Source organism: Helianthus annuus, chromosome 4 (assembly GCF_002127325.2).
Source record: "Helianthus annuus cultivar XRQ/B chromosome 4, HanXRQr2.0-SUNRISE, whole genome shotgun sequence".
In the NCBI taxonomy this organism is placed as follows: Eukaryota; Viridiplantae; Streptophyta; class Magnoliopsida; order Asterales; family Asteraceae; genus Helianthus; species Helianthus annuus.
The window spans coordinates 196,941,691-197,013,779 of record NC_035436.2 but is presented as its reverse complement, the minus strand read 5'-3'; the positions used below and the strand labels follow the sequence as shown (position 1 = coordinate 197,013,779).

Genomic DNA, 72,089 nt, shown 5'->3' with positions numbered 1-72,089 from the left:
GACCTTTTGGAGCATTTGGAAATCTAGAAATGAAGCCGTATTTAGACAAGTTAATCCAAGTACGACGAGGAATCTAGACGAGATCAAATCGGTGGCGTATCTATGGGTTAAAAGTAGATCAAAAGAGGCGACACTAACTTGGGAGGATTGGAGTCGTTTCAGTTTAAGCGTTTTGAGATAATGTAATTGTATTGTTTTGGTGTCGAATGTTGTATTTTGGTGTGAAACGTTGTAGATTTGGTGGGTAGCATCTTGCTACAATGAATAAAATTTTGTCGGCCGTTCAAAAAAAATACATATCATAATCTGATAATCGGTAATAACAATTTAATCATGAGACACTTAACCTTTATTTTTCTTGGTAAGGCAATCCTCTATAAAATTAGAGGGTATGGGGAGCCTCATCCCCATGAGGATGGGCCACCATGTAAGCGCCACATCAACATCCCATGAATGATGGGCCTCCTTCATTTTGAGGGGGGTGGAGGATGGGGCTACCCCACATTATTTTTATTGTTTAATTTATTTTATTTGTTTAACTTTTATTGTTTAATTTTTATTGTTTAACTTTTTTATTTGTTTAACTTATATAAAAACAATTCAAAATTTAAATAAAAATAAGACATAAAAGAAGATAATAAAATCCATTACATAACATAAATAAAAATTACATAACCTAAAAAAAATTACACTACCTAAAATTTATAAAAAAGACTAGATTTAAAAATTTATAAAAATTACACTACTCGCCATCGTCTTCGTCTTCGTCACTGTCCCCGCCGTTTGCGTTGTTCCATATATGTTCTACTAAATCCTGTTGAAGGTTTGCATGCGTGAAGTCGTTGGTTAGCGAGAACGAGTTTAAATCCTGTTGCACCGGATCTACCGGGACAATATTCCCGATAGATGCATTCTCATCATACTCACAAATCGCCCGACCTTCGTTTTCAATAATCATGTTATGGAGCAAAATGCAAGCGTACATACCAAGGCGCAACCTCTTCGGTGTGAACGCACGTGCCGATTGTTCAATGATGGCCCATTTTTTTTGTAGAACACCAAAACAACATTCGATGTCTTTTCTTGCAGCTTCTTGACGCTTGGCGGATTTTTTCCTTTTTTCGTCCTCGATATATGGAATAGTCTTGACAATTGTAGAGTAAGACGGATATATCCCAGAAACTGTAAAACTGGTGTCCGGACCGGTTCCATTAACGACATCGCTAAAGATCGCCGATTGGTATAGCACGTTGAGGTCGTTAAGTGAACCAGGGAGACCAAAGAAAGAATGCCAGATCCACAGATCTTGTGACGCCACGGCCTCAAGTATTAAGATTGGATGGCCGTGATCACCTCGCGTATATTGGCCTCGCCACGCATTCGGGCAGTTCTCCCACGCCCAATGCATACAGTCAATGCTACCGAGCATTCCCGGAAACCCGTGTCGTGCTTCACGGGCTTGGTACAACTGTTGAACATCATACGCGTTTGGTTTACGCAAATATTTTTTGATATACAGTTTCACCACATTATGACAAAACCGATACAAACATTCCCGCATAGTTCTTGCCGATATCTGTAAGTACTCGTCTAAAGCGTCGGCCACTGTCCCGTACGCCAGTTGGCGAATGGCCGCAATACACTTTTGTAACGTGCTAAACCCTTCATAATTCCAAGCATCGGGTCGTTGCGTGAAAAACAGGTCTAGCCCCGCCAAATCATCAGCAATCCGTGTGAATAACCGGCGACTCATTCAGAACCTGCGTCTGAAAATCTCGGCATTGTAAAGGGGTGCATCCGAAAAATAATCGTTCACCAATTTCTCGTGCGCTCCTGTCGTAAAAAAATATATAAATACGAGGAAACACGGAATAAGGATAATAAAATTTATTAATGATAAACCTTGGCGGTCTCTGTTAATCCGTATTCGTCTGGTCATAACGCTTTCAGACGAGACGTCTTCCTCTTCCTCCTCCATAAGAATCATCGCCGCCCTTAGCACAGCGTTTGCGTAAAACATTTCCTCTTCCTCCTCCGAAGACGAGGACCCCCAAGAATTAGATGGCATTGTGGATGAAAAGATATTTTTTTTTTGTAAAAGAATGGTATAAAAATGAGAGTGTTTTGGGTTGAAAATGGGGAGAAAATGGTGAAAAATGGTATAAAATGAGAGTGTTTTATAGAAAAGGGAGAATTTTTTATTAAATAAGGAGCCGTTGTAACGGATACAATTTGAATTCAAAGGCCCGTCGTGAGCGTCGAGTGGGAGCTGATTGGGATAAGCCGGGCCAAGGGGGGCGGTGTGGGGGACCGGCGTCGGGCCTAAGCCAGCCCCCATACCCTTTAGTCTAATGCATAAGTTACTTCGCTTGCCTTAGATGACGTGAAATGTGTGTCAACGACGTGGTTATATTTTTTTGGCAAATTAAATTTTAATAATTCGTACTCTTGCTATTAGATGATAATAATTGATACTTGCAATTTGACCGGTGATTGTAAGATACGAAAATCTTAAATTTAATAACATTTCAAATATCGTCAAAGAAAAATGTTTTTTTTTTGAGAGAAACCAATGAGGTCATTTATCTCTAGATAAGATATGCGAGAGGAAGTTGAAATGGTTTGAACATGTGAAAAGGAGAAAGATGATTGCTTAAGTAAGAACCATTGATACCCTCACTTTGGAGGGAAAATGAGCAGATGTAGACCCAAACTGACATAGGAAAACCATTTTAGATAGGAACTACTAGATGTGTACATGTGCTAGGATATAATCAGGATATGAGTTCTTAGGTGGTGTTTGTTTTTCCTGAAAAGGTCTTCAGAACCTTTTATGTCTGTGTCGCGCAGACCGTGCGCAGACCTTTGGGTCCGAAGATTGTTTGTTTTCTCGAATACCTTTCATTAAAAAAAGGTCTGCGAGACCACTTCTTGGTACAGACATGGACTAATGTCTTCATAGGTCTACAGACCTCTTCTCTATTTCTTGGTGCAGACATGGACTAATGTCTTCTTGGTGCAGACATGGACTCATCATCACTTTTCAAAAAAAAAATAGTTTACTCATCATCATACGTTAGTAGTAATTTAAAACTTTTATTATTATTACTTTTGTATGCTTGTTTGTTTTGATCCTCTTCGCTACATTTTATGACATATGGTTATTGTATACATAAAAAGGAACGAAGATGTTTTTTGAGTTGGACGTTTCAATGGAAGCAACCTATGTATTATATCCTCATGATAGTGTGGTAAAGGTTGCTCTCATCATACCCTCTCTAAACTTTACGAATAGCTCTGTAATTATACTTGACACGTTTGTTTGTTTGTTTACATCTTCAAAGAAGGATTTCATGTATGAATATAAAAGAGTAAATTACAAGTTTTGTCCTTTATGTTTACATCAAATTTCAGACGCTGTCCTTTTTGCCAAAATCTTACAGGCGCTGTCCTTTAACTTTCAAAATCTTGCACGTTTTGTCCTTTAGGCCAAACCTGGTTAGAAATATCAGTTAAAAAAGATCATGTGCAATGTACATGAGGGTAAAATAGTCATTTTCCTCTCACCCCTTTCAATTTCCCCATTTATCATCTGCATTTATGATAAAATCCCTAAATCCCCAAATAGATCTATTTGGAAAGAACCTCCACCACGTGAAGTCAGCCCACCATTGCCTCTCCTATATGAATTCTGATTTCTCTGGTTCCCATTTCTCCGGCAGAGACAGAACGACCAACGACGGTCGTCTCTCCGGTAAGTTCTACCTTTTCTTTGACCTCCAGCGACCTCCTCAGCAGCAGCGCCGTCGCTCACGACGGTAAACAGAACGACCAATGACGGTCGTCTCTCCGGTAAATGAACCCTAGCCCCGTTATCATTTCCCCTCTCTTTCCCTCTCTAAAACCAGTAACCGGAGATGATAATGTTGACTGAGATAATGATGACGATGGAGAATGGCAGTGGTCGAGATGGGAAGACGATGACAGCAGGTGGAGATTTGGTTGAGACGGTGGTGGGAGCCGACAACAGATGCGGCGCACAGGAATGGCAGCGGCGGACCGCCGGAACTCCGGCTCACGGTCATAACAGTGGCAGCAGACATTTAAAAGAAACCCTCGGTCAGTAGTCGACTATTGTTTGCATTTTGTGGTTCCTTACTTTGTGCATTTTGTGGTTCCTTACTAAGTGTCTGCATTTTGTAATCCTCGGCTAGGATATGGATATGTGTTAAACTGTTGAATAAAGTCTGATTATTAGATCTGAACATATGTCTGTTAGATTAATTAGAATTGGGATTTGTTTATGAATGATGGTTGAAGAGATGATCTTGGGTTAGTGGGGTTGTTGTGGATATAAATGGGGAATTAAATGAGTTGAGAGGGAATGACCATTTTACCCCCATGTGCACTACACATGACCTCTTTTAACTGAGATTTCTAACCAGGTTTGGCCTAAAGGATAAAACGTGTAAGATTTTGAAAGTTAAAGGACAGCGCCTACAAGATTTTGACAAAAAGGACAGAGCCTGAAATTTGATGTAAATATAAAGGACAAAACTTGTAATTTACTCAATATAAAATAAAAAAGTACATGAAAGAGGTCAGGTTTGATTTTCTTTGTCAACGAAAGTCAAACGACTTGTAATACCTCACAGAGAGTGGCGCAGGCACCACCGGAAACATCCCAAAAAAAAAGAAAAAGAACTGGCCGGTAGGTATGGTGGCTGAGGAAAGCAGGCAGAAAGTGTCCAAAATTTTATTGCCATAAAAGTAGGGATGGGCTTTTTTTTCCCAAATACCCGTACTCGTACCCGTACCGTACCCGTACTCGTACCTGTATCCGTACCGATTTTAGGTATTTGGTACATGTATCGGTACCCAGTTTTATTGATTTTGGTATTCGGTACTTTCGGTATTGGTACGGGTACGGGTACGGGTAAAAACGGGTACTGGTACCGAATTCTATGTATACCTTTAAAAGTTTTTTTGTATTATGTTTTATTTCATATTATGGTATTTATAGTGTACTCGTATTGATTTTACCTATATGGTACCCGTATCGTATTGGTACTCGTACCAATTTTACCTATTTGGTACTCTTACTATAATGGTATTCATGTCAATTTTACATATTTAGTACTCATACAAGTGCTCAAAAAGTAAATAAAAACAAAATGGTACCAAGCGGGTACTGTACCGAAAATACCCGTACCAGTACCCGTACTCGTACCCGTACCGTACCTATATATTTGGTATGGTATTTGGTACCTAGTTTTGTTCAAATTCGATACCGGTATTTTCGGTACTGGTACGGGTATAGTTACGGGTACTGTACCAATCCCATCCCTACATAAAAGGCATCTAAATCTTGAAGATGATGATACTATCAACCAAAGAGGGAGGCACCAAAATAAATGAACACACCTAGCTAGAAGTGCCATCATATCATATACCCCATCATCATATATGATTGAAATTTAACTTACAATATTCAATTATATCAGGAGTTGATATAAAACAAATTAAAAAATTAATTAGGTAATATCAATGGCAACGTAGAGCTTAGGCCAGTTGTGTGGCTTAACGCCACCCCCTACATCAGCGAATTTAGCACCTTGGGGCGCTATGGATCACACCGCGGTGGTAGGGGAGGGGGGGGGAGGGGGGCGCTATGGCCTTTCTGCCAGCGTGCTAACGAGCAAAAGGGGTGAGGAGTTGGGCCCCACCTCTTTTCAACCAATAAAATTTTTTTTATTTAATTTTGTTTAATAGGAGGGTTTTAAACCATTGCATGCAAGTTAAAGGGAGAGGCTTTAAAGCCCCCCCCCCCCTCCCCCCCAAATGACGTGACGCCTAGGTGGATCTGACCTGGCGTGATAAAGCCCCTAGGGGCTTTATACCACACCCTCCAGCCTTAGCGTAAAATGATTGCTCGAATTGGTTGCATATTATTTTTAGAAAAACAACTGTGGCTTGAATTTCTAGATGAAATTTGGTATCGTAAGGTGGAGGGTATGCTTGTCACATTTGCCACGCTTTTTGTAACATTTTTCTTATTGTAACATTTGTCTTATCCATACAAGTGTCGTATTGAATTTTGCTAAAAACCTCTTTAGGTCTCGGCAAGACTTGACCCTCCTTGTCGCTTAACGCAACACCCTATGGACTATGGTGTGTTCATGCATCTCTTGCCATAATGCTTTTATCTTGCCACACCCTACATGCCACAATCATTTATTACTAAGACATGTATAATCCGTTAAAATGCGATGTAAGACTTTTTGCATATTGCCAAAAAAAACGTGTAATAAAGTTGACACAAATACCCTTTTCTTATATTTCACCCATATACATGTGTCAGAGTCTAAAGTATTTTTACGTTCTTACAAAAAGTTAGTTTGAGTTTTATCTAAATATTGTTAAAACGTGTCTAAGTGTCTAACGTTGTTTTTTTTTTTTTTTTTTTTTTTTTTTGGCGTATGTCCTGTGTCACTAGTGCTAACATACGGTAAGGAAAGTGCATTCAGTGTGACCCGATAGGCGTAAACGGTGTAGCGGAGGATAATGTAAGGAACGACTTTAATTTAGTTTTTCACCCAATTAAAATATGAGTTATAAAATTAATTAAAATGAGAACAAGGCACCCTTTTTAATTAACCCATAACAATAGATGGATAACTGAAATGTGGGGGTACAAGTGTAATTAGGCACATGGCGTGTGTTTGGGTATAGCATTATAAGCATAGCATTCTTTTAGGAAACACATCACCCGTACATGGTATTTCCTAATACTGTTGGTGACATTTATTTATTTCTCTCTTTTTTCTATTTTATATGTAATAAATAAAGCAAAATTTAAATATATGAGTAGGAAACTAAGGGGGCGTTTGGTTCGTGGAATGTGTAGGAATTGGAATTAGGAAGTTTTTCTTTGTAAAATTGATCTTGGTTGGGGGAGGGAGGAATTTGAAATCCTTCACTCTAATGAAATTTGTGACTATTTCAACATTCCATTCCATTCCTTCATTAGAGTGAAGGATTTCTAAGAATGTTGAAATAGTCACAAATTTTATTAGAGTGAAAGATTTCAAATTCCTCCCTCCCTCAACCAAGATCAATTTTACAAAGAAAAACTTCATAATTCCATTCCATTCCATTCCACGAACCAAACGCCCCCTAAGTAATATTAGAAGGCTTATATCCCATTTGTTATGTTGCTTTAAATTTCTCTTAATAGGATAAGACACTTGATTAATAGGTTTTACACATAGATGGTTTATGCGCAGACGTCGGTATATGCTTTGCGCACCAAGGTGTCCCCTAAATCTAAAAGATACCGTAAATTCACTTAAAGCCACTCATAGAAAGCAACCTTAAAATTTCAAAACTCCTTTGATAGTGAGAACCATTGATCACTCACTTTATCCGTACTCGGTTAGCCTTTATCTTCCACTTGCTCTTACATACATGTTTTTAGTGTTATTCTTATTCTCATGCCACTCACTTCAAGAACCAAATCCTCTTTACGGATACATTTGTTTTATAAGTTTGCCAAAGAGGGGTCTAATGTTATTGTCTAGACTACAATAATTTAATTCTTACTCTAATATACTTCTATGAATGTTTCTTAATAATATTTTTTTCTTTATAATAAACATTTTTTTTTCACTCGGGAATGATTTGTATACTTTATTATGAGGTGTTCTCATCCAAGAGATCGGGGAGATGCCATTGCCATATAACTAATAGTTGTCGGCTTGTGGGGTATCTTGAGATCTAAATCAATCTAAGTTGCAATCATAACATCTATAAACTTTAATCTCAATTAGATGACTCCACTTAGACTATACGGTATGGGGATGACCTAGGGCCGGCGAGAGCCGGCGCCGCCCCAGCACACTGAAGAAATCGATACTATGGATTTGAGTTTTCTTATTGATAATAAACCTCTCAAAAGAGGTGATATAAATACAGTAAAGAGCTCCTAATAATCAGGAGCTATAATAGGTAAACATAGTTATAATAGGTAAACAGATGACCGAATATTATGACTGATATGAATTTCTTTTATTTCCTTTACTCCTCCTCAAGCTGGAGTGTGAAGGTCACGAACACCGAGCTTGCCAAGTAGATCGCGAAGTGGTTGAGCTCCCAAAGGCTTAGTAAACAGATCGGCTATCTGTTGTTTGCTGGTCACATGGAGCAGCAAGATTTCACGAGACTCAACGCGTTCGCGAACAAAGTAACAGTCTATTTCAACATGCTTTGTTCTTTCGTGGAAGACTGGGTTGTTGGCAATATGCCTAGCAACTTGATTGTCACAATACAGCGGTGTAGGATCTGGCAAGTGCACCATGAAATCCTTGAGCAGCCAACGGATCCAAAGAACCTCACTAACTGTAGTAGCCATTGCACGATATTCTGCTTCCGCCGAAGAACGAGACACCACTGACTGTTTCTTAGTTTTCCAAGATATCGGAGCACCACCCAAGAGGAGAAGATAACCAGTGCGTGAACGCCTTGTAAAAGGACAACCCATCCAGTCAGCATCGCAATAAGCAACCAGATTAAAACCACCGCTCTTTGGTATGAAAATGCCTTGACCAAGGGTAGACTTGACATAACGGAGGATGCGAAGAACAGCATTCATGTGATCCTCTCTAGGATCCGAGACGAATTGACTAAGAACATTCACGGCATACGCGATATCAGGACTTGTGGCTTGGAGATATAACAATCGTCCAATGAGACACCTAAAAAGAGAAGCATCGGTTTTGTGACTTTCATGGCATTTATCAATCCTTAAATTTTGTTCCATCGGAAAACTACTAGGATGACATCCAAGTTGCCCACAATCGTTTAAGATGTCCATGGCATATTTGTGTTGACTTAGAACCATTCCGTCATCGGTACGAGCAACTTCAATCCCAAAAAAATACTTCAAAGGCCCGAGGTCCTTGATGCTGAAACTGGTATTTAAGTGATCTTTAGTTCTTTTAATCATGTCTTCATCATTTCCGGTAATAACAACGTCATCGACATAGATAAGAAGTGCCACGAACTTGCTATTATTTTGATATGTGAAGAGAGAGTGATCAGCATAAGATTGCTTGTAGCCGATATCTAACAAGGAGATCGTGAATTTTTGATACCAAGTACGAGAAGCCTGCTTCAAGCCATACAAAGATTTGCGCAGTCGACATACTCGATTTTCTTCATTGTTGGAAAAACCTTGTGGTATTTTCATGTAAACTTCTTCGCGGAGATCTCCATGAAGAAAAGCATTGTTCACGTCTAATTGGTGTAACAACCAATTCCTCTTGACTGCAACAGTGATGAGAGTTCGGATGGTAACAAGTTTTGCAACCGGTGCAAAAGTGTCGTGATAGTCGACCCCTTCTATTTGTGTAAATCCTCTTGCAACGAGACGTGCTTTGTATCTCTCGATCTCTCCATTGGGTTTATATTTTATCTTATAAACCCACTTCGAGTCAATGGCATGTTTTCCTTTCGGCAAGGTTTCTAGAGTCCATGTTTCATTTTCTTCAAGGGCTTTAATCTCACGTTGCATGGCATCGCGCCAATTTTTATCCTGCATGGCTTCCCTAAAAGACTTTGGCTCATTAACAGACGCAATGGCCGCTAGAAAAACCTTGTGAGAATCCGAAAAATTATCATATGAAACATAGTTTGAAAGAGGATGTACCGTAGAAGAAGTTCGACCGGGCACGGGCTTTGCATGGTCTATGGATGGTGGTAACGTGACCTTATAATCTTGAAATCGAGATGGTGGTAGCCTTGTTCTGGTGGTTCGTGGGGTTGGGGGTTCATTGCGAGGTTCATCAGTGGTAACAGTTTCTTCAACTTGAACTTCTTCTTCAAAAAAATCCATTAGTTCATTGTCAATATTATTTTGAGTGGGCACTGTTTCTTGATTGGATTCACGTACAACATCATTTTGATTATTTTCTTCTCCCACATCCTTAACATAATCATCTTCATACCAAGTAGGTATCTCAAAAATATCGGAAGTTGGATTTTTAGATTTGAGATGTGCAAAAGGAAAGTTATTTTCAACGAATTTTACATCGCGAGAAATAGCCATTTTTCCGTGCTCAAGATCAAAGATTTTGAAGCCCTTTGTACCGGGAGGATACCCCATGAATACCCCCGGCCTCCCCCTGAATTCGAACTTGTCACCTCCCGTTTCTATGCTACTATAGTAGGCTAAACAACCCAAAGTCCTCATATGATCATACTCGGGTTTTTGTCCGAATATAATTTCATAAGGCGTTTGGTTGTTAATGGCTTTGGACGGTAGACATATAATAATGTATACGGCGGTCTCTATGCACTCTCCCCAAAAACGCTTCGGAATATTTGCTTGAAACATGAGAGCTCGAGCGGTCTCAAGGATGTGTCGATGTTTTCGTTCGACCACCCCGTTTTGTTGAGGCGTGTGAGGGCAAAAATTCCCTCACGTGCATAGAACTCTTTCATACGATTTGAGATGAACTCATCTCCGTTATCACTTCTAATCCGTTTAATGGACTTAGAAAATTGGGTTTTAACCATGTTATGAAAGTTTATCAAACAGTTACTTGCTTCGCTTTTGTGTCTGATTAGGAAAACCCAAAGTGCCCTACTAAATTCATCCACAATAGCTAAGAAAAAACTAGCGTGAGCCGTGGATGGCTTACGGTATTTGCCCCAAATATCGCAATGAATCAACTCAAAACATTCGGTAGTTTTAATGAAACTCTTAGGAAAAGGGGACCGTGTATGTTTAGCTTTAGCACACGAATCACAAACATTGTCCTTAAAATTGAAAGAAACATTTTGCAAAAAAAAAGAAATATGCGATAGTTTTGAATCGGAGGCGTGACCTAGTCTTGAATGCCAGACCTTTCCATCAACCTTGATAGCCATAGCTTTCCTTTCTTGAGCCACCATTCCCATCCGATATAGACCTTGAATGCATTTACCCGTGCCAATCAACTTCTTCGAGTGTAAGTCCTGCATCATACAAAAATCAGGAAAAAAACTTACTACACATTGTAATTCTTTTGACAACCTACTGACAGAAAGTAAGTTGCAATTGAAGTTTGGGATATATAAGACTTCTTTGATTTTAGTTCAACCAATCAAGGTGCAATCTCCTTTGGCCTCGACCGGTATGTTGTCACCGTTTGGTATCATAACAGGCGCCTCTCTTATGGCTCGAGTGCCATTCTCAAGAGACTCCCATTTGTGAATAATGTGTTCGGTTGAGCCCGAATCCCAGATCCAGTCATCAATATCATTATGCTTACCAGCCATGTTTGCCTTACGGACAGGTTCACCTTCTGTATTCTGCTCGTTGCTGGCAAGATGCTTCATGAGAGTTTGATATTGTGCTTCGGTCAGACCCGCCAGGCTTGATTCGGTTTCAACATGGGCTGCCTTCGGCTTCATTTTGTCATTCTTGGCTTTGCCAGGCCACCATTCGGGATAGCCTATCAGTTTAAAACAACCTTCTCATTTGTGACCATCTCTTCCACAATGGGAACAATGGTCGACTTCATCAGTGATATGTTTTGACTCCTTGAATGTCGCCGGTTTGTTTCGCTGAGAGTTAGAGGGTCCGTCTCTACGTCCTTGAGTCTTGAAAGCAGCCGGTTCTACATGTGTCTTTCTCATCATGGTTATTTGCTTTTGTTGTTCTTCTTCTGAAGCAAGATGATAAGCCTCCCCAAGAGTGGGAGTTGGTTTGATGGAAAGCACATGGGTCCTTATTGTGGAAAAGTCCCCATCGAGTCCCATCAAAAATTCATACAACCTCTCTTTCTCTTTGAATTCAGTAAGCCTCTTTCCAATATTACAAGAGCAATTTCCACAGTCACATCGCGGGATCAGAAAAACCGATTGTATCTCATCCCAAATACCGCGGAGTTTGGTATAATAGGCTGAAACTGATGCGCCATCTTGTTGAGTTATTGAAAGAGTCTACTTCAGTTCGTAGGCTCGAGGAGCACTCTCCTTTCCGAATCTTTCCTTCAAATCGTTCCATATTTCAGAGGAGGCATTAGCATACTTTACGCTTCCTCTTATGTCTTTATCCATTGCCGTTGTGAGCCATCCGATAATCATGGCGTCACAACGCATCCACTGCATATAGTTCTCCGCTGCCTTTTCTGGTTTTATGATTGTTCCATCCACAAAACCCATCTTGTTCTTCGCAAACAGGAAGTTGGCCATCTCCTTGGCCCAGTCGTTGTAGTTCCGGTCTGTAAGCACCTCGTTTACGTGCATTTGTTTGGGTAAGTCGGAAGGGGATAGGTAGTATGGTGAGTTGACGTCAATGGCATCGGTCTTGCCACTGCCGCTGGGTTTTTCTCCGGTCATCTTGTGTTATGAGCGATGGTTCTTGAGAACCCGCTCTGATACCATGAAGAAATCGATACTATGGATTTGAGTTTTCTTATTGATAATAAACCTCTCAGAAGAGGTGATATAAATACAGTAAAGAGCTCCTAATAATCAGGAGCTATAATAGGTAAACATAGTTATAATAGGTAAACAGATGACCGAATATTATGACTGATATGAATTTCTTTTATTTCCTTTACACATCGCCCCAAGGCCCGTCCTCGTCTTCATCGTCCTCCACAAGCTGTTCACGCCGTGCCTCTTCTTCTCACACACACATTTAACATACAACATATATATGTATATATTTAGGTCCATCCTCCACACCCTAGGTCCATCCCCTTTAGGCCTATCCTCACACCCGTTTACGTGTACGCCTACGTAGCGGGGCATCCTTTGAGAACTACCCTCCTCCACACCGAGTAGTTTAATAATAGGAATTTGATGACTCCACTTAATAATATGACAAGAATGAAGAGAGAATCTAGAGAGAAAAGAAAGATTTCATTATCACCAAGCTAGTTACTAAGCTGTTACATCTTGTTATTATACTCACTAATTACCAAGTACCTTCTAACAACTAACTAACCAAACATTTACCATTCTAGTCCTCGTTAATCCCCTGTTTAGCACTTTAGGCTTACAAACAATATTACATTTTAACCCTTTGACTTTACATTCATAACATAATAGAATTATAGGAATGTATATTTACTTATTTGTTTACGAGACGAGTTTGTAGTATAACGGTATTCATGTGTGTAGAAAAGGTGTTTCACCCTAACTAGTTCAAAGTTTTAGTCCTATAATAGACGTAGAATCAAATTTAGAGTATCTGTAAGTTACTCGTTATTTTTTTTCACTTTAATAACGTGATTCTCTTTATACCTAACACTACTTTTAATTATTGTTTTATTTTAGACTATGTATTGTCATTGTTTTATTCGAAACATTTTCTTCTAATTTTTTTTAATGGATTATGATTAATATTTTTATATAGTTCTTGTTTTTAATAAGAACTATACTAAGGAGCTATGATGATAAATTTTGTTGAACCAGTATAGAGAAAAAATAGGGTCGACAAGGAGCTGCAAATCTCAAAAACAAAAACAGTTACAGTCTTACATGATTACCACTCCAATATTAATAATCACATAAGTGGATCTATTTTTAATCCAAATAAAATAATCTTCCTTAATATTGTCCATCACCCTCGCGATAGAAAAAGGATTTAGCGTTGTACTCTTTATCGTTTCTCGTTATTCAAATCCACCACATAGTCGTACATAAGACTGCATCTAAGACAAACAATTTCTGACATGAACCTGTTAACACGATGTGAAGTTAACATGTTTCGTGTCTTACACACATCAACCTGTTAATGACATCTTTAAATTCGTGTATAAACAGGTTAAACACATGTTAACCTATTAATAACTTGTTTATATTTCGATTTTATTTAAAAAATATATATATGGCATATGCCTTACTAGTTAAGTGGATTTTTGTTTCAAATATGTTAAGAATCATATGTTAAGGATTATGAATTTATGTTTATTTTAAAGAGTTTTATGAACTTTTAGTAATTTTGTTTTCCTACATATGTGTTATTTATCGTGTCTCTAAACAGGGGTGTGTCATGCTAACCTGTTTGTAAACACGTTTGTGTTCGTGTTTGGAAAAAAATGATACTATTGGTTATTGTATCATGTTCGTGTCTAGCATGGGCGCAGCATAGTGGGGCGGAAGGGGCCGGCCGACCCCCAAACTTTTCGCTCAGTAGTGGAGAGTATGTAGTTTTCGTACTGAAACTTTTAGGTATATACGTTTTCGACCCCCCGGTTTTATAGAAATTTTTTAGTATATACGTTTTCGACCCACGGTCGGAAATCTCAAGCTTCGCCACTGATGTCTAGTCCCTTAGGTCATTGTGTCTTATCATATCATGTCTAACCTATTATGTCATCCCTAATTGCATCAATAACCTTTTTTCACTCTTTTGACCCCTCCCTGATTCACCATAACCAAACACGAATTAAACGTTGTTGAAATTGGGAGCTTAGCCACACAAACCCCTTCCACCATATCGTCTTTGTCACGGTGCAAGAAGCTAGCTATGATGATACTTGATCTTACGTTGACTTGAGTCATTTGAAATTTTGAATCATCCCCGGGATAACCGGTAAAACCTGATCTAGGTAACAGACAGCGCCATACGAGGATTAAATGAATGACTCCCTGATACTATACAACCAAGGTAAAATCTTTACTATATAATAAAAGAAACCACTTTAGGGACACTTGTCATCATATTAGAGCATCTCTTGATAATTATTATTTGAGTTTAATCTCTTCTAATTAATTATAAATAACTCTCCTACTAAGTATTATTTAGTTTAATATCTTATGGATAATTATTATTTAGTTTAATCTTCTTCTCATTTATAATATTATTTATTTGAATTAATTATTACTTTTATATTTATCTATTTACTTCAAATTCAAACTTAATTATCTAATTTGATCTTAACTATATATTTGAACATTTTGTTTAGTTTGGTATCAAATAGATTTTACGAAACATAAAATAAAATTAACTAATATTATTTATCATTTATACATTTACGGAGTTTTAAATAAAGGGTTAAATTTATTGGGACTTCGTTAACAAATTTTGCAACAACAGAATAATCAATTTCTATCATGAAAACCAAACTTTGTGTTAATATATTAAATATTTTTATTTTCACTATACAAAATTACATTTACTCGACCCATGTAATACATGAGGTTTTTTAAGATATAACTTTTTATTATTTGATGTATAAAATTAGATTTATTCAATGCGTACAATACACGGGGTTTTTTATATATATATATTATTTAGTACAGAAAATTACATTTATTCAAACCGTGTAATACACATATTTTTAAAGATGTGTTTTTATTATTTGGTATATAAATTACATTTATTCAACCCGTGCAATAAATGAGGTTTTTAAAGATATATTATTTTATTATTTGATATATAAAATTTATTTATTCAACCCGTGTAATACACGTGGTTTTAAAGATATAACTTTTTTATTTGGTATATACAATTACATTTATTCAACCCGTACAATATTGTTCTTATAGATATAACTTTTTATTATTTAATAAATAAAATTACATTTATTCAACCCGTGCAATAAATGAGGTTTTTAAAGATATATTGTTTTATTATTTAGTATATAAAATTTATTTATTCAAAATACACGGGGTTATAACCTAGTTGAAAGTATATAAGGAGAGAGTTAAGCTGATTTTCAAATCAATAAATTACATCTCGGTTATTTTGCAATAGTTCTTTTAATATCTATATCTATATCTATATACTATATATAAGCATTTCTCTTGTACAAATTTGTAATTTCCTTCACAAATTTTAAGACGTCATATCAAAGGTCAAGCTTATTTCCCCAATTTTCATACCATGCTTCAATGAAGTTTCAATGATTCTCAATGTTTCAGCCTTCTCTATTAAATTCGATCATCAATTTATGTAATCCAATCGTTTCTTCTTCAATGGCCCGTCCGTTTCTAGCAATCCCACGTATTAAGAAGTCATCATTGAAATCACGCACAAGTGTGTTGGTGGCGATGGAGAAGCAGATCAGATTGGGTTCTGTTCTGGAGAATAATCCGGCTAAAATCGTTGTGTGTTTGTTATTGGGTAAGTTGAGTTCTTATTTTAGTTTGATTTATAGGATTGTTTTGGCTTATACTGAATGTCGAAATTGATCATGCTTGTATATTGATTGTGAAACTATCCGCGATAGTTCTTCTTCCTAAACGATTATGTGATCCCGATTTTATCTTATTCATCTTCTTTGAGTTTGCTACATCATTTTGTGAATTGCTTTGGTAAATTGATAGATTTGATTGTTCTAGGGTTTGGAGGATCGTTGGATTGTAACACCTCAAAAATTTGTGTTCATTATATAGATGACACGTGTCATATGCGACAAAAGTATTATAAACCCGGATTTAATTAAAGATGTATGGCAGGATTTTTGAGCTCGTCGACATGTTAATTTATACATCTGAACGACTTCATTGTAAATCCCAAGACCCTAACATGATTAACAAACATCTATTATACCTTTAATTCGGTGATTACTAATAATAATGGAGGTCCAAGTTTACTAGTATGGATCCTAAGAAAATAATGCAAATTAAACCTTCGTTCATAAATCCCATCTATGTGCAAACCAATGATTCTTCATGATAGGGTAGATAACTGTCCAAGCATGGGTTAAAGGCATTATACTGAAAATTCATGACCAGAAATCATGCAATACAGGTTGTCTGTTCAATGCATGAAAGGTTATTTTTTTTGCTTCTGACAAGGGCTTACGGACCGCAAGGGTCCTGCCTTACGGTCCGTAAGGTGCGAAAGGTTAAAAAAAAATTCTGTCAAAGGCTTACGGACCGCAAGGGCCCTGCCTTACGGTCCGTAAGGGACGCCCAGCGACAGTAAGTTGGCTGTTATAAACGTTTAACCGCCATAGTAAGATATTTTGAGCGGCATGGGCGACCCCTAACAGTTCCTATGCACTAGGAAACACTTGTTAGTGATCTGGGGACACTTGTAGACTTAGTTGTCATGATCTTGAGCTCCAAAGAACACTATAAAAGGGCCATGAGTTGCTACATTGTGTTCATTCCTCATTCTGCATTCTTGGAGCTTCTCTGGAGCACAAGTGCCTTCTCTAAGCATCTCTGGTCGTCCATTAGTTTTAACGGTCGTAATTAACGGTTGACTTAATGATTAATCATTATTGGTCCAGTGATTAATCGAATCAACGGTAGTTATAAGTTGGTAATCATGTGGGCATTAAACCCTTAAAAGGGCACCCCCTGATTCCCACTCTAACTAGTCCAAATGCCGGGTCAAAGTTGCTTAGAAAAAGTCAACAGAATGCTAATTTTCGATTTAATGCATAATTAACAATGTAGATGGCATGTAACCTATTTTATCACTCATATAACTTAATAATAAGTATTATAACTGATCTAAACTTGTTTGATCCGACCATTTGCTATTTTGACCCGGTTCAGAACCGAAAGTCGCAAAACTTTGACTTTTGCTTTGACCTCAGTTCTGACCCGATTTGGTATGATTTAGATATGCCTTAGGACTCTCTTAGGACCAGGTTACATGATGGTATAACCCTCTGTAGCTGGTTCGTTGTTTGTCCGAGTCTTTTGCACATTTCCGTAATATGCTTAAAAGTTGACCATAATGACCTTTTGACCTTAAAACGAGAATTTTGAAAATGTGAAAGGACATAACCTTAGTTACCGATTTCTAAACATGTCCCTAAAATTCCATGTCAATCAGAGGTCTAGAATAGGAGTTATGCTAAATAGCGCAATTAAGAAAACTTTAGTAATTAAACGGCGCAATTAGCGTAAAGCCTACCTAAACCCAAATTTCGACACCAAAACTTTTACACGTTGATGTGAAATAATATTTTGAGATTTTTAAAGATTTTTAATTATCTTTTAACCAGCTCATAACCTGCGGTTATGGCATTGATTCGGTGAATACCGAATATACCCTTTTCGGACCTAAAATGAGTTCTACATGGTATTTTGACCCGAATCCACTTGCTACTGATTTCATATAATAAATAAAGTATTTTAGACCTTATAACCTGTTCGGAAAACTCAGATTTCCTGTATAACCCGGAAATCTCTTTTATAACCTTTAAAATGGCCAAAATACCCCTACGGGGTGTATATTGGGATTAAACTCGTTATGGGCATAAGAGAGGATATCCCACTGATATCACAACCTCTTTAGAGCATATTAACTTGGGAAACCTGTGTAGGACTCTTACGGTTACCCGTTACGCCATTTATGCGTTCGGTTCGGTTTATGTAACTAGTTTACATAAATTAGCCGAAACGGGTCAACCTTGTCATTTTTATCTCAAAATCCAGAATGTGATTGGATTACCCATATTAAACAAGTCTTCAAACTTGTCGGGTCTAAATCACATTTTATTCCGGTCTTCGCTTAATCGTGCGTTCGAACCGTATCCTTCGTTAAAACTAACCGGTCTAAGCTTAAGCTTAATCAAAGACCCGTTAGGATTCTAATAGGTTATTATAAACCTTCGTTCCAGAATAGGAGACCCGGTAAAAGCTACTTGCATTAGCTGTTTGTGAATTATACTTGCAAAGATAAATACTTTTAACTTATTTCCCTACACGGGCTTGGGGTACGGTATATAGAATACCGTTTGGTCGGGCACTTGACCTTAACCGATTAGTGGATAAGTATTATCAAGATGACCCGTTAAAAATTTGAATTGTTTGCTTAAAGCCTTTGGGGGGTTAATGACCATGTCCCGGATATCCCTGGCATCATCTTACGAGATGGCCACGACCTAAGCACGGGGTGTAGGCATACACCTGACAGCTGCATATGATAAATGGTATCTCACTTAAGGGTTAACCTTGTGGGCATTATACCTGTGGTGTGTCTATTAGTCTTTAACCCGGTCTATGGAACGGGCTACTGAACGCAAAGAAACATGTAATTCGTTTACAAGTATTATATTAAAATAATTATCCCAAGTTATAAAAGTTTGTGCCCTGTGCATTCAAATCAATTTTATTAAACCTTTTACAAAAGTGTCGGTTGAATGTATTTACCAGTGTAAACTGACGTATTTTCCCAAAAAGGTTAACTGCAGGTACTAAACGAAATAGGCTGGCTTCCTCCTAGAGTCCACAATAAGTCTCGCAAGCTTGGACGTCAACCTGTTGAACAATATTTCCTATTTATTTTGGATCCCCTGTGGATTATTTTTCAACTATTGTGATACTTGATATTACAATAACATTCAGTTGAAATATATCTATTTTTGCTTCCACTGTGCATTTATATATTGTGTTGTTTGACTGTATTGTTGCCAACTACGTCACGATAGTCCCCCACCGGGCCCACCGGTGAAACGTGTGGAAATCGGGGTGTGACATGGATGTGGCGTCTGTTTTGGATTTTGTGGACTCTGGTAAGGATTTGATTGTTGCGGCTGATGCGAGTGCGTCGGATTTGATTCGGAGTATTGCGGCTGAGTGTGGAGTTGATTTTGATGAGGTAGTGTTGTTTTGGACTTCTTAAGTTTGGGATAAGGTGTTGATTTCATTTAAACTGTTTTAATATTGTTGAATGTAACTTGTTAGAATGTGGATTTGTAGCTTAATTGATGATACGGTGACCGATTGTTTTGAGTGTTGAGTAAAGTATAGTACTTGTGTGATTTGTTATCGTGCCGTGTTAGATTGACATTTTTGTTTTATGTTGTTATTGTGTAGGATCCGTCTGCTGTGGTTATCGATCATGGGAGCTATGTTGTGTCAGGAACTGAGGGGGATGATACGTTAATTGCTGCTGATGATTTTATTAAATCTGATGTGCTTTTAGGAAGTACTAAAATTGAGGTTAGCTTTTGCTTGTTTTATTTGAAGAATAGTATTACTTTTCCAATACATAATATGTTTTTAATGCTTTTGCTTGCTTTTTTTGCTCTTCGCGCCTAGGCCCCAGGCAAGGCCTATGCGCCTTGAGTGCGCCTAGCGCCTTAATAACTATGGTAAAAAGTATTAACCTTTAGAGGGATTCAGTGATTCTAATAAAAACAGTATCAATAAGAGCAATTCTATTATTTTTCTAGCAACAGTCTTAAAGACTTTGTAGTAAAGCACTCAGTCCCATCTCCCCTCCACACCCATCTACCTTAGCAAAATAACCCCCTGTAACAGAATCAAACATTGAACTAGCTCATCCTTCTCTTTGGCCAACGATCAGTCTCAATCATAATCAGTATAGGCTTTGCTTTTTATGTGACTGTCTATATATGTGTTCATCATAAATTAATATTTTTTTCCATAGTTTCTTTGGATTTTATGTCGTGAATCAACTTACATCTTCGGTATTCTTTGTATTGTTTTCTCTTTAGTTCGTTTAGTGTTGAAAGTAACTTGCCTACTTGCTACTGTATACACCCTTTCAAACCACGCTTATGCCAGTTTTCCTTAGTCATATATTTCAGATTCATTAGTCTTTTTTTATTTTTTCAGTCATAACTTTTCTATTTTGGTTTCAGCTGGTTAATGATGTGTTCAATCCAGCAGGGCAAAATTAAACAATAAGGAGGATAGTCAGGTAATTTGTGTATGACTATGAGAAGAAGATGAGCTGGGCAAAATTATAGATTTTGTCGAAGAACATGAGCTGGCCTGGGATGTGAAACTGGGTGTTAATCTGCCAGTACCGTTTAGAACCGAACCGTTTCGACCAGTACCGGTTCGCGTCGAAACGGTTCGATTCGAAACGATACTGGTCGAAACGGTTCAATTCAAAACGGTACAGATCGAACTGTTCGCGTCGAAACGGTCCGCATTGAAACGGTTCGCGTCAAGACAATTAGCGCCGAAACAATTTGGTTTTATTTTCTTTAAGTGAGTGGGCGGTTAATATTCAGAGACACAACTACGCGTCATAGGCTGTCCATTATCCCATGCTCGCTTATTTGGCGATAGTGGAAAATGAGTCTATTGGGAGAGAACACTACAATTTCATGCAGGTGAGCTTCATCATCAACTTTTTATAATTCTTTTATACGGTTAATTACACAAATACTCTCTGTGGTTTAGCGCGAATCACAGGATTGGGTATCAACTTTTTTAGTAACAACTTTGGGGCTTGTGATACTCCCTGTGGTTTAGCGCGAATCACATGATTTTAGTTTGTAACCAGTTTGGGTATTAACACTAACTTCCGTTAGTTTTTCTATTAAATTTGAGTAGAATGACTAAAAGGGTATTTTGGTCATTTCCTCTTTTTTAACAGAAAACTTAACAAAAGTTAGTGTTAATACCCAAACACGTTACAAACTAAACTCACAAGCCCTAAAATTGTTACCGAAAAAAGTAGATACCCAAACCTGTGATTCGCGCAAAACCACAGGGACTGTTTGTGTAAATAACTCTTCTTTTATATTTCCTTGCTTCTTTTTTTCTTTTTTCGAAAATTCTACATGCTTGGTAGCATTATCTTTCAAAACAGGATCATTCACTTCTTTTTGATTATGCAAAAAAGTTGGGCAAAAAGTGTGTCGACCAACCCAAGCCTACCAATTTCCATCAATACAAAAAGGGCAAATTTTGATGTATGCTATTATTATTATTATTATTATTATCATTATTGTTGCTACTATTAATGTTATTATTATTGTTATTATTAAATATTGAGTTCATAAATTTTTTATTGATATCTTTATGGTGCACCGTCAGGTTCTGCTACAGGAAAACGGGCAAATTTTGGAAATGTGAGATCTGAAAGGCATTCTAGATGGGTCCCACACTTTCCGAAACAAAAAATACGGGTGAATTGAGGACAGCGAATAACGGAACAAGCAGCACTAAGCCTTTGGTCAGCGATGGCAAGCGCAAGCCGATAAGAAGAAATAGCAATTTCAGCACCTCTCCTTCCGAAAACAGGGTACCTTTTTTATATTCATATTTTCTTATTGTGTAGCATTTGTTTACGGTTACTTTGATGAGCAATATAAGGATCTGAAGGCAACTAGAATGGCTGCAAATGTGGGGGATGAAGTTGTTGACCCGTTATCAATGTTCCTGTAGTATTACTTGCCCTTTTGTATTGTACATATAGAGGTCGAAATTTAATTCTATTTATGATGGGGTTGATTATGGTTGTCTTTTATCTCTTAACTGGTTACATCTTTTATCTATATATAAAATTTATGTTCCCACCCCGTCTTGTCGACTCCGCCGCAAAAGGCGCGGGTTTCCCACTAGTTTAACTAGTTAGTCACAATGAATTTGTGATTATGGTCACATTCATTGCCATGATAATTCATCAAAGTTGCCACCATATTCTTGATCGACATGCAACGTACAAGTACTTATAAACAAATGAATTATTACCCTTTTTCTTAGCTTTTCCCTACGTTTAAAGTATTAAATACTAAAAAATTGTAAATTATATGTCTAGGAATAGAAAAAAATGATTAATCTCCTTTTTCATATTTGGTAATGGGCCCACGAAGGTCATAAAGTAAAGCCCAATGTGGCAATGTACAATTCTTAGGTTATTTAGTGGAAAATTATTAAAGGTTCCAAGGAACAGCCCAATCTTAATCTGGGACCCAAATTCGACCACCATAGAGAAAAAGGTGATCCAGACAGACTGATAAGAGTTTAAGACTATAAGGTTTGGAGGGGCTTGGGTTAGGGACATTGCTTGATACGTGGTGATGATGGGATACACAAGCTAATACTCAAAAACTAGGGGTGTGATGGGGGGTCGCTTAGCTGGGCGTGGCCAGCCATGTGGAATTTTTTAAAAAGACTACAAAGAAAATTAAAAAAAATCTACGTTGAACCAGCCAACCACAGCCCGCCATGTCACCCAGCCCTTCACCCCACGCCAGGCAGAATCTCCACGCCAAGCGGGCAACGTCAGCTCAAACGCCAACCCGGGATGAAACCCCCGACGTTGAAGGGCCAAAACGCCCACCCTCCAACGCCCACACCCGACAGTCGAAGTCTGTCCACATGGAGGCAAACAGCCCAATGAATTGTTTTTTAACCGGTTATTAATTTGATGTTATTTATATTTAAATATAAATATAAACTAGTATTGAGCCCCGTGTTGCGGTGAGGGGGCGTAGAACTGTGCTACCAACATGGGAGAAGGGGGTAAAACCATGTTAAGTAGCAACTGCACAACGACCAATATTGTGAAAAAACGTAACATAAAAACACGAATTTCTAGCACCAGGCGACTCACGTGACGTAAAATGTTGACAAAACGCATTAGAAAGTCAAGAGGGTCAAAGTGATTTTGTATATAGTTTTTAGAAAATGGAGGCAAAGTCGACCACTTTGAAAGTTGAGGGGATGGATAAAAAAAAGTTCACTAAAAGAAAAAAAATGATGGGCCAAATGTGACCACCAAACACCGTGCTAAGTAGCAAACGAACGATGATCAAATCCTAGAAAAACATAAAACAAAAACACAATTTCTAACATCAAGTGACTTATGCGACTTTAAACATAAACGAACTAAACTCATTTAACTTTTATGATAAAACTAAAAAAAAATAGAAAACTCTAAACCACTATTTTTGAAATTCATAGTGGTCAATGTCGATTTTCTAATTTTCTCTTATTTCAGTATGAAATAACCATCACGTCGGTGGGGATAAAAAAAGTTATTTTACTCTCAGCATTTGGATTAGCAAAGTTAGAAACAATGTTTGTCATTGCAAAGCAATTAGTTAGTTGTCTGTTAAGTGGGAACACACCTTGAAGTGAAAATATGTTTGTTTTTCTTTATTCTAGAGACAACCGTCTAATGCACATGTTGCCACTTCTAAAAGAAAAGACTATCAAAACAAATTAAGTGGAAACTTACACATAACCTTCTCATTCGAATCCAGCTTCTGATGGTTTCTGCTTTAACCCGATGAGCAGGAGCTCCAGTGCAAACTGTGTTTTAACTGGTTTAATTGGTTAGAACTTAGAAGGGTAATACTGGGATAAATTACATTTTTCATCCTTTATGTTTGTATCAGATTGCAGCGGATGACCTTTAACTTCAATAATTACAGTCACAGTCCTTTATTTGCAAAACTCATTACACCTTACGTCTTTTGCTCTAACCAGGTTAATTTTTTCAGTTAGATCTAGTTATGTGCATTGCACATGAGGGTAAATTTGTATTTTCACCATCTTAGGGACTATTTTTTTTATGTCATGTCACCAATATCCTTTGCTTTTTCCTGTCTTGATTATTCTTGAATGTTGTTTGATTCCAAAATCAAGAAAACAGAAAGTTTATTGTGATGATGAATAATTAAATGGGTAAATTACACTTTTCGTCCTTTATGTTTGTAGCGTGTTGCAATGGATGACCTTTAACTTCAATAATTACAGTCACAGTCCTTTATTTGGAAAGCGCATTACACCTTTCGTCCTTTAGCACTAACTCAGTTAAAATTTTCAGTTATGTCTATCCACTTAAGGATATTCTGGTCATTTCATAGTTTTATTTAAAATATTCATTAATAAATAAACACTATCTTCTTCCCCAATAAATAAACACCCAGTCTCTCTCGCTCAGCTCTCTCTCTCTCTTCTCTATCTTTCTCTGCAACTCGCCGGAGCAAGCTACCCTCTCTTCTCTCTCTCTCTAAAGTGTCTTGCAACATAAAAGAACAATCATCAAAATCCGCCACACCACACCTCCGCCTCCATCCAGATCCATCACAACCACCGCCAACTGCACGACTTTTAACAAATAACACTACGAAGATTCAGAAATGGCTGGACTGGTGATTAAATTTCTATGTTCAATGATCTGCTAATCCTATCCCCTATCTGAATCTAGAGTGAACAAAAACCCCAAACCCCAAATTTACACCCCTCCCCATACAAACAATCCCAACTACTTCTACTTCAAACAAACCTATCCCCAGCCGAGTTTGATCTGTTTACTCAGCCACCACTGTGTACGGTGAGAACTGGGTGAGACAAAGACGATGCTCATGGTGTTGGAGGAGAGTGGTAGAGAGTTCGACGACGAAGATCGATTGAGGTATGCATTTCTTGAACCGAGAAACAGAGAGAGTTCAAAAAACGTAGCCATTATGCATTGCTTGAACCAATTTGTGGTCTCCAAAACAGATTGATTGAGCTTTTTAGTGGCAGGTGGTGGGGTTTCTTTGCTGGCCAGCCATAGATGGTGGTGATGGTGTTTGGTTTAAGATACAGAGAAGAGAGAGGGGAGAGTTGTGGATAAGGCTTTTTGATTTATGCTTTATTATAAATATATTTTAAATAAAAGGGTCAAATGACTAATCTACCCTTATGTGCAAGACATATGTCATATTTAACTGAAAATTTTAACTTGGTTAGTGCTAAAGGACGAAATGTGTAATGAGTTTTTCAAATAAAGGACTGTGACTGTTATTGAAGTTAAAGGTCATCCATTGCAACACGCTACAAACATAAAGGACGAAAAGTGTAATTTACCCTAATTACATACTTTTCTTGACACTCGATTTACTGCAAAACTTCAATTATATGGGAATGCTTGTTGTCGAGGGCACATACGATAAAATGGAAGCTCTTTTATGCCAAAATATTCACCCAGTTGACATTTTATTGATGATGGCCGCTCCGGAAGGCGATAAGCCCAAAATCGAGGAACTGTTGAAAGCAGGAGCCAATAACGACGTTAAATATTCAGATGGAAAAAACGCACTTGATAGATGATGAATATTTTAAGTTATTCTGCTCAAAAAGCATGATTTTTTGATCTTGCAAACTCGAAATTTGTTTTATGTTATTTAGTTTTTAGTCAGATCTGAATCGAACCGTGACAAGCGCAGATCTGAATCGATGGTTGCTTGCAAATTAAAAAAATTATGTGATAAGGGTCGATCTGAATCAAGGCTTAGGGGCAGATCTGAATCAAGGCTTAGGGGTGGTGGGTGTGACGTGGTGGTGGCCGACTGTGAACGGTGGCCGGAGTAGTGGTGGTAACAAGATTTGGTGGTGGCCGGCAGCTGAGTTGCAGATCTGTGAAGGATCCGACATAGCAGATGGGTTGCAGATTGTGACTTATTTTGTAAAGTGGTGGCAAGATGTGGTGTTTAGGGTTTTAGGGTTAGGGAATTGGGGAAGATGATGTATATATGTAATTGTTTGGGTTTCATTTATTAAATACTAGGTTAGAACCCCGTGTATTACACGGGCTGAATAAATATAATTTTATATACTAAGGGGCTGTTTGGTAGCCTCTTAATGACAATTCAGATGCTACCTCTTAATGGTTTAAAACCTCTGAATGAATAAGATGTACTCTCAAGTCTGAATGGTTAAGAGGTAACCTCTGAATGATAAGTAATCACATGTCACATTCTTCTACATTCTCATTACACAAGCATCTAATTTAACTTAATAATAAATAAAAAACAAAGTAAAATGTTACATCAAAGTTCATTTTTTTTTTCTAAAAACATATATTGATAATTGTGTGTGTTAGTTGATTACATTATTCGTATTTAAGTCATGTAATACATTATTTGCCTTTCAAAAAAAAAGTTGATTACATTATTCGTATTTTAAGTCATGTAATACACGTGGTTATTCAATCTTGCAATGTACGGGTTTTTAAAGATGTAACTTTTTTATTACTTAGGGGCTGTTTGGTAGCCTCTGAATGGTCATTAAGAGGCTACCTCTTAATGGAACCATTAAGAATTTTACAGACAGATATAAGAAAAAAAATATTAAATATCTAAGAGACAAGCAAAAAAAAAGAAATAAAATAATTATAGAGCAATAATCATTGAAATTATTATTAATAAATAACCCGTTATATTAATCAATATATTGATTGACAAAACGATCCATTTGTATTAATTATATAGATAGATTATTCAGATGTTTCTTAGCTAAAAGAACATACAAAAGTATGTAGGAATAATATATGTCATGTAAATAAGTGAGGTTGAGAGGGTTAAAAAAAATTACACAGTTAGTCCAAATGTTACAAAATGAAAAGTTAATACCCTAGAAGGTGATTTTAAACTATTAGTACCTAAATACTGAAAATCACATGTAATAATATTTTATTTATATAAGAGTTAATTATATAGTTAGTCCCTGTGGTTTGCACAAAGTATGTAGTTAACTCTTTATATAATTTAAAGATAATTTTATGTGAAGTGAATAGATTATTTTTATATATCTTTGAATTTTAGTCTTATCATTTATTAATATCTATATAATGAATATTTTTAATTATAAAAATATGTATTTATAATTAAGTAGGAGATAATTAAGGAGGAGATAATGGATATATTTAATTATATAAAAATATGTATTTATAATTAAGTAGGAGATAATTAAGGAGGGAAAAGAGGCGGGAAAACAACAAAATAGATAGTTCCAATGAATGACACGTGTCCCGTATTGGTTTACTTTATTATATGTATAGATTTAAATAAAAGTATGAATTGACCAGAATACCCTTAAGTGAATAAATTTAACTTAAAATTTTAATCTGGTTAGAGCCAAAGGACGTATGGTGTAATGAGTTTTGTAAATAAAGGACTGTGACTGTAATTGTTGAAGTTAAAGGTCATCCGTTACAATCCGATACAAACATAAAGGACGAAAAGTGTAATTTACCCAGTAATATTGGTGCGTGTGAAATTTCTAGTGAAGAGTTATCGCGATTATCCAAAAGAAAAACCTTAGGGTAACGAAGTTTGTTATTCCGTTTTAAACAAAAATGATGCGGGTGAACATGTTTTGGAATGGGATCCAGATTGAAGATTATCTGAAGTTTAAATAATATTTAGTTTTTTAATTGTCGAGTTTTTTTTATTAATTATTGTATCTTTTATGTACGCCTATCTCTAAGGTTTTTAGGGTCTAGTATAAATAGAGGTCTTGGTGAACATTTATAATTAGCTTTTTATTTGATTATTATAAAAAGAACACCTTTTAAGGTTTCTTAGAGCCATTCGGTTCATTTTATTGTTTTTTATTAATCAGTCGTTCTTGAGTCATTTGATTGAACGCGAAACTGCATAAAAAAACATCTCCCATAAATCAGCATCAAACATTAGTTGGATATGAAAACCTTTTTTAAGTATTTTGAATGAGTATATATTAACTACATTACAAAAATATATTAGTAAAACATATAGCACAAACTTTACAAGGGCATGTTGCACTGTGTGACAGGTTTACTCAACATATTAAGCTATTAAACTAGTTATTATTTGTTCCAAGAATTATTAACATACATTTGAAAGAGATTCTTAGCTTTTAACAAACCAACGAGTATTAAAAATAAGTACCTCCAGTCTCTTCCTTTCTTTTGTTAATGTTCTAACTTCTAAGTTCTAACTGACTCTCATAACTTTTGTACCTTAGCAAATCATGGCCTGTTCACAAACAATAGCAAATAACAAACGAGTTAGATGAAGCAATACTTGATTGATATCATATAAAACTTACTAGATGACTTGGGTGTTTCGGGTTAGTTCAGGACCAAAAGTGGTGGGCCATGAAAAGCCCAGATTTGTTGGACATATTAACATTGTTGGGCCAGATTTAATGGGCTGAGAAAGTTCTTCAAGGCCACTGCGTTCCACATCTTTTTTGTTTCTTTTCTCTTTCGTCATTTCGATAAAGAGTGAATTGTCATTTTAGTCCCAGGTTTGGTTTAAATTGTCATTTTAGTCCAAATAGTTTTTTTTCTCCTCTGGATTTTTCTATTTTCATGCAATTTTGATCACATTGCCCAACTCAGTCTAAAAATCTGGTTATAACCAGGGGTATTTTTGGCATAACTGTTATATAGTGATAACAAGGGTTAGTTTACAACATAATTTATAAACCTCATAATAATTTAATGCCAAAAATACCCCTGATTATAACCTGGTTTTTAGACTAAGTTAGGCAATGTGATCAAAATGGCAAGAAAAAGGAAAAATCAGGGACCCAGAAGAGAAAAAAAACTATTTGAACTAAAATAACAATTTAAACAAAAAACTCAGGACTAAAATGGCAATTTACTCTTTCGATAAACATTTAAAACTTATTAAACGACCAACTTTAACGATAACATATAACCATGCTTATCAAAGTCTCAACGGATGCAACCTTATGATTTAGTTTGGGTCGATTGAGTATGTCGTGATAGACTCACAACATATAAGATATAACGATATACATTGTATTCACATGTTGCAATGCATACTCATAGACACATTATGTTATGTCGCTTTGTTCTTTTGAAGAATAATTACAACACGTTCGGGTTCATGCAATGAAAGCCATCATGGCATGTTGGGAGGTTGAACATCTAAACTTAGGTTTAAGTTCTGTTTTTATATTTACACAATGCTAAAGTTTACTTTTTGTTGGTTTGCTAGAACATGAATATCACTAATTCATCAACATTGAATAACTCAAACTTCAAGACTCATACATAGGGGTGTAAACAAGCCAAGCCGAGCCCGAGCTTGGCTCGTCATGTTTTTATAAAGCTCAAAGCTCGGCTCGTGAGTAAAACCCAAAGCTCGAGCTCGGCTCGAGCTATTTTGAGAACAACCTCAAACCAGCTAAAAGCTCGGCCCAATCTCGCTTCAATATCGCTTAAACGAGTCAAAGCTCGGCTCGCCAATGTTATCATCGTTATTATTATTATATTATATATAAATAAATAAAATGTTAGTTTGGGTTCGTTTAGGCTCGCGAGCCTAAACGAGCTTTGTATTTGAGGCTCAAGCTCGGGCTCGATAACCAAACGAGCTCTATTTCAGGCTCGGGCTCGGGCTCGTTAAAGCTCGGCTCGTTCGAGCAGTTAACCAAGCCGATAACGAGTAGCTCTCGAGCCTCTGGGCTTGTTTACACCCCTAGCCATACACAAAAATAAAACAGAAAATCATTGAACCATTGAACTTTCATGTTAAAAAAAAATAATTCAACTTTCAACATTGTCAACTACAACTTTCTTCATTAATCATCATACTATTGAAAATACAATTGTTGGTTCCTTGGATGTGATGAAGAACGATTTACATCATAAACATGTCTCAAAAGATTGTGAATTTAACGCATTTATCAAACTATATATTTGACACATACACAAAAGATAACTCCCAAAAGGCTTTAGAGTTCGAACTTCGTTCCAAAACTTGACCCACAATCAACTGTACCACATGCATTCTACCTTTATAGTCATTTAACATCATTTTAAACTTGATCCACAATCAACCCGTCGATGCTTGAACCCAAAGACATTCTGATGGTCGAACTTGACAACACCCCGAATCTAGAAGATGGCCAAGGCTATGATCCAAACAAAGGCGAGACACAAGATCATGAATACCCGATATAAACACTTTCGTACGGCATCATAATTGAGCCGGGATAGACAATATGTGGTATTATAGCAAATGGTACCATACACGATTTGATTCATACAACGACGAGTATGTTGTGGATTCGGATTATCAAATGAAGACCCTCATTGGAAGTAGCAGACGTATATTTTTTAATTTTTTATGTTGGTTCTTATATGTTTTTAGTTTTAGTTGATGCATGCCTTTTTATGTACGGTTTTAGTATTTAAAACAAATAAAAAATTATGTGGCAATGAAAAGTAGGGGTGTGCACGGTTTGGTTATTAGCCTTAACTGGATCAGAAACCGAAGTCATTGGTTAATTTGTTTTATTAACGATTCGATTTTCAGTTAATCGGTTTGGTTTATTCGGTTAGTTTGTTCATTTTTGGTTCAGTTCGATTAGTTTCGGTTAATAACCAAACCAAACTTGGGCTAAAACTTTGACTTGAAAATACAAAGAATGGAGGTATAAAACATATAATATATGAAAAGGAGGTATAAAAATTAGAATTACATGAAATATGAATGTTCCGATTCGTTAATTTCGGTTAACCAAGGGTACAAGAAAAACCGATAACTAGTCTTCGGTTATTTCGGCTTTTAGTTAGTTCCGGTTTGGTTTCGTCAGTTTTGGTTAACGATTCGGTTATTGTTCACCCTACAAGTCGAAGAAAGTTGAGGTGGAATATGAAACCACAACTAAAATTTGCATTACTTTAAAGTCATCCAACTTTTTTTATAGTTCAAATGAATGCACGTGTTTAGTTATTGGTTTTTACTTGTTTTACTAGTATTAAGCACCTGTGTTGCAGCGGTTGTAATAAAGTTGTGTTAAGTAGTAACAATACTATACCATTGTCAGCGAACACCAACACTGGAAAAGCTTTTAAAAACAAAATAAATAAAAACGGGAAAAAAATAACGCCGAGCGAAAAGCAGACGTAAAATCTTTGAATCATGCACGCTCGTTGCTGAGAAATTAAACCGAAACGTAAAACATTGAAAAAAATAACTAAGTTTATCCAGGACTGCGTGTTGGACGCACTTGTCAAACGCAGAAAAATAGATGTGACGCGACGGGCCAGTCAAACGGGAAAAAATATGCGAGAAAATGTTGAACCCCACACGCACGTTGCGGTGCGTTAACTCACAAAATTTAGAATGAAACGAAAAACTTGGGAAAAATGAAAAGTATGGTGGACCAAAATTGAAAATAAAAAAGAGTTGGGATTAAACTGCAAAAGATTAAAAACTTTGGGTTAAAAGTAAAAAACAAAGGGTCTAAATTGCAAAATTGAAGTTATTTATTAATTTTAGATAAAGATAATGATAAAAATAAATGATATCTATATATTGGTTATTAATTAATATTAATATTAAAAGAAATTTATTAAATAAATATAAGTAAAATTTATGAGTTTGAAGGAGAGAATGTCTTGTGGCATTATTTGGAGTCTTTTAATAAGTTAGATTAGATTCTATTTTTATTATTCTACTAGCGGTAAGACCCGTGTGCAAACACGGGTCATTTCTTAGAAACACCATGCATAACACATTTTAACAGAAAGTATAGATATGTGCATAGATATTGTAATTTTTAGTTTAAGGCTAGTAGTGATACCCATGTGCAAACACGGGTGGTTTTTAGAAAAATTTACATACCACATTTTATTAAATGACGAATGACTATACATTTATGTATGACTTAGTTAGAATCTTTGATGTTGAACTACAGAAAATCACACCAGACTATCAAATTGAAGTCAGATCGACAAGATCAAACATACCACTTTTCAAAAATTCAGAATTATGCAGCTTCAAAGTTGGTGCACCCCATTGAAGTGGATTTGGAATCTTTATCCTGCATCATAAAAAGGAAACTTACTCACATTTCATATGATTAGATATGGTTCATGAGTCAACTAACTAATTAACTAACCATTGTGCAGCAAATAAAATATCAGCTTTGTTAGTTATACAGTGCCTTTGAGCACGTTCTGGATGATGTTCATACGCGCAACCAACTGTTAATAAGTATGCATATGCTCAGATCAATGATAAAGTTAAAAACATTCTAAAAGTTTCAATTATTGCAGTTGTTTCGGCTGAAACTGTTCTAGGTACTGTTTTCCACCAAGAAATCAAGATTAGAATTAAAACTCATATAAGTTACATGTGATGTAACTAAATTAACGAATGATGGTAAGTAGCTGAGAGAACATGATGAAAGGAAATAGCATTAGTATGCAACCACTGTTTGACCAAAGTCAAACCATTGTTTGCAAAACTATGATTCTTAGTGGTTCAAAAGTCTGTTAAGTCAAACCACTGTTTGAGAAAAGTCAAACCACTGTTTGAGCAAAGGCAAACCACTGTTTGCAAAAAATGAAACCACTATCTTCTCCACAAAACACTGTTTAACCCAACAGTGGTTTCAAACATCTGTTTTCATCCATCTGTTGACCAAAGTCAACAGATGAATCAACTACTGTATCAACAACAGTGGTTTTAAATTGATGAGCATTAGTTATGAAAATATTTTGTTGTTTGCGTAAGACTAACACATCCATAGCAGCAGAAGACCCCATTTCAGCGACCGATTTAAGTGAACATAAAATATTTTGTTGTTTGTGTGATTTGTTCTGGATTGTGATATGTTTTTGTTTGATTTCTTTATAATATTTTATGAGCATTTTGTATGTCAAGTCTTTTATTAACTTTTTTTTTGTTTTTGTGGCAAGTTGTGCTCAGGATTCTCAAGATTAGCCAATTTTCAAATATAATGGCCTCTGTTTCTTTTTTGACACTTTTTCCAAGTTCAAACTTTAAACATTGTAGATTTCAAACTCATAATCAATATGGGTATCTTCAACATTCAGTTCCAATCAACATGTTATAGTTTTAACATGATAACCCTTTTTTATAAATTTAAACTATAACATGTCCTTACAAATAATTGAACTCAAATGATTTGATACTCAAAAATCAAACTTTTACAAATACGAAACGCTCGAAAAAGAAACAAATTACTTCAATAATTCAAATAAGTTAGGTCAAGGGGGAGCGGGTTCAGTGTACAAAGGAACTCTTTCGAATGGAGATGTTGCTGTGAAACGATTGTTTTTCAATACAAGACAATGGGTGGACGAGTTCTTTAATAAAGTCAATTTGATCAGTGCAATTGAACACAAGAATCTTGTCAAGCTTTTGGCTTGTAGTATTGAAGGTCCCGAGAGTCTTTTGGTTTGCAAACAGTACGTCTTAAAAATCAATCAAGTTTTCAATCTTTCTAACTCATTTCATTGTTTTAATTTTGTTTCGACTGATCACTGAACAGGTTTGGAAGCTGACCAAAGAAGGCGTTGTGTCGGAAGCTATCGATCCGTTACTAAAAGGTGAATTTCATGAGCATGAAGTGTTGGAAGTGATGCAGATCGGGCTTCTGTGCACACAAGCGTCTGCGGCTTTAAGTGATGCAAAGATGCTTGGGTAAGATTTAGGATTTTTGTAGCCTTCTTGAATGACCATGTTGGTGGACAGTCGTATTTTCATACATGATGAGAACAAATAATAGTATGTGAAACTAATGAGGCCAACAAATAAAAATTAAATTAAATTGTATAGTTATATAATCATGCCTGAATAGATTATATTATTATCAGGTTCAAAGAGTTTAATGTGCACGGTTTATACCTTCCCACATGTTTGGTTTGCCATCTGTTCTTCTGCATCTTTCAGATTGACCAGTATTATGATCGTTGCTTGAGGCCCCACAACCTAGATCCACACAAAACAAATATCATATTTCAAAGATCTTCCAAATAATACAAAAATTAAGAAACTAAAACACTGTTTTAACCCAGCAGTGGTTTCAACCATTGTTTTATCCTAACAATGGTTTCAAACCACCGTTTTAACCCAACAGTGGTTTTAACCATTGTTTTCTCCACAAAACACTGTTTTAACTAAACAGTAGTTTCAAACATCTATTTTATTTTCTAACATCTGCTCACAACAAAATCTGTTTTAGGATAAATAGAAGTTATGAGAACAGAGGATACCTTTCAGCACTGGATAGCAGAGGTTTTAAAAACAGTGGTTTAAAAAACAGAGGTTTCCTAAGGAAACTGCCACAGCATGCAACAAATAACCCTGCATGTCAACAAATAACAACAGTAGTTTCAAATAACAACAGTGGTTTCAACAGTAGAATTAGCAGAGGTTTTAAAACACTAGTCTTATCCCAATAGTGGTTTCAAACCAACACCAAAACTTGATTCATGTTGTCTATTTCTTCTATATACCCTGCATGTCAACAAATAACAATGAGAGTGTAATTTTCAACTACTATTAAACCATGGTGTCATAAGATTATTGTAACACCTCGAATTTTTGTGTCCAATGATGTGTTAACACGTGTCATTTGTTTACACGTGGCATCTATAATAAATAAAGGACTAATTTTGACAAACCTTGAAAGTATATAAATTCGAGGGTTATAAAATGTCAACAAGGGTAAATATACTGTATAGTATCCCTAAATAATGCTTAAACCTTCAAACGAATAAATTATAGATCGTACAAAAACAAAACGCGGAAGAAAGTGAGAGATTACAAACTACAGGGGTTAACTGTGTCAACATGTTTAATAATACCTCTGAGTGACCCTTTAACGTTCCAAAGACTTTGTAACGGTATTATACACTCACTAAAATAATATATATGAATTTCGCGAAGTTTCGATATGAAACAAGAAAGTTACGATCGAATTCGTAGAAGAAGGGTTAAAAACGTCAATAATGAAAGTTAAGGCTTTCTGAATAATTTATAAATAAACCGGGGACTTAATAATGCGGGTAATTAACACGAGGCCCCTATCGGTAAATAACCGAGGACCAAACCGCAAAGTTACCCCTTCAAACCCGAAAGGTCAGGTAAATCATTACGAAAGATCTCGTTATTAATGGTCGGATTCTGCAATCATTGCAAAAAGATTTAAAAATCCTGAAATCTTAACCTTAGGCGACCCGCGTGAAGGTTAAGGATTAGTTGAGGCGGGCCGCGAGCCTCCTTTGTTTCGCGTCTGTTATTTGATCTTTAGGCGACCCGCATTAAAATGCATGGGAACTCCCATGCGGGCCGCGTAAAGTGCCCAGATGCAGAATATTGATGTTTTCTTGACTTTTGGAGTCTTGAACGATCATAAACCAACAAATGGGGCATGGGCAACCTATGCTCAACCCATAACACTTAGGGGACACCTACCATCACCTCTGGTCTGATTGTAGTGCTTGTAATGATCAATGAGGCTTGGCATTGGCTATAAATAGCATGCCTTAAGTTCATAATATTCACACAACACAAAACTCACCTTTCTGATCATTCTAAGTGCTCTCAAGTCTTCTTCTCTGCTCCATATTCAAGTTCTAACTTCTGTAAGTTACCTTGATCATCCATTGTTCAGTTTATGCTTAGTTTTTAGCTAAAAACCAAACCGTCGTAACTACGGTTTGACTTTACAATAAATCAGTAATGGTTCAGTCTTTTGACGAATCAAAAGTGGTTATGAGTTGGTATTTATGTGGGTAATAAACCTCTAAAATGGTTCCCCCTGATCACCACTCTAACTATGTCAAATGTCGAGTCAAACGTGCGGTTAAAAAAAAAGTCAACAGAAAGCTATTTTAGCGATTTATGCATAATCTGTAATATATATGTTATGGAACCTGTTTTGATAATCATAAAACATGATCATAAGCATATAAACCTGTTTGCGCTCGTTTGAATCGATCATTTCCTATATTAAACCGGTTCGGAGCCGAAAGTCGCAAAAGTTTGACTTTTGCTTTGACTTCAGTTCTGACCCGTTTTAGTGAGGTATAAATATACCTTAGGACTCTCTTAGGACCAGGTCACATGTTGGTATACGCCTCTGTGGTCGGTTCATGAGTTATCCAAGTCTTTTACGTATTTCCGTCATTCGCCTAAAAGTTGACCGTAACGGCCTTTTAAAATTAAAACGAATATTTCGGACACATGAACGGACCAAAACCTTGCTTGTTAAATTATAAGCATGTCCTTAAAGTTTCACGTCAATCCGAGGCCTAGAATGAGAGTTATGCTAAAAGGCGCACTTTTAAGAAAGTTTTGTAATTAACGGCGCAATTAGCATAACGCCCATCTAACCCAAGTTTTCGTCACCAAAACATTTACCCACTGTGGTAAAATAATATTTTGGGAATTTTAAAGATTTTTAATAAATTTTACCTTGCTCATAACCTGCGGTTATGGCTACGGTTCGGTAAATACCGAATATGCCCTTTTTGGCCAAAACGGGAGTTCTACAAGGTCTTTTGACCCGATTCCAGTTGCCACTGGTTTTAAATAATAAATAAAGTATTTTAAGCTTTACAAGCTGTTCGGGAAACTCAGATTTCCTGTAGAACTCGAAAAGCCCTTTTAAAGTCTTTAAAATGACCGAAAAGCCCCTACGGGGCATAATATAAACTTAAACTCGTTACGGGCATTACGGAAGGTATCCTACTGATACCAAAATACTTTTAAGGCATATTGACTTAGGAAATAAGCGTAGGACACTTATGGTTAACCGTTTCGCCTATTTGCGCACACGGTACGGCTCATGAAACTAGTTTTCGTGCAATCGCCGATATGGGTCAAATTATATTATTTGAACCCCAAAATCCAGAGTATGAACTATAAACCCATATAAAACAAGTCTCTGAACTTGTTGGGTCCAAATCATACTCCATTCTCGGTTTTCGCCTTTTCGTGCGAATTAACCATATCTATATATCGGAATCAACCGGTTTAAGCTACGGCTAATACAAGGACCGTTAGGATTCTAAGAGGTTAATTAAAACCTTCGTTCCAGATTAGGAGCCCCAGTAAAAGCTATCGGTGACTTGATCTAAATTAAGGATTTATACTTGCAAAGGTAAATACTTTAACTTATTTCCCCTATATGGGCTTGGGTTACGGTATATTAATACCGCTTGATTGAGCATTATATAATTCCATCGCTTAGGTGGTTAATTGATTAAATATGATCGGCTCATTTAAACAGTTTTGTTGCTTATAAGCCTTTGGGGGGTTTAATGACCGTTGTCCCGGATATCCTTAGCATCATTTTACGAAATGGCCACGACCATCGACATCCCGGTGTAGGCGTACACCCGGTATAAAGTGTCGACATTAAAATTAAAAGACGTAGCCGTTGGTTTTTGTACTACGGTTTTACGCAAACGTGGTGTGTCTATAAATCTTTAACCCGGCACGACCCGGGCTACTGAACGCATAAAAGAACATGTAAAACGTTCACAAGATCATTATGAATTTTCCCAAGTTATAAAAGAGTTTGTGCCTGGTGCATTCAAATCAATTTTAATAAACATTTTTAAATGTGTCAGTTGAATGTATTTACCAGTGTAAACTGACGTATTTTCCCCAAAAAGATTAAGTGCAGGTACCTAAACGTAATTGGCTGGTATTAGCTCCCTAGCGTCGGGATAAGCCTCGCAAGCTTGATTGCAGTATCTGATGGAACAATAATTTATGATTATTTACGATCCACTGTGGATATATCTAACCCCTGTAATACATTTTGATATTACAATCAGAGGTTGAAATTTATATATTTATCTTATGCTTCCGCTGTGCATTATATAATTGTGTGGTTTGACTATATTGTTGCCAACATCGTCACGGTAATCGCCCACCGGGCCCACCGGTGAGACACGTGGAAATCGGGGTGTGACAATTATTGGTTTTAACTAACAGCCTTCATGTTAACTCTTACCAAACAAAATCCATCTAAGTAAAAGCTGAATCAAGAACTTACCAGTCAAAACTATGGCTTTTACATCATCTCTCCTCATAGCCTTTGCAAATTTCTCCTTCAACACAGCAAGAACTTAAAGGGTCAGACTAAAACAAATAATTAATCATTAACATCAAGTATATATTGTACAATTTTTAATCATTCAAAAGCTAAATAACAAAGAAGAGATAAAAATACATAAACAAATATAATAAGTCACTGGTGTATTTCCAATACAAGAGTACACTCACCAAGTTTTTCCATAGCATTCATGCCTACATGAGGATGCTCTCTCTGTTAATAAATCCAATGAGAATAAAATTTGCAACAATATTAGTTTCTTGTCAAAAACTCAAAATATCATTATAATAAAGTTAATAATATGATATTAACTTACTGTCTGAACATTCATCTTCATTCACGTTTCCATCCTCTTGCTTTTTACAGTCCACATGTCCTTCTCAAAATATCATATATAATAATAAATTACTTTTTATATAAAGTATAACTAAAACACAAATTCTTTTAAAATAAAGTTATTGTAATATCCGGAATATTTTTTATAATAGCTAAGGAAGCAATTCGCCACTGGAAGTCTCCAAAGAAAGGACATCCACATACCACCAATTCCTCAATCTCCTTACATTAACCTTTGTTAAAGACCAACACTACATCAGATATTTTAATTTTCAGTTTCAAAATTATTCTACAATGATATAATAACATTCAGATCGCTATAAGTTGTGTATACACCATGTCAAAGTGAATTTTTGTTTCATTCATGTACACCAATATAACTTTTAGGGCATGTTTGGCTATGCTTTTTGAAATAACTTATTGACTTATTGGCTTTTAGAAAAGTTATAAGCTCCAAAAAGATGTTTGGCAATAAGGATGTATCTGAGGGGAAAAGTGACTTTTCCAAAAAGTCACTCCATCCTGATTTTTCCAAAAAGTTAATAAGGAGTTTCATAAGCTTAGCCAAACACCCCCTTAATGGTGTCGGTTTCGACAAGCTTAAATCGAAATTAAATTTCAGACGGCTTTCAATAGTGAGAAAATATGCCCCCAAAAGAAAGAATCTATACACTTTTTCACTCAAATTAAAAAACTTTACTCGAACAAAAGTCGAAATGAAAGCTTGAAAAGTAATAAGAGTTTTGTATTTTTAGGCACAGAAGAAGCATCATAAACACAATTTATCTCACCTACATCTGCAGAATTGTGCATTACTTCCATGTATAATATTTTAGAGGTAGCAAAATTATTATCTACAAGAGCTCCCATTCAAAGTCCGGTAGATCTTGGGCCGGTGGTTTGTTGCTCTGTGTCGTTTGGCATAGATCTTTGTCAATATCTGCATACCGAATCGCCAGCTGCTTGTACTCCTTCGTTATCCTTTTTCTTGACATGAAAGCATCTTTTATCATTTTCTGCCAGATACAATTATCAACTGTTAGAAACAGATAACCAAAAACAAAGACTAAGAATAACTGTTGGTTTAAAGAGACGGGTTTTACCTTGTAAGACTTGCTTCTCGACGTCTTGGGAAACAAAGAAAGTGTTCCACCTTCGTAAACGGCACCACTTTCAAACTTTTCGTATTTAACGTCTTCAAAGTCAACGGTGGAGAAATCTGTTAATCCTGTTAACCTTCATCAGAAATTAGCCTAACAGAGCTTTAAATTCATATATTCTGACATCAGCAATTAGGACTTGTAGCCAAAATAAGATTTTTTTTTGTTTTTTAACAATTATGAAACGGATTAAATGGTTTTTCATTACAATCTTAGAAAGAAAATGAAGTAAAAAATTAAAGTAAAATTCTTTTTAATAATGTAAAAGAGAAGCATACCGGTTCCAGGGCAAGACACATAAGCATCATCATTGGTATCATAGTCAACAGTTGCGAAATACCCACAAGATGAGAGAATATCTGATGACACGGAGAGATAATCCATGGTTTCCATTGGCTTGCAGTCAATTGTACCTGGTTCTACAATGAAGTTTCCGAATGATGAGTTTAATGACTCGCATATTCAACTTCTCGGTATTAACAGCGGCCATTGCTACATTATATAAATAGTGTGAACCATTAACGCGCACTAATACAAAAAAAATTATATAAATAGTGTGAACCTGATCGTAGGTTTTGATGAGGTGGCAACGGAGACATGCTCGGAGCTCGTGGCTGAAATTCGTCGGAATTTCTGCTCAACATTATCAACTCGGTGTAATATTCAACTACCGGTGCCCTGATGACTCTAGATTCTGGCATCAACAACAGATCGGAGATTATTCAACTTCTCGGTATCAACAGCGGCCATTGCTACATTATATTCAACAAAATCAACTTCAGATCCACAAATCCGAAATCATCAGACGGATAAGAGTATAAAGTACGGTTAGTAACGAAATTTTGGTTGAGATTTCCGATCTGGTGCTTGTAATCACCCATGTGTTCATCGAAAATGATTCCATTAAGATATTCAAACTAACAGCAAAAGAACTAACAGAAGTAATAACAGATGAATCTGTGAATGATCTCAAATAAACACGGATCAAACAATCAGAAATGAAAATTAAAATTGATATGATAGAGGTAACATGCACGGATCTTATATTAATATAGACTAAATAGTGTGAACCTGATCGTAGGTTTTGATGAGGCAGCAACAACGGAGACATACTTGGAGCTCGTGGCTGGAACTGTCGGAATTTCTGCTCAACATTAGCAAAACTCTAAAACCATTCCAGTTTCAACATAAAAACTTACAAAACTCAAAATCAGCACTCGCAATCATCAATCAGATCGGTTATCAACTGTGTAGGATCGGTTTGTGACCCAAATCACTTTAAACTTCTATTTGATTGATTTAACACTGATTACAGTCACTGGACAAACCGGCAGCACCTCGGTATCCAAATCAAGAACCGTTACATATGATCTCGCTTGAAAGGTATATATAGGACATGTGATTCCGCTTAAACATGCTTCAAGCGGAAATACATCTCAAGCAAAATCCCACTCAAGCGGAATCATTCACTTGATTTCGCTTGAAACCACCATGTACACTTTCAAGCGGAATTAGCACAAATAACACATCCAAACCCTAATTTCTCGTACAGCGTGCCCTGATCTAACAATCTAGTGTAAGACTCGATACAAGACGAAGTCAACAGATGTATGCACCAACAAACTGTCAAACGACGCACAATAGCAATTACACGAAGGCAAAACCTCGATCACTTAAAATTTGATTCTACAAACCCTAAAATTACTTCAAGGTTCCAAATAAAGCAAAATACGCACATCAAAAACTAAAACGATCAAAATCTAGAATGATCTTGTTGAGAGTCCATTAAAAATTACAAATCGTTGATATACGTATAGATCGGTAATCAATCTCTCTCGTTTCACCTTCGCAGGGTTTCATAACCCCAAATATAAAGCATAAAATAGAATTAATGGTGAAAAAGAATACCTGAACAACTAATGTTGCTACCAAACCTCTCAGAGACAATAGAAAGATAATATTCTTGATCATGTGCGATGGTGGTCTGCATTTGAGAGAAAAAAAAACGAGTTTTAGAAAGAGAAAGCTGAGAGATGATAAGCTATGAGAAATTAAAAAGAACTCTTTATAGGTATACGATTTGAATTTTGAATATGGAGCCATAATTTTGGATCTGGCAGAGATTTTGAATTTTGAATCGTCAAAGGTTTGGAATGCAGAGGTTTGAAAAGGTGGTTTGGAATGCAGAGGTTCGAAAAGGTTTGGAGATGGGCAGTGGTTTGATGGACAGACATTTGAAAAGGTGAAAGTGAGCCAACTTTGAATTTTAAAGTCTTTATATATTAGCCTTTATTATGTAATAATGACATAAGAAAAGCCTTGTTGGACATGCTCTTCTGCTGACACATCAGCTTTTCTTATGTCACTTGAATTTCTTCTTTTATATAAAGTATAAATTATAATTATAATTATATTCTACTATTACTTAAAGGACAAAGTCAGTGGAAAACCCCACCGGCTTTGCCTTCCCCCTACTTTCATGATATTGCAATTTTAGCCCTTTAATTTTGTTACCTTTAAAGTTACATAAAATGACAAATTTAGTCTCTAAACTACTACACTATTTTCCAAATAGTTTGCGTTTGACACCCAAACTTTGTGGCAGTTTCCTTTTCAGCTCCAACTTTGTTATAGTTTCCTTCTTACCCCAAAACTTTATCAAATTTTATTTTTAACCTTTTTAGCCCTTAAGTTTAGGAACTGAAATTTTTAACCACTTAAATTTTATGAACTTTGTAAATGCTACTTTGAGTCCTCCATACTTTTACGATGTTGCAACTTTAGCCCATTGACTTTGGTACCTTCAAAGTTTCATAAAATGACATATTTTGTAACACCTCGAAAATTCCTGTCCATTAGAATAAAGACACGTGTCATGAGAGACAGACGTGTCAGAAAAACCGGATTAAATAAAAGATGTTTGGTAGGATTTTTAGGGCATCATGTTATTTAAAATACCTCTGAACGACCCAAGGGCGACATGTTATTAAATCACCTCTGAGCGACCCGAATTTTTATAAATCCCAAGATCCTTAAATCGTTTGATAATCATCTTATATGGTAACCGGTTGTTTCCAAATAAATAAAGTTCAATCTTTATTAAGGACTTCGGATTAAGAGGCTTGTTACTACTGAGAATACTAAATAAAATCCTTGTAATAAGGAATCATAGATAGTTAATTAGTTTGTCCAATTTCCATGAGAAACCAAGACTTGTTCTTGGTGTTTCCGTCAAATTAAAATTATCATAAGAATCCAAGGTATCAAAGTTCATGCAAGCATGCAAAAACCTGAATTGGTGGACCCTACACTGCAGTAAAGGCCTGATGTTTCGGCATTTCAAGGTTGCATGGTCAAGACTTAAAAGTTTCAAAATTTTTGTCCTCTGACCATCGGTTACGGACCGCAAGGCCCTAGGCTTACGGTCCGTAAGGAGGGTACCTGGGCATGTTTCAGCAAGGTCGGTTACGGACCGTAGCCATTTTAGTTTACGGTCCGCAAGAGGTTCTTACGGACCGCAAGGCCTCAAGCTTACGGTCCGTAAGACCGTCGCTGGCAGCAGATTTTGGACAGCTGCCTGTTTAACCAGTTGCACCGACTTAAAAAGATGGTTTCTGAATTCAGGGGCTTGCTAGGCAGTATTTAGCCCTCTAGGGACACCTGGAATGATCCCCCAACCTTTGTAGAGTTGCTTGTCTCAATCTTGGACCATTTAGTTCACTATATAAGGGCATGAGGTGGTGACCATTTCATTTGCTCATTTGAAACTTTGGTTCAAGTCTTCTCTGGAGCCTTCCTGGACAGCAACCAACTTCCATTAGGTCCCTAATCCTTCTTAGGACTCTTGTAAGTGCCCTTAACCTCCCTTAATCCATTCTAGCTTAGTTAATTAGCTAAAAGTCAAACCGTCGTAATTAAGGTTTGACTTCGTGATTAATTAAAATGTACTCTGTCAAATCACGAATTAAAGATACCTTTAAGTAGGTAATTATGTGGGTAACAAACCCTTAAAAGGGTATTTTCAGATTCCCACTCTAAGCATGTCAATTGTCGAGTCAAAGCTAACTTTAAAAAGTCAACATAATACTTAAATCCGAATTAACTTATAATTAGCAATGTAGGATGCATGCAACCTGTTTTATCATTAATATAACGTGGTAAATAATGTAAGAACATGTTCCAACATGTTCAACTCGACAATTTTCTGTTTAAACCCGGTTTGGAACCGAAAGTCGCATAGTTTGACTTTCGCTTTGACTTTCAGTTCTGACCCGTTTTAGTCTAGATTAAGATTGCCTTAGAGCTTCTTTTGGACCTAATAACATGTTAGTATATCCTCCTGTGATTATACAACTTGGTTCATTAGATATCTTGATCGTATGCATGTTTCCGTTAAATGCCCATATGTTGACCATTATGCCCAAATGTCCATAAATCATGATTTTTGAAAATATAAAAGGATAGACATCTTAGTTACTGAATTATAGACTTGTACCCAAAATTTGACATCACTTTGAGGTCTAGATTAAGAGTTATGCTCATTAGCGTAATTAGAAGCTTTCTTAGTAAATAGTTAGCGTAATTAGCATGTAACCTACCTAAACCCAAATTTTGTATCAAAACTTTATACCCACTGTTATATAATAATATTTTGGGAATTTAAATATTTTTATTTATTTTTAGGCTAAGCATAACCTAAGGTTTTAAGCTTAATTCGGCTTATGCCGGTTTTGCCCTTTTTGACCATAAAATGAGTTTTGCAAAACCTTTTGACCCCAAACCTTTTTCTACTGATTTGTTATGTTAAATATATTATTTTGAGCCTTCTGGAATTATAAAAATATCAGCTTTTCTTTTAAAACCCGGAAATGGCTCCAAATCGCCTTTTTAGGCATTTTTACGACATAAGTATATGTTAAAAACTAGTTTATATACATAAGGTTTAATACCTACTGATATAATTAGTAAACTTTATATCATAACAGTAAACTAAGGTTGAGAACTCAGGTTTCCGTTTTTGACCTTTTAAGTTTTTGTTAAATTACAAAAATGCCCTTATGAGGCGTAAAGTGAGTTGAAAATCATTTGGGGCATAATAGGACATATCTTACTGATATTACAACATATTTGGTGCATATAATCTCAGGAAACTTGTATATGACTTATATGGATGCCCGTTACGCACTTTCGCGTTCGGATCGGCTTATGTAACTAGTTTACGCACATTAGCCGAAACGGGCCAAACCATATCATCTTAGTCTCTAAATTCAGAATGTATTTAGTTTACCCATAATATACAAGTCTCCAAACTTGTCGGGTCTAAGTCACATTCCTTTTCGGTTTTCGCTTTCCTCGCGATTAAACCATGTTTATCCTTCGAAACTAACCGGTCTAAGCTTAGGCTATGATAAAAGACCCGTTAGGATTCTAATAGGTTATTATAAACCTTCGTTCCAGAATAGGAGCCCAGTAAAAGACACTTGCATTTTGCTTTTGTGGTTTATACTTGCTCAGGTAAATACTTTTAACTTATTTTCCCTTATATGGGCTTGGGGGTACGGTGTATAAAATACCGCTTGGTCGGGCAATTGACCCTAACTCATTAGTAGTTGGGTATTATCAATGTGACCCGTTTGAAAACTGGTTTTGTTTGTTTTACGCCTTTGGGAGCTTAATGACCATGTCCCGGATATCCTTGGCATCATTTTAAGAAATGGCCACGACCTTGACACCCGGGTGTAGGCGTACACCCGGTAACGTGTCCATATTTATTAAGGTATAATCATTGGCTTCCCGCCGCGGACTTATACTGAGTGGTGTGTCAATTAACCTTAAACCCGGCACGACCCGGGCGACTAAACGCACAACGAACATGTAATTCTTTTACAAGTTTAACTTTGATTAATTATTCCCAAGTTATAAAAAGATTTTTGTGCCTTGTGCATTCAAATCAATTTTTAAACCTTTTCAAAATGAGTCGGTTAAATTGTATTTACCAGTGCAAACTGACGTATTTCCCCCAAAAAGATTAAGTGCAGGATCTACACGGAATAGGCTGGCTTCTCCTTAGCATCATAGAGTCTCGCAAACTTTGGGATGCATTTATCTGTTGAACAATCTTCTCCTTTTTATTTCGATCCGCCTGTGGATCTATTTCGACTACTTGTGATACTTAGATATTACATTTGATGGTTGAAGTAAATCTATTTTATTGCTTCCGCTGTGCATTATAATTTGTGTTGTTTGACAATAATGATATCAACTACGTCACGATAATCCCCCACCGGGCCCACCGGTGACACGTGGAAATTCGGGGTGTGACATATTTAGTCCCTAAACTACTACTCCATTTTACAAATAGTTTGCTTTTGACACCCCAACTTTGTGGTAGTTTCCTTGTCAGCCCCAACTTTGTTATAATTTCCATCTTACCCCAAAACTTTATCAAATTTTATCTTTACCCTTTATTAGCCCTTAATTTTAGGAAATGCAATTTTTAAGCACTTAACTTTTTGTGAACTTTGTGAATGCCACTTTGACCCCCTCGAGAGTTTTGGCTTGACGATATAAATTCGAGTTAGTCGGGTCGCGTATAATACGTTATGATTGCACGATATAAATTCGATTTACGTTACGTTTTGATCCAATCGCAATGCAACTATAAGATACATTGAGTTTAATCGGATACGTCAAAACGTGCGTTTTCATATGGTTAACACATCACATAACGTTTGGACTAATCAATTCGATATTTGCGAAGTACCGCGCCGCAATGCGCGCCAGTCTTATTACTAGTTATATTATAATTATATTATAATAATATACAATTATTAACTTTAAAAACAATAAGAATACATAACAATGCCTTTTTTTCAGTATTCGAATATAATTTTTTTAAAACTACGTTATATTCAAAATAAAGTATCCGATACCGAATATTGAAACCAATATCCATTTTTTCGATTTTACATCTTGTACTTCGAATAATATATGTCTTTAACCATTTAATTTGATCTGTTCCTAATAAATTGTGTTCGTTAATTTTTTAAAAACAACTAAATACGCATACGTGTTGATTTTTTTTTATCGACAGCTTGGTATAAATAGATAAAAACGAAGTTGCATCCAAAGTATAGTGCTTATTGTATCGTAAGCAATAATGAGTGCTGGTACCTAACCAATACTGTAACAAATCGAACTAATACCGATTACTAGTATTCGATCCTGTAGTTTTCGATTAACGTAAATCGCGTGCCGATATCCTTTTGAACCTCTCACGACTCTACCTTTTGAGATTTCACTTTCAGCTACTACACCAAATACTGGTACCGTAACAAACTGAATAGACAACAACCAAAATACCGTCCCGCAACTCAGCACTAACTTAGAAAAATAATGTGACTTGGTTGTCAAGTAAGTAGACAACCATGGTTAAAATTTACGCACCGGACTCCACTTTATTTATAAGCGGTTCACTGTTATATCCTGTACTCGTAGAAAATCCCCTATTTTCCCTCGCTCTGATTTCGAAACCCTAGCTTTTAGATCACCAAATCGATCGATTTTCACCATGATTCCGTTGGCGCCAAGATTGTCCACTGAAATTCGGCTCTTGCTCGACACCTTGAACGATTCCAATTCCGATTCCGTTCTTCGGGAACTCTCTCAGGTATATTATGCAGTTTTTGTATATCAAAATGTTATAAGATTCAATTTGTTTGTTTTCTTGGCGATCGATCTACTTGAGAGTTCAAACCCTAGGTGTTTAATTGACCTACACGATTGTAATGAGATTGTTTGGATAGCTACGAGTTAGTGTTATGGATGTAGTACTTGAAGGATAACCTAATTATGTTTGATGATTTTGTTGACTTAGGGATTTTTGTGTTATTAAGCTGCTTATATGATTAATGAGGCATGCCTGATTACAAGCTGTATACATGTGTGTGTGTGAGAGAGACAGACTGTATAATGTATATGTCTCATGACACAACTTTTTCAATGCATATCCTCTTACATAGTTGATTATTTGTCGGATTGGGACCAGTTTCGGTTTGAGGACTTTCTTTTTTGTTGGTTGGCTTGTAAAGTATTTTTGTGTAACGTGGACCGGTGACCTTTAGGCCATTAAGGAGCAGCCCTATGCATAATCCGCTATATAGTTGTATTTGATGATAAATATTAGAAACCATGATTATAGATGTGAAGGGTTACATCTCTTACATGAAGGATTTATAATAGATTTTTAATGGATGTGTAGTGCTGTAGACAAAAAACATTTTTAGTGAAAATATAAGGATTGTATAATTTGTTCTTGTTTACTGACATTTTAACTGGTGGTTTATATCAAAGAAAGCAGTTAAACGAATAAGTTTCATAAGTGCATAAATATCTTGGTTTTAAATTGCGCGATGCGCTTTGATGCGTTTAGTCCAAAAATCTGATGCATGATGCGTAATGCGTGATGCGAGTGCATCACGTATGCGATGCGCTCTTTATAAAAGTATACTAAAAAATTATTTATACATAACAACTTATAAAAACATACTAAAACTAAAACAATTGTCTTAATAAGAATTAAGAAGATACAGAGTTGTGCTTTTTGGTTCAAATCAAGCATCCTAAAGTGTTTCTAGAACCATAAAAAGTGTTTAGGAACCATAATGGTTCAAATCAAGCATGCTAAAATATTAACTATTTAAAAAACCCAACCCATTCCATAAAATCTGGGGAAAAAACATAACAAACAATGATGCGTGCATCATGGCGCATTTTGCGACAGGCGCATTATGCGAAATTGTCGCAATATCATCGCATTATGTAAACACAACACATCAGGTGTTGCGACGCGCTCTCATTAGCGCAACGGGCGCATCACGCATTATGCGCGCATTTTAAAACCAAGATAAATATACATTTAATATTAGCCGAGATTTCATACTTGTGTTAGTGGAATATAACTGTATGCATTTAACGGGTTCTTTCTGTTAACACTGGCATTTTGTGCAGTATGTTGAGTATGGAACTGAGGGCAGCATTCTGCTTCTGGAGACCTGTTTGGACCACTTCAAAGTTTTTGAAAAGGACTTGAAAAGTACTCATCTGGAACCTGTAGTTGCGTCAGTTTTTAGAAAATTGTTGGAGAAGCCGCAGTTTAGTACTGTATTCTCAATGTCAGTAAGGCCAACAGCAATCACTGAGGAATTTCTGGTTAATTTTTCTGTTGCTCTACATTTATCGGCACATGAGAAGCTTGGATTTGGTCTTGCTTTGACAGATTCAGAAAATAATGACATCAGAATGGCTGGTGAGCTTTCTTATTGTTTTGTACTCTTCTTAATGCTCTATGTTTTTGCCCATATGATTAATTATATCGCTTTTTGCAGGAAGAAATTTCTGTATGAGGCAGATTGAGGAATTATGTGCTGCCAGTGCCTCTCTGCAAACTGCTGACTATGTTCAGGATGCATTGCTGTTTCTTAATAAATCCGAAGTCCTTTCTAAACATGTGGATTCGTTTATGCAGTTGTTATCTCTTGTTCGGTTTGATGAGAATTCAGGGTTTATTTTAGCTCCTTTCCTTTCAGATGAACTACAAGACTCCAAGTTATTGAGGTGAATATATGAGTTTTATTGCTTGGGCTGATGTTTTCAGTTGAAGAATTTAAATAATTATTTCTTCTTTTTCATTTTATTATTTGAAAATTTCAGGAATATGGATTTTCTCAATGAAGGCAATGAGAATGAATTTGATGCTATCCTAGCAGAAATGGAGAGGGAGATGAACATGGCTGATATGTTGAAAGAATTGGGCTATAAGTGCACATTAGACGTGTCACTTTGCAAAGATCTGTTATCTTCGTTCTCACCCCTAACCGAAGTAACTGTCGCTAGGATACTTGGTACAGTTATTCGATCTGATGCCGGTTTTCAAGACCATGAAAATGCGTTCTACACATTTTATTCTGCTCTTGGTAGAGGGAATCTGTCTGATATGTCTTCACCAAACTCTTGGAACACTGATGTCCTTGTAGAATCAATTAAGCAGCTTGTTAGTTTCATTCTTTAGTTTCTGTATTTGTGAATATGGATATCGCGGTTTGCGTATTTAGTTATTTATTAATACTAATATGAAAAAATATAGGCTCCTGGAATCAGCTGGACCGCTGTAATCGAGAACCTTGATCATGAGGGTTTCTACGTTCCAGATGAGGCAGCATTTTCACTATTGATTTCTTGTTACAAACATGCATCCCAGGTTTTAATATTTGTTTTCTGTACTTGACTAGTTTTTTATCTATCTACTATAGAGTTGAAGTTTATACTGTACTGATGACAATGCAGGATCCCTTTCCACTGGCTGCTGTTTGTGGGAATGTTTGGAGAAACACCGAGGGGCAGCTGTCTTTTCTTAAGTATGCCGTTTCTGCACCACCTGAAGTATTCATGTTTGCACACTGCAAACGGCAATTGGTAGGGACATTTCTGTGTGTATACATACACACACATATATTATATTCTATATATATATATATTGAATGAGGGATTCAAGTATTCACATGTATTCGTGCAGGCAAATGTTGATGCAATCAACAGTCAAAAGATGCAATCTGGTCATGCAAATCATGCATGGTTATGCCTCGACCTTTTGGAGGTCCTGTGCCAGTTAGCTGAGAGAGGCCTTGCCAAATCTGTTCGATCACTGCTTGAATATCCCCTTAAACATTGCCCTGAAGTGTTGCTATATGGGATGGCCCATGTTAATGTATTGTCTTTTCACATTGTTCAGTAGTTTATATCTCGGTTTCGGTTAATTATATATAGCTTCAAAATATGCAGACACCATATAACCTCCTTCAACATGAAGTTTCGTTGGCTGTTGTTCCTGTGATACTGAAAGATGCTTCTGTGTTCGGCATTCTGCTCCATCTTTGGCATGTTAACCCACCCTTTTTGTTGAGAGCTTTAAATGATGCATTAAGCATAGATTCAGATAACATCATAAGGGTCTTGGATTTGTGCCAGGAGTTAAAGGTCTTTCTATGCTTCCTTTTTTGCTTCTTTTTAATTTCTGATTTTGCTTTCCACTATTTAAACTGTCTTCACATTGTCACAGATTATATCTCCCGTATTGGATATGGTACCTATGTTTATGGGCATTAGGCTGGCAGCCCTGGCTTCTAGGAAAGAGCTCGTAGATCTGGAGAAGTGGTTGAGCTCAAATTTAAGTACTTACAAATATACTTTCGTTGAGGTAAATGATTAACAAGTGTTTTGCTTTCTGGTACTTTTTCAGACGATATTGATGTATGAATATATTACTTTTTTAGGAGTGCCTCCGATTCCTGAAGGAGGTGGAGTTTGGTTCTCAGGAATCTTCGAATCGTTTGCATAATTCCGGAAACATCTGGAGTTTTTATATGGAGACAACTCCTGTGTTCTTAAAGGTTTCACCTGCCAAATGCTCAAATTGTTTTGTATTTTTTAAATTTCGTTAGTATTATCCCGCACATTGCTGAAATTTTGTTTTGTTATAGGTTCTTCAAACACATACCGACTTGCTCTCAGCTAACCAACTTTCTAAGGAAATGGAAAGACTGAATTTGAAGTTTACAAACAACAGTTCAAGGATGAGGAACAACGGAGCTCCTGATTCATCAACACCTGAAGTATATGCAGATGATATAGAGACAGAGGCCAACTCTTATTTCCATCAAATGTTCTCTGCTCAGTTGACGGTTGATGCTATGATTCAAATGCTAGCCCGATTCAAGGAATCTTCTGATAGAAGGTTTATATTTTAGTCACTTGGGATGATTTGTTGGTTGACTGATTATGTTTTGTTACTATGAATACGGTTCTTACGTATATGGTCGATTGTGTACTTATGTTTTGCTACTATTCAACCTCCCAGGGAACAATCCATATTTGAGTGCATGATTGCAAATCTGTTCGAAGAGTACAAGTTTTTCAACAAATACCCTGATAGACAACTTAAACTCGCTGCAGCTCTCTTTGGTAAGCCCTTAATTTGTTATATTAAGTTGATGTAACAAATACTATCGTTCTTTCGCTATGTTTTTAAATTTGAAAATTGCAGGGTTGCTTATTAAGAATCAACTGGTGACCCATCTGACACTTGGTATCGCCTTACGAGCTGTTTTGGATGCATTGCGTAAACCTGCGGATTCCAAAGTTAGTATTAGTTTCTGGTGATGATGTTGCTTTGCTCCATCTTACACTTGGTATTGCCTTACGACTTACGAGACGTGTTGAAAATGCTTTTTGTGTGCAGATGTTTGTTTTTGGTACAAAGGCTCTGGAGAAGTTTGTGGATCGTCTGATTGAATGGCCACAGTACTGTCAGCATATCTTACAAATATCACATCTACGTGGCACTCATCCTGAGCTTGTTGCTTTCATCGAAAGGGCTCTTACTAGAAATTCGTCCGGCCACCCAGATTCAGATGCAGCAGCCTACAATCCTGCCGCTGATCAACATCATAATTCTATTCCACAACCAAACGTTGAGGTACTGGTAGTTCAAGTTTGCTTTATGAGCATTGTAGATTGATTTATATTATGAAGTTATAATAAATTTGTTTTTGTTGTAGGTGGCGGGTTCGTCTCTCTCATTAATTGGATCTGGTGGTACACAGTTTAGTTCACAAATATCTTCTCCGATTCAGCTTCAGCAGAGGAGCCAAAGCTATATAGATGAGAGACACAGAGCCTCTGTAACGTCTTCCTATATGAAGCCAAACATAACTACCACAGGACAAGCCTCAGTTGCTCCACCAAATGATCCTGTTAATATACCTAAGGTAACCAACCACTAACTGTAACTTCATTTATACACGGTGTTTGTTCATTGTTGTGCTCGGTTTTATTTTATGATCATTTATCTTTTTTTGATGGTTAAATGCAGCCACACAGTGTTGCTAGTTCCTCAGCAGCATTGGCTTCCACTCCTGCTTTTGCTCGTCCTTCTCGAGCTGTTACTTCAGCAAGTAAGATTACAACTTTTCTCAACCCTTATTATCTGCATAATCATGTACTCACATAGAGGTCTTTTGCGGTGCTTTGACACATGGTATGAATGCAGGGTTTGGTTCTGCTTTAAATATAGAAACACTTGTCGCTGCTGCTGAACGCAGAGAAACTCCCATAGAGGTATTGTTTGTACCTTCAGCCTCTTTCTGGTGTTAGTTTTTAGGATTTTTAAATGAACATGCCTATTATACATATCTTAAAATGAAAGGTTGGTGGCTGCCACATCACAACCACCGACCAAAACTAAATTATATGTTAAATGTTTCGCATTTGTTAACAATAGTCAAAATGGTCTTGGTGGTTTTAGTCAATGTGTTAAAAGTGTTTGAATCTCAAGTTATGTGCGTTCGAGACCTCATCTGTGCCTTTTTATTTCCATTTCTATTTGCTTTTGTTGTTTTCTTGTCTTGCACCTTTTCTTTTCTGTTTCTTTTCTATTTGGTTTTTCTTTTTGTTCATTGCTTTTAACTTCTTATTTAGTTTACTCATTAGTTATTATATAATTACCAAACATGTGAATATAGTGAACTTTTATACTTTTACAAATTGGTCGGAAGTGAGCAGGTCTACGTTTCAACGTAAATTCTATTCAAAACTGAGTCGGATCGAATATAATATATTTTTACTTTTCCAATACGCTGTCGTGTTGATGCCCATTTTTACGACATAACTTTTGATTTATCCTTTGGATATACCGTTGCGACATAAGAATCACCCCCAAACTTTGCTATAATATCAAAAGTATCCCTCTAACTTTGTAAATGTTACTTTGGCCCCCTCAAGTTTCTAAAGTTTTTAGCTTACCCTAAAACTAATTTCTTACGTTTTTATTTTTGCGTACATGTTGGTGTAAATTCTAGTTTGTCTACGCTTTAACGTAATTTTTATTTGGAAACGAGTCGGGTAAATAAAAATGTTTTATTTTTATGTACGTTTTGACGTAAATTTTATTTGGAAACAAATCGGGTCAAGTATAATATGTTTTCGTTCGACGGTATAAATTTGAGTTACTATACGTTTCAACGTAAATTTTATCACGCCGAGTAAATTTGAGTTACTATACGGCACCCCACGTGTTTATTTTATGTACATTTTGACCTAAATTTTGTTTGGAAACAAGTCTGGTCAAATATAATACATTTTCATTCAATGGTATGAATTCGGAATACTCCAGGTTTCAACGTAAATTTAGTTAAAAAACGAATCGGATTGATTGTAGTCTATAATTTATCACGTCACGTACGGCGCATGCCGCCACAATGCGCGGTGGGTAAAAAAACTAGTTAGTAACTATAGGCATGATACTATAAGTACTGGCGAATGACTTCAGAAGTTACATTTGTTAAAATGAATTTTAATAGTAAATTTCCAAGATCCTGTTAACCTTCATAAACCAATTAACCTGTTAAGATAGGATTTATTTGTGACAAGTACATTTATATATTGTGCATCATCTTGGTTTTATACACATATGTAAATTGTTTCCATGCTAAAATATCATCTCTATGGTTTTTCTGGTCATTTGCTTCTCTAATATGCATCTCCCATACAGGCGCCACCATCTGAAACTCAGGATAAGATTTCTTTTATTATCAATAATTTATCAGCTGCCAACATTGAAGCTAAAGCAACGGAATTCACAGATGTTTTGAAAGAGCAGTACTATGCCTGGTTTGCTCAGTACATGGTCATGAAAAGGTAAAACCGTAAAAACATTCAAACGAACCAAAATTCTTTTTTGTGGAACATGAACGAGTTATTAATAGCTTGTTTGGCGGTTATCATTGCTTTATTCTACATTTATAATGTATGATTGCTTGTACCTAATTTTTTTCTGACTCCTTAGTGGTTAATTGATCTCGATGACAGGGCAAGCATTGAACCAAATTTTCATGACTTATATTTGAAGTTCCTTGAGAAAGCCAACTCGAAACCTCTAAACAAAGAGATCGTTCAAGCCACCTATGAGAATTGCAAGGTTCTCTTAGGATCTGAACTTATAAAATCTAGTTCAGAAGAACGTTCGTTGCTGAAGAATCTTGGAGGCTGGCTGGGGAAGATCACAATTGGTAGAAACCATGTACTGCGTGCTAATCAGATTGATCCCAAAGCTTTAATTATCGAGGTTCGTTTTGAAATCTTCATGTTTAATCATCACGAATGCCGGGCCTTTATTGTTACGAGTGATATGTGACTAAGTTTACTTTCAATATTTCTAGGCGTACGAAAAGGGGTTAATGATTGCAGTGATTCCATTTACCTCCAAGGTACATTTATTAGTTGGTTTATCTTTAATATTATCTATGATCAAAGGATGGTGTGAACTGTGAAGTATCGAATTTCTATTTTTGATGGTGTAGATATTAGAGTCATGCTCAAACAGTCTAGCATATCAACCACCTAATCCTTGGACCATGGGAGTTCTTGCATTACTTGCTGAAATCTATGCAATGCCTAATCTCAAAATGAATCTCAAGTTTGAAATTGAGGTATGTATATGTACATCTCTCTCTCTGTATATATATCATATAAGTATGTATGTTTGCTTTATATGGAGACATTTGCTAAATAAACTGATAAAAAGCATTAGTAAACTTTTATTTTCTGTTTGTTCGGGTGTTTCAGGTATTGTTCAAGAATCTTAATGTGGATTTGAAGGAAGTAACCCCATCATCTCATCTTATTGACAAAGTGAGGGAGATTGAAGGAAACCCTGATTTTTCTAACAAGGATGTTGGGACAGCTCAGCAACCAATCGTTGGGGAAGTGAAATCTAATATGATATCGACTCTAAATCAAGTCGAATTACCAGTTGAAGTTGGTAGTTCTTCTCATTCTGCTGGTCATTCGCGTATATTATCTCAGGTTACTATTCCCTTACAAACGTTCTATATATAATTGCAATCATGGGTTTGATGGTGCTAATATGTTTTGATGGATAGTATGCTGCTCCACACCATATTCCTGCTGTTACTTTAAGTGAGGATGAGAAGATGGCAGCTTTAGGCTTATCGGATAAGCTTCCATCTGCTCAAGGACTTCTACAAGCACAATTGCCTTTTTCAGTTGGCCAGGTTTGTAGATATCTTATATATCTTTTTATTTATATATTTGTCTGCTTATGTCTTATATAATTGCTTCTCCAACTATATTTTGGTCTCTTTTTGCAGCTACCGTCATCAAATATGGACCAACAAGTTATTATCAATCCTAAGCTCCAAGCTTTGGGTCTCCATGTGCCTTTCCAGCGGTAATATAATCATGTCTAATACACACAACTATTTACAGAAGCGAAATATAAACTGTTTGGTTGACACAATTCTTTGTTTCTTTAACAGTGTGCTTGGATATACCATGGAAGTGGCTATCAAAGAAATAGTTTCTAGCATTGTTCAGCGTAGTGTTTCTATAGCAACTCAAACAACAAAAGAACTTGTCTTAAAGGTAACTAACTTTATGTGGGCCATGATCATTGTGTGTTAATAACTTAATATTAAATTCATACTTAAAGTGTGTTTGCACTTTCGCATACAATGGCAGGACTATGCTATGGAGTCAGATGAGAGCCGTATACATAGTGCAGCTCACCTGATGGTTGCGAGTTTGGCTGGAAGTCTAGCTCATGTCACGTGCAAGGTTTTTTTTATTGTTAAAATTGTTTATCCATGTTTTAATTCCAATAATATGACCCTATCTTATCCTGTAATTAATACTGACCTTGATCTTATATTCTTATGCCTGTTATCAGGAACCTCTTCGTGGTTCGATATCAAGTCAGCTAAGAAACAATCTTCAGGCTCTGAATTTGAATGTTGCAACTGAACTGCTTGAACATGCAGTTCAACTCGTTACTAATGATAACCTCGACTTAGGCTGTGCATTAATCGAACAGGCTGCTACCGAAAAGGTTAGATTTGTGATTTGTCTAATCACATTTTCTTCATTTGAGAATAGTTATTGATATATATGTTCCGTTACATGCAGGCTGTACAAACAATAGATAGTGAACTTGCACCTCAACTTTCGATGAGAAGGAAGCACAGAGAAGGGCCCTATTTTGATACAAGCCTATATACACAAGGTCATGTAGGTGTTCTACCAGAAGCCTTGCGTCCTAAACCTGGCCGACTATCCCATTCTCAACAGCGGGTTTATGAGGTATCATCTATTTCCACTAGGGCTGTAAACGAACCGAACGAACATGAACAAGACCTTGTTCATGTTCGTTTGTTAAGGGATATATGTGTTAATGAACTGTTCATGAACACTTATCAAACGAGATTTTATGTTCATGTTCGTTTGTTAAGGAAATTAATAGTACTTATCTGTCGTTTTTTCTTCTGTGCAGGACTTTGTTCGATTACCATGGCAGAATCAATCCAACCAAAATTCGAATGCTGGACCACTTGGCCCTTCAGCTCCACCAGTTAGTGGTGCTCTACACCGGGGTTATGGTTCCGGTTCAGGTTCTGTTTCAGGTCAGATGAACATGAACCCTGACATCTTCTCATCTGGTATCAATGCTGTAGCACACTCCTTGGATGCTGAAGATATGGAGTCTAATTCAGTAAAACTCCTTAGGTGTGATTGGTTGAAGAGTTTCCTTTCTATATATTCATGTTCTATCTTCTTCTTTGTCCTTCAATTTTCTTATTCTTTTTATTTCTAGTGGTTCCGCCGTACATAGCTCAATGGGTGGTGGTATGGGTCCGCACACCTTTGAGAATGAAGCGGTTCTCTCTTCATTTTCTTCCGTTTCAGCTGTTCCTGAACTGCACATTCCAGAAGCTTCTGTTGTCTCCAAAGTCAGTAAATCTAACTAGCATGAGTTTAAGATTTTGAGTTTGCTGTTTGCATTGGTTAACGTGGTTTCTAATAATTGGTAGGACCCGGGAGCATTTGCACAGCCTTTGCCTTCACCCTTAGCTTCAGATCGCATTACAAGTACTACCACAGAACCTTCATTGACCACCAAAGACGCAGTTGATAAATACCAGTTTATCTCAGAGGAGGTTCATTTCTTATTCCTTTTGTTCTTACGTAATTAAAAATATCATCACTATAGATCTTACCAGACTTGTCAAATTTTGTTTCAGCTGGAATCTTTGATAGCAAAGGATGCTAAAGAAGCTGAAATTCAGGTAATGTTTTAATGTTTCGTCATATTCACTATGAAAGATATTATTATTCTAAAACATTTGAATTTGAAAAATAAATCTGAAAGAGGAGATTGTTTTTGTTTTCAGGCTATTATTGGCGAGGTTCCTGGGGTGATTCTTAGATGCATTAGTCGGGACGAGGCTGCGTTAGCCGTCGCTCAGAAGGTAGTTATTTATTACTATTTTGATTCTTATCCTTGTTAGCAAACAGATTTTGACATTGTATTGAACCTTTGTCATAGGTCTTCCAAGGCTTATATGAAAATGCAGCAAACGCCGCTCATGTTGGGGCCCATCTTGCCATGTTAGCTGCCATTCGTGATGTCAGCAAGCTTGTGTTCAATCAACTCACTAGTTGGGTACGTTTCTGTTTCTTTTTTTTTCATTCATTTGCTACAATGATTTGTTGTTGACTTGTTTCAGTGGATTTTTTTACTTACGAACTCGCATTGTGTTCTTGCAGGTAATATATTCCGATGAAGATAGGAAATTCAACAAAGATATTACCGTTGGCTTAATTCGCAGAGAGCTGTTGAACCTTGCTGAGTATAATAATCATATGGCTAAACTTCTTGATGCCGGAAAGAACAGTATGTGTAAACTACATTATAATTTTATCAGCATCTATTCTGTTAGAAAAAAAAAAAACTAATTTTTTATAACGATAAGCAGAGGTGGCAACAGAATTTGCAATCTCTCTCATCCAGACATTGGTGGCTAGTGACGCCAGAGTAATATCTGAACTTCATAGTGTTGTTGATGTATTAGCTAAGGTATGATCTAGTCTAACTCTTAATTAATTTTCATTTATACTTTATTTAATAAAACATTCTGATAGATAATATGATAATATCATTTGCAGCTTGCAACAAGGCCTGATGCTCCTGAGGCGCTTCAACAACTTGTTGAAATTGCTAGGAACCCTAAGGATGATTTCAACAGACTACAAAAAGACAAAAAGGTTACTTCATAGTTCATACCTGTTCTTGACTTCTTCTTGCGGTTGCTGTTGCTAGCGGATGTTTTCGGATCTTAAATTTTTTGTTTGATGGAACAGGTGGCTAGTCATACTGTAGCAAGCAGGGATGACACCGGTGTTCTGGAATCTTCTGAACCAGATCCTGCTGCTTTCCAAGAGCAGGTATATAAACCAACTTCCGAACATTAATCAATTTGAATTGAAACGGGTAACTAAGTACTTCTCTTTGTCTCACAGGTGTCACTGCTATTTGCCGAATGGTACAAGATATATGAACTCCCTGGTGTGAATGATCAATTGACTGCTCGTTTTGTTCTACAACTTCAACAAAATGGCCTTTTGAAAGCCGATGATACGTCAGATCGCTTTTTTCGCCGTCTTTTGGTATATTGCTGTATCACACTGTATAATTTCTAATTATTACTTAAAGAAAACTTTGTGTTTATCTTGTCTAATTTTATCAGGATATTGCTGTATCACACTGTATATCTTCTGAGGGCGCTGTCCAATCTCATCAGCAAACACAGGCATTATCTTTTCTTGCCATTGATATGTATGCATCACTTGTCTTTTCAATACTGAAGGTAGGGCCCAACCCATTGATTGACTTTTTGCACTTTTAGTTTGTGTTTTTTTTATTATTCTTTTATCAACACACCTCTGTATTTTGTATGTTTAGTTCTCTGCTGCTGACCATGGATTAAGCAAGATGCCGCTTCTGTCAAAGGTTTGAAAAATTTAACTTTAACCTGATTCTCTTCTTCTTGTGATATTCAGATAGTCGCATATGGTTATTGTATAATAATCCACATTATCTGATGCAGGTGTTAGCAGTGACAGTTAGATTCATTCAAAAGGATGCAGAAGAGAAGAAAACGTCATTCAACCCTAGGCCTTACTTCAGGTTATTCATTGATTGGCTGCTTGACCTTAGTACCCTTGATCCTGTCTTTGAAGGTGCAAGCTTTCAGGTAATTGCATTTTTGCATGCAACTTATCAACACTTTAAAGTTTAATCTTAGTTATCTTCCGTGTCATGTTATTTTTTTGTGCTCTTACAGGTTTTGACAGCTCTAGCAACTTCCTTCCATGCTCTACAGCCATTGAAAGTTCCTGCATTCAGGTTGGTGACTATACATGTTTTTATCTTATTTTAAGCGACTTTCTTTATGTGTTGTGCGTGTGATAATGTGGGAGCAAAATGTCTTTTTCAGCTTTGTATGGCTTGAGCTAGTAAGCCATAGAAGTTTCATGCCAAAACTATTGAGCGGAAATGGTCAGAAGGGGTGGCCGTATTTCCAACGTTTACTGGTAGACTTGTTCCAGTTTATGGAGCCTTTCTTGAGGAATGCTGAACTTGGCGAGCCGGTTTGCATCCGATCTTACTTTATTATCTTATTTTATGTTGTGTTTTTTTAACCTTTTGTATTATTTCCAGGTTCGTTTTCTTTACAAAGGCACACTGAGAGTGCTTTTAGTGTTGCTTCACGATTTCCCGGAGTTCCTTTGTGATTATCATTTTAGTTTCTGCGATATCATTCCTCCAAGCTGCATTCAGATGCGAAATATAGTACTTAGTGCATTTCCGCGCAACATGAGGCTACCTGACCCTTCAACCCCCAACTTGAAGGTCTGTCATTTCTTACTTATATATGATTAGAACTAACGTCTACATCTTTTAATATAATCTTGTTTTTTTTTTCAGATTGATCTGCTAGCGGAGATTAGCCAATCACCCCGCATTCTATCGGAGGTTGATGCCGCCTTAAAAGCCAAGCAAATGAAAAGTGACGTGGATGAGTATCTCAAGGTACAAAATAAGCAGAGCATTGTATGAAATATGAATACATGTAAGTGTGTTTGTTTGTTTTTCCAATAATAATACCGAATCATCTCTACAGACAAGGCCACAAGGGACTTCATTTCTTTCGGAATTAAAGCAGAAACTTCTTCTTTCACCAAGTGAGGCTGCAAGGGCGGGAACACGATACAATGTGCCGTTGATGAACTCTCTCGTTCTTTATGTTGGAATGCAGGTGTGTTTAACGAAGGGGCTATTTCATATATACCCCTACAAACTTGCAAAATATCATATATACCCATGCAAAATTATAAATATCATATATACCCTTAAAAAGTAGTTGAAATATCATATATACCCAATTCATTAAAAACAGACAATTTTACTCCTATTTTCCTAAAACTTCCAAATCTCACATATGATCTTTTACTTCAAATATTATATTTACTCGTTTCTAGCATAATTTATCTATTAAATATTATATATGGAGTATCCTATTGTTTATGGGTATAAATAAAAATGGGTAAAAATAAATTTAAGCTAAAAATGTGTTATATAAAAATATGAAGTTAAAAGATGAGCATGTATGAAAACATGAAGTTGAAAAAATAAGCTTAAAATGATCATTTATTAAATTTTTTTAACAAATTGGTTATATTTGAGATTTTAACTAGTTTGTAAGGGCATGTATGATATTTTAGCTTTGGTTGGGTATATATGAAAATTTTAAAGTTTGCAAGGGTATGTATGAAATTAATCCTCTAACCTAATGGACTTTGGAATAATTTTTTTATTCATGATTTGACAAAAAATATTGTAAATAATGGATGCAGGCGATCCTGCAGTTGCAGGCAAGAACGCCTCATGGACAATCGATGGCAAGTAACGCATCACTTGCCATCTTCTTGGTGGGTGCTGCTTTGGACATTTTCCAAACACTAATATTGGAGCTGGAAACCGAAGGACGCTACCTCTTTTTGAACGCGGTTGCTAACCAATTGCGTTATCCCAACAACCACACACATTACTTTTCCTTCATTCTTCTTTACTTGTTTTCTGAGTCAAACCAGGAGGCCATTCAAGAACAGATCACCAGAGTTCTATTGGAGCGGTTGATTGTTAACCGACCACACCCGTGGGGCCTTCTAATCACTTTCATTGAGCTTATCAAGGTAATCATTCATCAACCTAAATGGTAGCTTTAACTTGTAATATAACAATAACAATATATATGTTGAGATTGATTGTTGTATGTATGAATGATTGATTGAGCAGAATCCGAGGTACAACTTCTGGAGCAGATCGTTCACAAGGTGTGCTCCTGAGATTGAGAAACTGTTTGAATCGGTTTCAAGATCGTGTGGAGGGCCGAAGCCTGTGGATGACGGTGTGGTTGCCGGAGGGATATCTGATACCATGCACTAAATTAGGATTATTATTTTTTTTTTCTCTAGATAGAATTACTGTTGTGATAGGAGCCTGTATTGTATGTTTTGTGTAGGTCAGTCAGTTACTAGCTTCTAGACATTTTGGATATCTGTTTCTGTTAAATACTATTTGAAAGATAAATATTCTTCTTCATGTTGGATACTTTTGACGGCGATGACAGCTACGTGGTAGCGATAAACAATGGTTGTGGGTGGTGCGGCTCATTTAGACCTGTTTTAGTTGGAATCTCTTATAAGAGTTGATATGTGGATTTGTAATTGTTTTTACCAAAATTATTTATTTGTAAAATGGTGGCAAATGGGGAGATCCAAAGGGTGTGTGAATATAAAATTCTTAAAAACTATAAATTTAATCTGAAATACAAATCAAGAAACTATAGTGATTGACTACCAGATCATAATTTTGATTTGTTAGTCTTTAACTAAAACAATGAATACACGTACACAAAATAGTAACTAGATTTTTTTTTTCTTATTGATTTATGTTTTAAAAAGTATATTTTCATTAGGGCTGTAAACGGACCTAGGCCATGTTCGTGTTCGTTAAGGAACAAACTTGTTCATGAACTGTTCACGAACGCCTACTGAATGAGATTTCTTATTCGTGTTTGTTCATTAAGGAAACAAACATGTTCGTGAACTGTTCACGAACACTTACCATATGCTAATGAACTCTAACAAATGTTCATAAGCATAAATGAACACAAACGACGTATATGAACACAACATTCATTTTAGAATAACTTCATCACAAACATTACGAAGAATCCACAAAAAATAAATAAACACTTAACATGATTATCCGAACATAGTTGGCGTGATTATCAAAAACATGATAAACACAAAATTAAGAGTTTGTTAAGCCTTAACACAAACAAAAATTGAAATAGTGAAATGGGGGATGTTGTAAAGGCATATAAGATAACTAGGGTTTCAAAATTTTAAAAACTAGAAATAATAAAACAAAATACAACATATAAAAACCTTTAACGAAGTAACACAAATAAATCTTAACAAGCAAACATAAATGAACTCATTACCGAACGCTCACGAACATAAACGAACACATTACCGAACGTTCACGAACATAAACGAACGAACGCAACCTCTGTTCATGTTCGTTCGTTTAACTTAACGAACAAAATTTCTAGTTCGTGTTCGTTCATTTACTAAACGAACGAACATAAACGAACTTCCGCTGAACGATTCACGAACTGTTCGCTGAACGTTCGGTTCGTTTACAGCCCTAATTTTCATCATAACATGATAGCGAATGATATGTCATTTGGAAAGCCAAAAAATTTACAAATTTTATACCATCTGTAATACTTTTAACGATTATTTTAAGTTATCTGAGACATAATATAAATTCATTTCCTCCAATTTACGTTTTTGTCTAATCTTGTTTGTCAATAATATAAACTTGTTAATTAGTAAAAAATTCAGGTTTGAATGTTACAGTGGGTGGGTCAAGTTTTAAGTCAAATGATTTTAAGTTTATGATAATTGCAATTTAAATCCACTTAAGACGATGTTATGTAAGCCACAATCTGAATATAACAAAAATTAGCAGTTAGAAATATAACGAGGTTGTACGCAATATTAACTTTTCAAGCTTATTCTTAATTTTTTTTTTTACGATTGAACAGTTTCAAAAATCCGCATCAAATCAAGTTCTAAAAACATAAAATGTTATGGAATCAAACAAAGCTATAAATAGTCTTTTTTTTTAACGACAAATTTGGATCAGCGGATGAGTTGTGGTTAGGGGTGAAATGCCACTCGAACCCAGAGCTAGCTGGTTCTCCCTGAAATGCGTTGAGGCGCAGCAGTTGACTGGACATCTAGGGGTAAAGCACTGTTTCGGTGCGGGCCGCGAGAGCGGTACCAAATCGAGGCAAACTCTGAATACTAGATATGACCTCAAAATAACAGGGGTCAAGGTCGGCCAGTGAGACGATGGGGGATAAGCTTCATCGTCGAGAGGGAAACAGCCCGGATCACCAGCTAAGGCCCCTAAATGACCACTCAGTGATAAAGGAGGTAGGGGTGCAGAGACAGCCAGGAGGTTTGCCTAGAAGCAGCCACCCTTGAAAGAGTGCGTAATAGCTCACTGATCGAGCGCTCTTGCGCCGAAGATGAACGGGGCTAAGCGATCTGTCGAAGCTGTGGGATGTAAAAATACATCGGTAGGGGAGCGTTCCACCTTAGAGTGAAGCACCCGCGCGAGCGGTAGTGGACGAAGCGGAAGCGAGAATGTCAGACTACTGGAGTAGCGGAACCAGCCGATCATATCCATATTATAAATAGTCTCTTTTACTCGTATTGTATTCATAGTATAAATCTATTGAAATTTAAAGATAAAAAAAACAAGATAAATTAAACCTTTCCCAATATAACCGATAAAAGTACAAAGTAACCAAAAGATTTTAATTAGCTAGTTACCGAGTACAAAACATTCTTAAGCCTCTTTACGGACAAAGTAAAGCTTTCCCATGACATGAAGAACCGCAACAAAAGCAATGAAGCCAATGCTCATAACAAGAACAACATTTGGAGAGATTTTCAGTCCAGGGGCATCATCCGTGTAGAATTGGAGCATGTTCCCCGCTGTTCCACCAGCCGCCCCTCCAGTGCCGCCAGTCTTTCTCCTTCGCAAGTTGGCGGCAGTGGCAGCCGCACTTCCTCGTGGTGGAGCTGCTCCATTCAAAGCCATTTCTATACGTTTACAACAGATGATCTTAATATAATATAATAATATATGAACATGCTACGCCAATGTTACATATGCCATATTCCCTGATCATGTCCAAAAGATTAAGCTATTGAATAATAACATGAAAACCGGATAGTGAAAAACACGGTTGATGCATGGCTGAGACGTGAATCAATTGTAAAGGATGGAAGAGCTCAAACAAGGTTAAAAACTCAAAAGTTAAAGAGCTTAAAAATAGAAGCTTGTCAATCAACCAAACCAAAAGGTGAAGGAAAGTTCTATTAAGCTTAAGAATACATCTTTTAAACAGATATTTTATAATTCAAGCAACGCCCCGCTTGCGGTATGCGCATATAATGTATATATGTGTAGGACATCAGGGGCAAAAGTGAAAGTGCACTAATTTTAACGTTATTTTACTAATTTCGTGAAAATAACGTTAAAAGCTAAGGACGGTTAATCATGTATCATGTGGTGGCGTTGATAGCCAAAAGACAAGGGGGTACATGCACTAATCAGCGTTTGCCTCAATTGTTGAGTGTTATGTGCCTTATGTCCAAGGCTTGATGCAAAACTACTATCGGGCCAGGGGTCTCACTGGAAGCAGCCTCTTTATTCCTACGGGGTAGAGGTAAGGCTGTCTACATCTTACCCTCCTCAGTAGGGCTGCAAACGAACCAAACGTTCGGCGAACAGTTCGTGAACCGTTCGGCGGGAAGTTCGTTTGTGTTCGTTCGTTTAATAAACAAACAAACACGAACAAGAAATTTCGTTTGTTTAGTTAAATGAACAAACATGAACAGAGGTCGTGTTCATTCGTTTATGTTCGTGAACGTTCGGTAACGTGTTTGTTTGTGTTCGATAGTTCATTAGTGTTTTTAGTTTATATATCTATTTAAATACTTCAAATTTCCGACAAATTAAATATCTAGTAAGTGTCAGTGTATTATATATTTTGTTCATGAACGATTGTTTGTGTTCATTTGTTTCCATTTGTGTTCATGAACATTATTTTGTGCTCATTTGTGTTCGTCAATGTTCTTTTTGTTTGTTTCCTAAAATTAACAAACAAACACAAACGAACACGAACAAGTTCATTACCTTAACAAACGAACACGAACATAAAATCTCGTTCGATAAGTGTTCGTGGACGGTTCGTGAACACATATATTTCTTAACAAACGAACACGAACAAGGTCTTGTTCGTGTTCGTGTTCGTTCGGTTCGTTTACAGCCCTACTCCTCAGACCCTACTACCTTAGCTTTGCTATTGGCGGGATATACTGAGTATGATGATGATGATTTTATAATTCAAGCCAGACTCAAATAAAATGACCACATGATGCTATAAAAGATTGCTTAGTATCTCAAGAAGTGAGTTGGTTAAAAGGAAAAGAGTAAAATGCACGGATAGTCTCTGTGGTTTTGCAAAGTAACATCTATAGTCCCTAACTTTTAGAAATTACACTGGTGCTCCCTGTGTTTTGACAGTTTGTTACTCGGATAGTCCCTGGAGTGGATGTGCGTTAGTTTTCTCCGTTAAGTGTATGTGAAATGACAAAATTACCCTTCATCTTCTTCAATCTATAAAAACAAAACAACCCCACCCCAACCCCACCCACCCCCACCTTTCTCTTTCTTTCCCCTACTGTGGATCTGATCTTTATATTGTGGCTGGCTCACAACTCGAGTCTACTAACCACCACCATCACACAGTATCAGCGGCGGCGCCGGCACCGCCACCGGCTACACCCCTTTCTTCTCCAGCGAAGGACAATGGACGCACACCCAAATTACACCCGCTTTCTTCACCGGTGGAGGGTTTTGCAATCAAAGAAGATTGTTTTAGTTTTGGCGGCATCGATTTCAGGGGAGACCGGGTTGAGTAATACCAAATGTGTATTCTTATGTTCTACAAAAATTTGGAATTGGTGGTATGATGATTTGGGAGAAACAATGTCATTGAATCGTTCCATGGGTGGTACGTTTGAACTCTCTCACAAGCTAGATTTCTTAATTAAAAAGGTTTTAAGGAAAATCTGATTTTTATGTTTTTCTTATGCCCAACAAATATGGATTTTGTTTAATGTTTGCACTAGTAACTAGTGAGATAATTTATCATTTCCTAAATGCAACTGTGTAGTTTATTGGAGATAATTTTGAAAATGTGTAATTGAATTCTTGCATCATTAATCTTTTGATTATTGGTGGAAATAATAAACATTTACAGGTTTCCGTCATGGAGGCCGGATATTTTGATCTCCCGACGGTAATATTGGTTGCCGGAGTTCTAGCTGGGTAGATCGACTATTGGGTTACCATTGATGACATCGATCTGTTCAATAATGTCTTGCGAATCCACCACCATTGTCTTCAGACACAATATAAAGATCAGATGCACAGTGGGGGGAAACAGAGGGGGGGGGGGGGGTGGGGGGGGTTTATTTTGTTTTTTTATAGATTGAAGAAGATGAAGGGTAATTTTGTCATTTCACATACACTTAACGAAGAAAATTAACGGACATCCACCCCAGGGACTATTCGAGTAACAAACTGTCAAAACACAGGGAGCACCAGTGTAATTTCTAAAAGTTGGGGACTATAGATGTTACTTTGCAAAACCACAGGGACTATCCGTGCATTTTACTCAAAGGAAAAAAAAAAAACCACCCAATTATCCTTCTTGGACAGTCCTATGATCAGATTAACATTACTAAATGAGAAATCATCCAAGGTTTTCTTCAAATCCAAGCATTATGACTATCCTCAAGTGTTAAATTATCGATCTTAACATACAATTAACAAAACATTCCGCATAAGAACACGAATTGAAGAAAAGAGAAGTGAAAAAGCAGATCGGAGGATCAGATCCGAATCATCTCGATCAAATCACCAGTTAATCCACATCTATACGTATCTAATCAGAAACAGATCTAAAAATTTGTACGAACTGCTGTTAACAAATATACTAAAACAGAATGACAGAGAAAACAATAATAATCTAAGGATCATGCGGAAAACGAATCGAACCTTTGAGAGCTTGAGTCTCGAGAACACTGTAGCGATTTGGATATCTCTGCAAAATTGGATCTTTTGAGAGAAATAGAAACGTAATGCCTATTTTATGCAAGCTGTGCTACCAGTTTGGATATTGGTTTGACTCACTCGGTGTGCTTTACACAGATGAAAAGTGAAAACCATTAAAACGAATATTGATACCGGTACGTATTAATATAATTCGGATGATAGCGGTTTAGTTTGTTTTTTTAATGATACGGTACCGTTATTAGATATACCTACAATACAAAAAAAAAAAAAAAACTTTATTTTGAATACAATATTGATACCGGTACGTATTAATATAACTAGTTGTTTTCCGCCCGCGCGTTGCGGCGGGGACCTATTATCAGCAAAACGCGTATCGGCAACAGCAAGCAGATAACGAAAATCAAAACATAAATAACAATGACGTGGTAACGATAGTCACTTCGTCCTAAAAAAGCGATTTTAAATAAACTAATATATAATAATAGTACCCCACACGTCCTACACGTTGGCAATTCAGTTGTCTTTAATTTAGTTATTACGGTGCTAACACGCGAAAATATGGACGAGCTCGGTACCGGTAACAGCACCGAGAGTACCGATCCGGAAAATCATCGAAATTAGATACCTGCACCGAAAATGCTCGGTACGATACGGTATGGTATGATATGGTATTTGAAGGTAAAAAACAGTAAATACAGGTTTGGTGCTAGACCGGTGTCGAACCGAAAGTAACGATCTGAAAACGCCAAAAGGTGGGTACCAAATTGGTACTGAAAATGATTAATATAGTAAATTTGGTACTGATATGATACCGGTTTGATTACAGGATCTGATACGATTTGCTCATCAATAATCTAAATATCCAAGTTAATTTTACATGCTACAATTCATTCATTATAGAAAAAGACAAAAAAGAAAACAAAATAAGTTGTTGTGTATATAAAACCTCAATCAAACGAAATATAGTTTAGTTACAGTTTGTATGAAAAGTAATTTACACGGTGCAATTACGTGCGTTGCTACAGGATTTGATGAGCTCGGTATTAACCGGTACCGAAAATACCGTTACCGAAAATCCCCAAAAGTGGGTACCGGTACCGATTATACCTGGTACGGTACGGTTCGGTACCGGTCGCTATTGGTACGGTACCGGTATTTGAGGGTAAAAACCGGTGAATACCAGTGCCGAACCGATACCGAAAATGTCAAAAGTCGGTACCGATTCAGTACCGAAAATATACCCGGTTTGGTAAATTTGATACCAGTACCGGTACCCGATACCATTTGCTCATCCCCTTGATGATGTCACTATTCATTTGATTGTGTATGACAAATAATCTAAACCGGTGCAATTACTTGCGTTGCTACAGGATTTGATGAGCTCGGTACCAACCGGCACCGAAAATACCGTGACCGAAAATCCCCTAAAGTGGGTACCGGTACCGAATATACCTGGTACGGTACGGTTCGGTACCGGCCGGTACCGGTACGGTACCGGTATTTGAGGGTAAAAAACGCTGAATACCGGTGCCGAACTGATACCGAAAATGGCAAAAATCGATACCGATTTGGTACTGAAAATATACCCGGTTTAATAAATTTGATACCTGATTTCCTTTACTGTTCATTGAGTTTGAATTTTAATATAAGGATAATTCGGATGATAGCGGTTTAGTTTGTTTTTTTAATGATACGGTACCGTTATTAGATATACCTACAATGCAAAAAAAAAAAGACTTTATTTTGAATACAACTCAATTTTCAATAAAATTTATATCAGAACGTCAAAAAAAATATTGGGCCGGTACCAACGTTGTTCGGACGATATCGATTCGGTTCCTCACGGTAAAAACTAGACTTGTCCCATTCAATTTTGAACCAAGTTGTTATTAAATCATAGAGAAAAATAAACACTTTGTAATGTTATATTCTAAAATTTATAACATCTTATATTATAGTTTAAAATGACGAAAAATTGTAAGCGACAATGTTTTGTAAAAAAAATAAACTTAACAATGAGCTAGCTTTGAAGACACGTACGTTTATATTGATCACTGTTCACTTGTACGCTAGTGTTTACAACTTGGTTTTGAACAAAATTCATACCAAGATGTAGATAAACATAAGCGTATCGTAACCTTATAAATTATCGTATTTAAAAGTAATAAGAAACAAATATACTTAAAAGTAATTTTAAATAATAATTAAATATAATAAAAGAATAAATAACTGATTTATTCTTACTTCAACAATAGACGAATCAACACAATTCTAATTCTTAGACCATATGATGTGGGCGCGAGGATGTTGGCGTGGGGCTTCCCCTACGCGAGCACACCGCCCTAGCTACCGGCGTGGTAGTGGTGTGGTGAGATGTTGGTTTTCTCGACGGCATGGGGATGATGGTGATGAGGTGGTGGCTGAGTATTGGTTTGTTTTATTTTAATGATGTTTTCAGTTCCATAGATTTGTTTTTTTTAACATAAACTTAATAAACAAAGATTGTCACATGTCGTTTGATGTCATCTCCCATCTTGCGTTTTTTAGGGCTTAAAAGGGAAATCACTCTGCTCGTGTGGCTGTCACATGACGTTTTATACCCATTCTTCATGCCCCTCCACACTGAATAATTTTATCTATCCAATATCGAATAAAATTATATGTTTTTTCCATACAAATACAAAATTACAAACTACATATTTTTGACTAATTTTAGTCAACATTAATTTTAAAAAATATATCACCATTAATAAAAGTTACTCCGTAGATCGCAATGCATGAATCGTGGTAGCCACATCATGCGCACAAATCAGTCATCGCCACGTGGTAAATAGCCAGCATTAGTTTCGTTTTCATTATCTGTTCTTTTGTTTGAAAAATTAAAGCTCGAAAAGGATTTCAAATAATTAGACAAATAAATATTGAGGTCAGTTTGATATATGAGAATAGAATGGATGGGTGAATGGAATAAACGAGATAATAAAATGAGTAAAGGAATGAAATGGATCACTATCATTCCATTTCCTTGTTTGGTTACCTTATGGGAATGAAACGAATGATTACATTGTGTTCTTTGGTAGTCAGGAAAAAACGAAGGAATAAAATCGGCGGCGGTGGTGGTGGTGGGTGGTGGCGGTGTGTCGGCGGTGGTGGTGTGGGCGACGGTGGCGGGTGGTGGCGGCAACGGAGGATAGTGGCGGCGGGTGGTAGCCATCGTCGGCATTGGGTGGCGGTGGCGAGATGTGGTTATTGTTAGCGCCAGTGGTTGGCAGTGGTAGAGGCACCGCTGGTGGGTGGTGGTGGCGGACGATGGCCAAAGTCGGCGGTGGCCTTGGTGGTCAGTGGCGGAGGGTGACAGCGACAGTGGCGAGTGGCGGTGACGCGGGGTGGCTGTTGTCGGCAGTGGTCGACAGTGGGTGTTGGCGGTGTCATCGGTGGGTAGCGGTGGTCGGTGGTGGTAGGGGGCTGCGGCCGAGGTCAGCAGTGGCGGTGGTTGGCTGTGGTCGATTGCGGAGGGTGACGGTGGCCGGTGGCGGCGATCTGGAGTGGCGGTTGTCGGCAGGCGGTGTTGACGGCGGCGGTGGGTGGCAGGTGGTGATGGTAGTTGGTAGTGTTGATGATGAAGGGTGTGAGGGAATGGAAATAACATGGGTTGTGGATGGAATGAATTAGATAAAATGAAATGTCTTATGTAATGGGTGATTCCGTTACCCTGATCAACAAAATACATATTTTTTCATTCCCTTGTAAAAGTTCATTTCATTCCGCCTCTCATCCATGCATATCAAACATTAAAGAAATTACTCGATATTTCTTTGTAGTAATTAGTAGTGATACCTATTGTTTATCCTTTATTTGATATGTCTAATTGACTAACCGTGAGTTCGATGTTTTTTATTAAAAAAAGTTTCATATACATTAACAACCAATTATAGTATTGACTAGAGTACAATGTTTGGTCATTTAAACTCACTAACACTAAAATATGCGTTTAGTTTTTAAAGTTGATTTAACGACTCAATTCCACTTTCCCAAAAGAACTC

At 36.6% G+C, this 72,089-nt stretch overlaps 5 protein-coding genes across 5 annotated transcripts; 2 read left to right on the top strand and 3 right to left on the bottom strand.

Moving 5' to 3' along the window:
* Nucleotides 1-742: 742 nt before the first annotated feature.
* LOC110934142 lies at nucleotides 743-1,753 on the bottom strand. Its single transcript, XM_022177331.1, has 2 exons — nucleotides 1,204-1,753; nucleotides 743-939 (listed from the first exon to the last, which is right to left on the bottom strand). Exons 1-2 carry the CDS (start codon nucleotides 1,751-1,753, stop codon nucleotides 743-745), a joined length of 747 nt encoding a protein of 248 aa, XP_022033023.1.
* Nucleotides 1,754-19,441: 17,688 nt separating this feature from the next.
* Nucleotides 19,442-33,921, top strand: LOC110934140 (dolichyl-diphosphooligosaccharide--protein glycosyltransferase 48 kDa subunit-like). Its single transcript, XM_035989523.1, has 5 exons — nucleotides 19,442-19,564; nucleotides 19,783-19,939; nucleotides 22,007-22,109; nucleotides 33,563-33,671; nucleotides 33,766-33,921. The coding sequence occupies exons 1-5, from the start codon at nucleotides 19,442-19,444 to the stop codon at nucleotides 33,919-33,921; spliced, it is 648 nt and encodes a 215-aa protein (XP_035845416.1).
* A 5,603-nt stretch (nucleotides 33,922-39,524) lies between these two features.
* On the bottom strand, nucleotides 39,525-40,241 carry LOC110934139. Its single transcript, XM_022177329.2, has 3 exons — nucleotides 40,121-40,241; nucleotides 39,786-39,910; nucleotides 39,525-39,698 (listed from the first exon to the last, which is right to left on the bottom strand). The coding sequence occupies exons 1-3, from the start codon at nucleotides 40,233-40,235 to the stop codon at nucleotides 39,537-39,539; spliced, it is 402 nt and encodes a 133-aa protein (XP_022033021.2). The 5' UTR covers nucleotides 40,236-40,241; the 3' UTR covers nucleotides 39,525-39,536.
* A 7,080-nt stretch (nucleotides 40,242-47,321) lies between these two features.
* On the top strand, nucleotides 47,322-62,494 carry LOC110937806 (CCR4-NOT transcription complex subunit 1). The gene is made up of 49 exons (XM_022180263.2): nucleotides 47,322-47,511; nucleotides 48,852-49,149; nucleotides 49,229-49,457; nucleotides 49,554-49,893; nucleotides 49,987-50,100; nucleotides 50,187-50,315; nucleotides 50,416-50,607; nucleotides 50,682-50,876; nucleotides 50,959-51,096; nucleotides 51,173-51,289; nucleotides 51,380-51,633; nucleotides 51,757-51,860; nucleotides 51,943-52,037; nucleotides 52,138-52,374; nucleotides 52,457-52,666; nucleotides 52,771-52,852; nucleotides 52,948-53,015; nucleotides 54,448-54,593; nucleotides 54,765-55,020; nucleotides 55,115-55,162; nucleotides 55,256-55,384; nucleotides 55,521-55,760; nucleotides 55,838-55,969; nucleotides 56,066-56,145; nucleotides 56,234-56,339; nucleotides 56,436-56,531; nucleotides 56,644-56,802; nucleotides 56,880-57,053; nucleotides 57,244-57,476; nucleotides 57,565-57,700; nucleotides 57,782-57,907; nucleotides 57,992-58,036; nucleotides 58,142-58,219; nucleotides 58,297-58,413; nucleotides 58,518-58,644; nucleotides 58,727-58,827; nucleotides 58,917-59,015; nucleotides 59,112-59,195; nucleotides 59,271-59,417; nucleotides 59,498-59,617; nucleotides 59,713-59,760; nucleotides 59,858-60,004; nucleotides 60,095-60,156; nucleotides 60,248-60,401; nucleotides 60,472-60,663; nucleotides 60,739-60,843; nucleotides 60,935-61,069; nucleotides 61,668-62,006; nucleotides 62,110-62,494. The coding sequence occupies exons 1-49, from the start codon at nucleotides 47,413-47,415 to the stop codon at nucleotides 62,257-62,259; spliced, it is 7,212 nt and encodes a 2,403-aa protein (XP_022035955.1). The 5' UTR covers nucleotides 47,322-47,412; the 3' UTR covers nucleotides 62,260-62,494.
* Nucleotides 62,495-64,644: 2,150 nt separating this feature from the next.
* Nucleotides 64,645-68,181, bottom strand: LOC110937805 (protein transport protein Sec61 subunit beta). The gene is made up of 2 exons (XM_022180262.2): nucleotides 68,029-68,181; nucleotides 64,645-65,000 (listed from the first exon to the last, which is right to left on the bottom strand). The coding sequence occupies exon 2, from the start codon at nucleotides 64,996-64,998 to the stop codon at nucleotides 64,744-64,746; it is 255 nt and encodes an 84-aa protein (XP_022035954.1). The 5' UTR covers nucleotides 64,999-65,000; nucleotides 68,029-68,181; the 3' UTR covers nucleotides 64,645-64,743.
* Nucleotides 68,182-72,089: the final 3,908 nt, after the last annotated feature.

Coding starts and splice junctions, on each gene's coding strand:
- LOC110934142 (XM_022177331.1), bottom strand. CDS start 1,753: ATGAGTCGCCGGTTATTCACACGGATTGCTGATGATTTGGCGGGGCTA. Junction 940..1,203: donor CGATGTCGTTAATGGAACCG/GTCCGGACACCA, acceptor TTGAAAACGAAG/GTCGGGCGATTTGTGAGTAT.
- LOC110937805 (XM_022180262.2), bottom strand. CDS start 64,998: ATGGCTTTGAATGGAGCAGCTCCACCACGAGGAAGTGCGGCTGCCACT.
- LOC110934139 (XM_022177329.2), bottom strand. CDS start 40,235: ATGGAAACCATGGATTATCTCTCCGTGTCATCAGATATTCTCTCATCT. Junction 39,911..40,120: donor TGTGTCTTGCCCTGGAACCG/GTATGCTTCTCT, acceptor GAAGGTTAACAG/GATTAACAGATTTCTCCACC. Junction 39,699..39,785: donor CGAGAAGCAAGTCTTACAAG/GTAAAACCCGTC, acceptor TGTATCTGGCAG/AAAATGATAAAAGATGCTTT.
- LOC110934140 (XM_035989523.1), top strand. CDS start 19,442: ATGGATGTGGCGTCTGTTTTGGATTTTGTGGACTCTGGTAAGGATTTG. Junction 19,565..19,782: donor GTGGAGTTGATTTTGATGAG/GTAGTGTTGTTT, acceptor GTTATTGTGTAG/GATCCGTCTGCTGTGGTTAT. Junction 22,110..33,562: donor GACCCGTTATCAATGTTCCT/GTAGTATTACTT, acceptor TTTCAATACAAG/ACAATGGGTGGACGAGTTCT.
- LOC110937806 (XM_022180263.2), top strand. CDS start 47,413: ATGATTCCGTTGGCGCCAAGATTGTCCACTGAAATTCGGCTCTTGCTC. Junction 56,532..56,643: donor TAGCTCATGTCACGTGCAAG/GTTTTTTTTATT, acceptor GCCTGTTATCAG/GAACCTCTTCGTGGTTCGAT. Junction 60,157..60,247: donor TTGAAAGTTCCTGCATTCAG/GTTGGTGACTAT, acceptor TGTCTTTTTCAG/CTTTGTATGGCTTGAGCTAG.